Raw genomic sequence first — 72,089 nt, forward strand, 5'->3', positions numbered from 1 at the left:
AGGATATGAGAGAGAGAGAGAGAGAGAGAGAGAGAGAGAGAGAGAGAGAGAAGCTTCACCATGCATTGTTTGTTGCCAGCATTGCGCAATTTGCAAGTGTGGTGTGGGGTGATTTGTAGGCCATTGGTACAATCAGCTTTCATAAAGCCAAGTGTACTTCCTTTTAATAAAGTCAATTTTTTTTTACTTCCATTTAACTAAAAACCAAGGATACAGACTCCAATTTCCATTGCCCATATCAAGGAGACAATAATACATGTTCCATGCTTTGCTATGTTGGCTCTATCTGTGGCAATTGGTGCAAAAAGTATTCTAGGTAAATGGGAAAGAGATTTCCAAAAACGGTTCATTGCAAGGGTGTGGAAGCAAAAGTAGAACCACCGGCCAAAGGCGCAAGAGCAAAAGGGAGGAAGGTGGCATCTAATATGAATGAAAGAGAGTGAGGAGTAGGGGATGGAACCTTGATCTCTTCCTTGCAACAAAAATACAACGTGAAAACATGTAAATGCCACATGGACAATTTCCCTCTCAACGCATGTAAGTTCGTATGTTTCTCAATTTGAAAGCATTTGTCATTAGATAACTCCCGCAATGTGCTAATGTAATATGAATATATTATAAGCTTCATTAATCTATATATATCTAGCTACCTATAGTTGGTAGGATGCAGCTTATAATGCATGCAACCCCACCCCCCTAAGGCTCACAACAAAAACAAAATCATTAACCAAAGAAAAAAGGGTAGACTTAAAACCACCCCCATGTCTGATAAAGATTTTTCTTATATTTATACTAAAACTTAAAAATTTGCTAGTTTTTTTCAAGGGAAACTGAAAATTTAGTGAGATTTAAATTTTAGATGGCTAAAACTATCGTATACCTCAATGTTTTGCAAGCTCCCCCGCCCCCCCAACCCCCATGGCGATGTTAGGATCTATTTTAAAATAGTCCTCCTTGTGATTAATCTGTAGATATTACTATGAAAAAAGGTTCCCATATTTTGTTGTAAAATACCATTATGAGCTTCCTCTTGGAATCGCCCATCTACTTAACTACATGTGGCTCGGGACACTCCAATTTAGTAGTGTTGTGTCCTTATGAAAAACACTCGTAAGAATGTGTTAAACACCTTGTGATGGAGACTGGCATACAAACAGTGTTCAAAGATTCTTTTGAACAATGGCTATTGGTTTCACAAAAGAAAAATATGAGCATATTATTTTTGTTTATTGTCAAGCATTGACCTGTAGATTATTTGGATTGAAAAATGGCCAAATACTTGGACTTTCGTTTTAAAAGAGGGACTTACAAAAGAGAGACAAATGGAAAGAGAGAAGAAGAGAAGATCACAACCCCTTGACATGTCTTGCTCATAGATGGGTTAGCCTTAACACTAGGTTGGTAATGGGACACTTTTATGTCCTGGGACACTTTTATGTCCTGTGAAGTGACCATTTTCCTTGAATTATGTCAAGAGTTTCAAAATGGATTTTGAGGTGCTATCTATCTAGAAATTTGTCTCATGAGCTGAAAAAAACTCGACATTTTTTTGGAATATCAATTCCATCTTTAACATTGTCCTTGCACAACCTAAACTGTGTGAAAAAACGGGTCATGTTTTTGGCTTTTTTCAACTTTTTGCAACTATACCACTCTAGAATTCATGTTTGTGAGGTCTATAATGCTAGAGAACTATCTTTAGTAGTCCTCAACATGTCCTGATGCTTCTAGGGAGAAATAAATATTAAAGTTGTAAGTTATGACCAAATTACAAAAATTGTCAAATCCTATTTTTTAGCCAATTTTAGCTCTTCTATGATTTTTTTGGTGGATTTCATGATATCCAAATTCATTTTTTATTTTCTATGTCGCATATTGTAACATAAAGCTAACATTCCTTGAGTTTTAGGGCACCTAATACCCTATTTTGCATAGTACACAACGATGGTTGATTTTTTCAATTATGGAAGAAAACGAAACATTCTAGTATATCAAGTATAACTTTTTCAATATTGTTAGTTTCTTGTGACAACTACATGGATTTTGGAGGTAGTAACCATATCTAGTCATAAGGATCAAATTTGGCTAGATATTGAATAGTTTCTATGGGATTCTACAACTCATAATGTTCAGCCCAGTTTTTTCATGTTTGTTGTATTTAACACTTCATCTTTGTCCCCAAGATTCCCCTTGGTAAGAGATGTATTATTCTTTTGACATGCTCCATGGATCCTTATGAACATAAAGGACAATAGGGAACTAAGAAAACATGCACATATTATTTGTATTGAGCGTGGCTATAGAAACTTTGATGATAGGTTTGCAGAATGGTAAACATTCAACTTTTTTGTACCTATTTATTTTGGCAAAACAAAAAAATAGTGAGTGAGAAGCAATCATATGTTCTGATCACCAACCCATTGAAGTTAACTAGGGAATTTATCTAAAGTCCTACAAAAATCCCTAATCTTATTTTTATGCAACAAAACATAAGAAATGACTGTTTTGAAGAAAATTCACTGGTCCATCAACTTTGGAGGCTTGGTGTGACCAAAAGATGAGAAATTTTACAAGTTTCTTATTTTTTCCATGTTTAGTAGGCCTTGAAGTATAACCTCATGAAAGGATTTTACAAACTGAGTGGATCTACTATGGTTTTGGAGGTTTTTTTCAAAGCCCTAAAAGGACACTTTTATGTCCTGTTAGGTTACCAACCTAGTGTTAAAGAAAATACTATTTTAAGTAACTGATAAAATCTAGTTTTTTTGATAGCACACATATTCAACAAATAAAAGCATGACATATCATGCATTCACCAACTCAATTTTTACATCATTTTGCAACATCTCAATAGTAACCGGTTATAGTAATCTTGTTTTTGCTTTGATTTTCAGTGTGCCACTCTACATCGATGAACTTTTTGACTACATGCCGCTCGCTTTTGGTCGCTCGTTAAATGATAGCACCCCTTATGGATGAAGATCAAGATGAGGATAAAGCGATAGAGAATGAGTTTCTCTCTTCCTTGATGGAGCATGATACATCAGTAGAGGAGATGCTTAGAGGCCAGGTATCTTGATGATGTTGAAGTTGAGTGCATGGAAGGTGTGAAGGCGAGTGTGGAGCCAAAGATAGAGGTGCTTCCTATGCAGTAAGTGCACTCTGTGTGGCAGGTGATGAGGATTTCCAGATTGTGTTTAAGCTTTCCAAGGAGCTTTGTGAATGGTGGTTGAAAGGTATGCTCATAAGTGCAGCTATGAAGAGGGAAGTTGAGCGGGTACAGGATCTCCTAGACGAGGATCTAGCTTTACATGGATGGGAGGGCGGGTCAAATATGTTAGGTCTGTTTGGTACGAGTGATGATGCAGATATGCCAAGAGTGTTGGTTGAGCACGATAGTTCTCTATTTGATGTTCTTGGAGGTGCTTGGTTGCGAGTGGATAGTTTGCGAGGGAGTGCTTGGAGTGGTAGAAGCATGTTGATGGCAGTTTGGCTATGCAGTTGGGTATGTGCCTTGGTATGGTACTATGCAAGGCTGTTACAGGGGGACGAACAAGACCAATGCAACGTGTTTGAACCAGGGGGTTGATGAAACGTAAAGCAAGGGGTTGGGAAACCTGCCTAAAGGAAGGCCAGCAGAGCAAGAGCTATGTCTATATTGTACATACAGGCTGTGGTGTGGTTTGAGGTTTTCTCATTGCTGGTGTGGTTATGCAGTTTTGGTATGCAGCAAGTATGCTTTTGGTTGAGCATAAATGCTCAACAAGGGGGTGGGCAATGATGGTACAACCAAATGCTGTCCACGGTAGAAGATGGCCCATGCAATGATATATATGCAAGCTGGTACATGGTATAATGGTACTGCGGCTATGAAGTGTGGCTGCAGCGAGGTGGATGTGGAAATGTACGTTTGATGTGGCTTTTAGGCCGATGGTATGTTGACAGGCGCTAAGTTGGATGGTGGCTTCATGTATCCCAAGTGATTGTTTTCTATGCCAAAATGTGGTGCTTGATGTGTTTTTCGAGTAGGTCCAGGCGGCTCGTCAAACGGAGCCCGGATGTGCAAGATATGGCAAGTTGAAGTGGGATGCATTTGCAGATCCTCGCCGGATTGGGAGAGCACAGGTGGTTGGTCAAGGCGAGTGTCAAATCATACAAAGGAAGTGCTCAAGTTGTGGAGTATGCCGGTCTTTTCGGATTTCCATTTGGAGCTTAGACGAGCAAGTTATGGCCTGAGGAATATTTGCAGGGGGTCAGGTATATAATCATCGGTAGGTACGCCGAAAGGAGTTTTCTTGAGTTCGCTAGAGTTTTGCAAAGTTTCATGCAATGTGAGGGGTCAGTCAAAATTTCCGATTTGCCGATCGGAGTTAAGGGCATCGGGGTGCTTCCACTTCAAGTTGACGGACAATCACGGCAGAAGGGGGCGGACTTGATTTGTTTCCAAGGGGGGGACTTGCGGTAAAAGGATGGGAAATATTCCGAATGTGGAAAAGTTCTCCAGGCGTGAAGTTCGCAGAAGGTAACTTGATGATAGGAGTGTTAGGTGAACCCAAACATGTGGCACCGACGGCACGTGAGTCAAATGTTGGAGCTCTCTTTGTTTTGTAAATGAAAAAGGCAAGGATCGGCTGGAGTTGAAAAAGAAAAAAAGGAAGGTTGAGCTTCAAAACTAAGGGCCAAGTTACAAAAAAAGAAGGTAAAAAAAAAAACTAGGAGAAGCTACAAAAGGCAATAGCGCACAAGCTTGACTGAGAAAGAAAAAAGAAAGAGGGAAGTTGAGCAGGGTTTTTTTCGAAGAAGGAGGTTTTCCCTTTGGCCTTGAAAAAAGGGGGAGGAGAAGGGGAGAAAAAGAGATACGCTTCGTGCACTCGAGGATGGAAGCAAGCAGGGAGGGCAAATCACCATGAAGAGGCTCGGAAGGGTGAAAGCTCTATAGAAAAAGAAGACAGCGAGGGCTACCAAGAGAAGCGGCTTCTGTCAAACTGAGGCCAACAATGGAGTTTTTCGTCTAGATGTGCGCCGACAAATTGGAGTTGCAAGGGATATGTGTGCCCCTCTGTGTGAAACAGTGATGGCCATGGTGCAGCCTAGAGCAGACCATGCGGATCTTGTACATGGATATTTTTTGTTGAAGGAGAAGCTGTCATTGTCGATTTTTTGGCGTCGTCTCTCCCCCCTTCCCCCCTTTCTTCTTTGCTCGTTTCCAGGGTGTGTGGTGTCGGTGTGTGTGAGCGTGTGCATCCCAGGGGACCCCCTGCGTGTGTGAGAGAGAAAGAGAGAGAGGTGTTGATTTGTGGAAGAGCTGGAAGCCGGCAAGATCTGTGTGGTATCTGTCTGAGGATTGTGCAAAGCATGTGTGCGTTGGGCTAAGTGCGAGCGAGGCCCTGCTAGTGTGAATCGTCTTTTTGGAAGGTGTTTGCGAGAGGACAGGGGTGTTGTGAATATCCTAAGCTATATAGGGGCAGTTGTTTGTGTGTCGGGTGTGTTCCCCATTCCCCCTGTCCGACGGTCGGGGGCATGAGAGAGAGGGAGAAAAATGAAATGAAATAAAGTGTTATATTAACGCCACCAGCGCTTATATGTTGCAGCGCCTGAGAGAGAAGGAAATGAACTGAAATGTTATATTAACCTTTTCAAAAGGCCTTAGTGAGGCCAATTTGGAATCTTCACATAATTACCAAATAGCCTTTGAAAACAATAGATGAGGGATATTTTGTATATGCTTTAGGGTTTTTTATTGCCTAGCAGATGACCGATGCTATGCCAGATGACCGATGCTATGCCACATACTGGGATGGAGGTTTGGTCTCATGTTTGGCCTCCTACCCTAGTCATTAGGGTTGATTCCTCTTATACCAAAAGACAGAGATTCCTCCTACCTATGCGAATGGAGGCCGATCACTATCATGGCTTTGGTGTATAAGATATTGGCTTGGATGATTAGTGAACATTTGAGACCTTTCTTGGTGGACCTCATTCATGCTTCTTAGACAGGTTTTGTGCAGGATAGATACATTATGGACAATACTTTACTTTCTATGAGGAAGTGGAGTAGTGGCTATCATGCTTCTCGACTTGGACAAGACATGTCGAGTGGTTTGGGGGGTTTTGGGAGGGCACTATGCAGAGGATGGGTTTCCTGTTACATGGGATTACAAGAGTTGTTGCTTCTATCATTTTGGTTCTAGTATTGTTACTATTAGAGGTTACATTGTGCGGCAATTTCTCATTCTGTCCGACAAGGATGCCCCTTGGCCCCTTATTTGTTTCTATTCTTTGCTGAGGCGTCTTGGTTCACACTTGCTCGGTCACTTGGATGATGGACCAGGTGGTCGGCATTCTAGTGGTCTAGAGGGATTGACCGGATGTGAAGCAGTGGTCCCAAGGGTGGTGAGTGGACCCTTGCCCATTTCAGCATCTTATATAATAGTGCCACATGCCTTCAAGGGGAACGCATAGGTAGATCCATCTAGAGTGATGCCCTGCATTCGCATTTGCTGAATACTTTCATATTCTTTTTGTAATTATAACGTTCTAATCAACATGGTTAGGTTTTTACACTTGTCTTCTAATGTTTGAAGGTGCTTTTGACTTAAGGATCCAGGTTATTGTTAAGTATGCCTAGAGGTTCATTTTTTTCTCATTAAATCATCATGATGAAAGACAAGTTGACAAAAATTTGAATATTTTTTGTGTAGTAAGGTAATGGCGGTAGAATCGGAAATCACCCCACACGTTGTCTGCCCAACCCAGTCCCAACTTTCAAACCCAAAAGAGACTACTCTTGATGTCTATGTTGAGAAGACCAAGACTAGGTACGTGGAGCTTGATGCAAAACTCTTGCAGACTTGGGCTGCTAAGCATGAGGCTCATCGAGATATAGAGCTCCCTTGGGTACCCTTGTGTTGGTTGGTGGGTCATGAAGCAGTCCGCAGCACTAGAGGGAATGTTGGGGAATTAGAAAATAAGTTTAAGCAAGTAGGATATATGTCAAGTCTTGGAAACTTTCTTGTTTTTGATTTTTCGCCCAATGGGGAGAGGATTTGCGTGTCAGAAGAGGAAGATAAACAGTTGGATGCGTCCTTTTGGGGTGCTATTAATCAAGAATTTGAGATGGAGTTATCCCTTTCTCAAAGTTGGACGCCTCTTAAAGGTCAAAAATTGGTGGTACTCAATGGGAACCATCATCGCAAAGCTTGGAGGTCACAAATCAACACTGGTAAGTCTTGTTTGTTTTCATAGATATTCATTGTACATCAATAAATATTGTAATATAAGTGAAAAAATTTTAGTTTGTCGTGATGATCCTTCAAAGTACGTGCGTGCTAAGTGCACCATGACGTTGTGAGCGGGATGGAAACACACAGAACGTCTCTATAACGACCCAACGCACACTCTTGGGATAATACACACACACACACACACACACACACACACTATGGGGCACCACTCGGCTTACACAATCCACCTGGCTGAGACAGGGAACACACCGATGGAGTGAGAGGAGAGAGACTACCCACTTACCCACTCCACACAGAGAGATACACACACACACACACCCAAAAAACTCAGCTCAAAAGAGGAGAATTTCTGGTGTTTAGATACAATTGAGCTTGGGCCAACACCAATGGGGCAAATAGCTCACACAATATGGGTAAAAGATACCAGATGCAATCACAAATTGGAGTAGAAGCTTCGCTCATAGGAGAAACTTACACAGCCAAAAAAGCAAAAAAACAGTGAGGAATTTGACAAAATGGACAGCGCCATCGCATTCGGAACAGCCCAAAACCCCAGTCTGCAATCTCAAAGTGCTCAAATCCGACCTCGGATAAGCAATTTACGACCAAAACAGGCTCCAAAATGAGCAAAAACACAGTTGCGGTTGTTCCTCCTCTTCTCTCCACGTTTTTTCTGGTCTTCTCTCAGTTTTTTCAGTTTCCACACTTAGCTTTATTATTTGGGCACCCTTGGCCTTTTAGATGACCTCAAACGGACCCCGAACAATGCATAGTTGTCACCCTGCTGCATCCATACGCACACCTGGAACTCGGCTTTTTTCAATAATGCATCCCACCACCATGTGAAGTGGACCCAAAATATGGTCCTCGTGATGACCTTTCTGCATAATTATCACAAGAAAACACTCACGTTGTGTCCATACTCATCCACGTGTAAGTATTGACCCCATTCGACCTCCTCACGCCACTAGATGCCATCTGACGCACCTGCTTACCTCCTATCGTCGAACCGCGGATAGCTTCCTCGAGAAGTTTTATGTGCTATCAACTCCACATTATTGTATAAAAAACACACTGGTACTGGTAAAGATGAAAATCGATGCACTATGTACACAATGTCCTACTTGTAGACATGTGGGCCCCACGTAACCACCTCGCTCTGGAAAATGGGCAATCCTTTATTTGATGCACCATGCATGTGTATGTACATATGCAAAATCCCTTGCTCCAAAAAACTCCTGACATAATTTTCCCATCCCCTAGCCTGCTAGATCATTCATGATCAGCAGCAGCAAAAAGAGATATGAGACTCTCTGCGTCACAAGTCTCCTCATCCCTCATAGACATCACTTGTTCTTCAGAAAGCTCATCTTGCTCCACCATCATCAATCTAGCATGATACAATTTAAGACGCAAACCATTTAACCTTGAATTATGTAGGATTCCATCCTTGTTAGCCAACTGATATGTACCATTTGGAAAACACTCGACCACCGTAAAAGGGCCTTCCCACTTAATTTGAAACTTCTTTTGGAAGGTGTTGTCCAGCTTACTATTGTAGCGCAAAACCAAGTCATGCTTCTTGATACCCTTACTTTTGACCTTCTCATTTATCTTTGCCAAAGCCTTATCCTGCATCTGCCCATAATGTTCCAATGCACTCATCCGATCCAGTTGAACCTCTTGTAATTGTAAGAGCCTCTCTTTCAAATGCATCACTAGGCGGCCCAATCAGCTTCTCCAGCATCTTGACCGCAGGAAACTCTACTTCCACAAGCAATAGTGCTTCCTTTCCATATACCAAATGAAATGGAGTAAATCTTGTACCTGTCTTCACCGAAGTACGGTGTCAGTAGTTTTTTGGAGCAAGGGATTGCGCATATGTACATATACATGCATGGTGCCTCAAATAAAGGATTGCCCATTTTCCTTAGCCAGGTGGTTATGTGGGGCCCACATGTGTACAAGTAGGACAGTGTGTACATAGTGCAGCGATTTTCACTATTATCAATGCTAGTGTGTTTTTTCTACAATAAGGAGGAGTTGGTAGCGCGTAAAACTTCTCGAGGAAGCTATCCGCGGGCCGACGACGTGAGGTCAGCAGGTGCGTCAAATGGCATCTAGTGGCGTCAGGAGGGCGAACGAGGTCAATATTTGCACGCGGATGAGGACGGACACAACGTGGGTGTTTTCTTGTGAGAGTTATGCAGAAAGGTCATCATTAGGACCACTTTTTGGGGCCACTTCACGTGGTGGCGAGATGCATTATTGGAAAAAAGCTGAGTGCCAGGTGTGCAAATGATGCAAAAAGGTGACAACTATGCACTACGAGGTCAGTTTTTGGCCTGTTCGGGGTCCGTTTGAGGTCATCTAAAAGGCCAAGGGTGCCCAACTAATAAAGCTAAGTGTGGGAACTAGAAAAACGAGAGAGAAGACCAGAAAAACGTGGAGAAGAGAGGAGGAACAGCCGCAGGTGTGTTTTTGGTGTTTTTGGAGCTTGTTTTGGCCGTAAACTGCTCATCCGAGGTCGGATTTGAGCACTTTGACATTGTAGACTGGGGTTTTGGGCCGTTCCGGACGCGATGGCACTGTCCATTTTGCCAAATTCCTCACTCTTTTTCTGCTTTTTTTCTGTGTAATGTTCTCCGGTGAGTGAAGCTTCTTCTCCAATTTGTGATTGTATCTGGTATCTTTTACCCATATTGTGTGAGCTGTTTGCCCCATTGGTGTTGGCCCAAGCTCATTTGTATCTAAACATCAGAAATTCTCCTCTTTTGAGCTGAGTTTTTTGGGTGTGTGTGTGTGTGTGTGTATGTGTGTGTGTGTGTGGAGTGGACAAGTGGATAGTCTCTCTCCTCTCACTCCAGAGGTGTGTTCCCTGTCTCGGCCAGGTGTGTTGTCTAAGCCGAGTGGTGCCCCATAGTGTGTGTGTGTGTATCTTCCCAAGAGTGTGTGTCGGGTCGTTATAGAGGCCTTCTGTGTGTTTCCATCCCGCTCACATTCTTTTGGCGCCCCCACGGAGGATCTTCTTCGAGTACCTTCTGCTTCGAGCTTCGAGCTTCGAGCTTCGGGATTACAGGTTGCAGGTTGCAGATTACAGGTTACGGGTTATAGGTTACAGGGACAGGTACAGGTACAGGTGATTCACACAGGTACAGGTAGCTGGAGTACAGTGATATACTAGCAGTGATGTCACTTGCAGTTGTTGTGGGTATGCATCACTTGGCGCCTATTTGAGCGCATTGTCTGCTGGATTGTACGTTACTTGTGGAAACTGCCATTGTACGCATTTGTGGAGCCATACTTGGTTGTATTTGGCAGTCCCAACCATTTCTGAGACTTGGTCTGGAAGATAGTCATTTCTGAGACTTGACTATATGCGATTTGCATTAGCCTTCGTGTGAGGGTCGATAGCGTGAGGTTTTTATTGAGCTGGGGGATTCTCAAATGTGGAGATCCTTTCGGTGATACAGGTAGCTGGAGCACCCTTTTTGTGACCTCGCCATAGGCTATGTACTAGTGAGTCCTACTTGATGCTCGGGTTCTATTGTTGACAGTTTATGCATACATAGACAGTCTATATTTTGGGTTCCTACTGCTCTACTTCTGGGGAAACTCTGTCGAAATTTTCCGAAGTTATGATGGCTGGTTTTTTGGTATTTTGAGCCATTTATGCTGTTATGCTATTGAAATTTTGGCAAAATCAGAGGTTGAGTCAGGTGTGCCTTCTTGGGAGCTTCATGGTTGGCTTTAATGGATGATCAAAATGGCCCTCAGTTCACTCCTTTTCATTTAACTCAAAGAATTCAGATTAATGTTCATGTGTCCAGAAGATCTTTTTCCAGCAGCGCATAGTCTTCATGTTCGGGCCAAGAAGATTAAGGGAGATCCTGGAATGTCCTTTGCCTGTTGTCACTCCGATGATTAACTATGAAAACTCATTTGATGTGCATGTGTTTGTCCTTATCTAAAGTTGAGATCCATTGAAGTTTCTGGGGATTGGGTAGTCAAAAGTTTTGGGTTCTTGCACGTGTGTTCAAAGGGGTTCTCAAAGCATCATAATTTGGGTAGCCATGGCTTTCTCTTATCTGGAGTTTCATGGAAGAAGTGACGAAGATGTGGAAGAATTTTTGGAAAAGATGGAGTTTGCCTGCATTAGCAACCAGATTCACGACCCTACGCAAATGTTACGCCTTCTCCAAATTTGTTTGAAGAGTGATGCACGAGTTTGGTCTAAAGCATTTAAAGAGGAGTTGCGTGTGGCTGATCCACCTGTAAGGTTGAGTTGGGACAATCTACGACATGGGTTGGAAGTGGAGTTTGTGAAGATAGAAGATCCTGACAAGGTGTGGCAAGAAGTACAGGCTTTGGTGCAAAAGGAAGGTGAGCCAGTAGATGCGTACATATGTAAGTTTTCATTGGCATGGGAGCGAATGTGCAAGGCTTTAGCACCACAGGTACCCCCGCTTGACATGATGAAGAAGGACAGGTTCTTGGCTGGTTTTTGGGAGACTATACGTTGGAGAGTGGAGCTAAAGAAGCCTAGGACATATGAGGATACACTAGAGGTAGCAAGGAACAAAGAGTGGAAGCTGAGGAAAATGAGTCAGTTAGGGGTGGAGTCTTTGCCAATGAGGTCTGAATTTCAGCCTATAGAGTCTTTACAAGGGCGCATGTCAGGGGTTCATCATGAACCAGTAGTTCCTGTTACTACTCAAGTTATGCCAGCAGTGGTCACTACAGCAGTGCAAGATGATGGGCTAAGGCAAGACATGAGGCAAATGGTAGATCTGATGAAGAATCTTAGCCTAAACATGCTAGGTCAAGTGGGCAATAATCGAGGTCGAGGGAGGTTTGCAAATCAGCAAGGAGGTGATGAAAGGCCTAGGAATGGTGTTGGACAAAGCAATGGTAGGTTTTGGAGGCAGACGCCCACATGTTATAATTGCGGAGAGTTGGGTCACATCAACCCGCAATGTGATAAGCCACCAAGGATGGGGGGAGACATGTATCCATTGCCAAGACAGGTGCTAACTAGGTCAAATGATTATGGCATTGAAATTAAGGGAGACGAAGGAACCAGTGGACTGACCCACGAGGAAAAGGGAAAGACAAAAGTGCTAAGTGTAGTCACCTTGGAGAAGGCATCAAAGCTAGAGGATACATTAGTGATGCCTATTGGGAAGAGGACCACAGAGGAAAAGGAAGGAAGAAGTTCCCCAGGTCCTAGTAAGAAGAAAGGAAAGAGCCATGAAGGCAAGGATGTCAAGGCCAAGAGGAAAAGGAGAGCTCGTCGAAAGTTTCATGTTTCAGATTTTCCACTAGGGGATGGGCAATTAAGCTATGACTTGAGGGAGGATCTGACGAGCAGGAAGGCAGATGTTACTTTTGGGCAGCTTATAGAGATGGTGTCTAAGCTAAAGCGACAGTGGAAGAGGATGGTTAACCCAATGGAGAAAGAGCCAGAGAGAGGTTCAGTAAAGGTGTTGGCAATGGATGAGCTACCAGACATTTGTCCAATAGTAGATGTGTGGCATAAAAGGAAAAATTTGGGACAAGGTTATGTGGATGGCGGAGCCCAAATATGCGTCATAACACACTCATGCGTTGAGAAGATGGGTCTCACAGTGGCTGGGGTGTCAGGTTTTCAGATCAGATTGGCAAACCATCAAAAAGTAAAATGCTTGGGTGTTGTAAAGAGCTTAGAAGTGGAGGCATATGAAGCAAAGGCAGTGGTTGATTTTCATGTGATGCCAGCAGGGTTGGGAGCATATCCTATTATACTGGGCAGACCATGGTTACGTGCAGTGGGAGCTGTTCAAGATTGGCGACATGGTACGATTAGCCTCTATGGAAAGACAGGTCCCAAGAAGCTTTATAATATGGACGCAAGGAAACGATTAGAGGAGCTTTATGAAGATGAGGATGAGTCTAGTGATGAAGCTTTATGAAGATGAGGATGAGTCTAGTGATGAAGACTCTTCCACGGTGACAGATGAGGACAGTGATAGCACTACCAGCAGTGATGAGGATGCTGATGTTGCATTTCTTTTGATGGATAAAGATATCCAGGAGTGTGGTTTAGTCGCATTTGCGAATGAAGTTGAAGATGAAAGTGAAGGGCCTTATGAAGTGATTGAAGGGCTGATGCAAAACAAGGTTGATTTGTCAAAGAAGCAGGAATTAATGACACAAATGATTAGTGGAGACCTCTCAGCTATGGAGAAGGATATATATTTGCACATGCTGGCTAGTTTTCGTGATTTGTTCATTACTTCATATGAAGAGATCAGAGGGTTCAAGGGTGAAGAGATGCATATAGAGCTGAAAGAAGGTGCTAAGCCAGTGCGGCAAAGGCTAAGAAGGATGGGTCAAGAGCAAATGGAAGCCTTGCGGGAAGAGGTGGACAAGTTATTGAAGGCAGGGACGTTCATAGTTCCAGTGGAGACCACAGAATGGGTGAGTCCAGTTGTAGTCAGTCCAAAGAAGGATGGGAAGTGGAGAATTTGTGTGGATTTTAAACCCTTAAACGCAGCCACTAAGAAGAACCCATATCCTCTTCCATTCATCGATCAGATCTTAGATTCAGTGGCAGGTTATGAGAGGTACAGTGTGTGTGATGGTTTTTCAGGCTATTTTCAATTGAAGATTTCTCTTAAAGACCGCACAAAGACAACTTTTATTACGCCATGGCGCTGCTACTGCTACACAGTGTTGCCGTTTGGGTTGTCAAATGGACCATCTTTCTATCAAGAAAGAGAAAATTGGGTGCTGGAACCATTCATTGGTAGTTGTGTTAAGGATTTTATGGACGACTACTGTGTCTATAGCAGTAGGGTTGAGCATCATGAGAAGTTGCAGATGGTATTGGCTCGATATGATGAATGTGGAGGATAACTAAATCCAAAGAAATGTCATCTAGCACAGCCAAGGGTGAAGTTATTGGGCCATATGGTGTCAGAAAATGGCATTGAGGCTGATCCAGACAAGGTTAAGTCTATTATTCTTCTTCCATCACCTATGAGTACGAAGCAATTGGCAACCTTTATACACAAAGTGAAGTACATGGCACGGTTTATTCCATTGTCTTCGCAGCTTCTTTATCCATTACAGCAAGTGGCAAAGCATGATCCATTGCAATGGGATGACAAGTGTGAAGAAGTGTTTCAAGAGGTGAAAGAGGTGTTAGGGGGTTTGTCAGCCATGCAAGCTCCTGATTGGGAGAAAGTTTTTTATGTAAATCCATCAGTAGGGGATGATGCCATTGGAGCTATGCTATTGCAAAAGGGGAAGGGCAGCCATTATATGAGGCCAGTGTATTGTGCAAGCCGAGTGAAGTTGGTAGCGGAGAGAAAGTTATCGGAAGTAGAGCTAGTGATGGCCAGTGTAATATTTGCTTGTCGACGATTCCATCATTACTTGCTACCACGGCCTTTTGTTTTCTTGACGAGTTATGCCTTTTTGCCACAGTTAATTAATGGTACTAAAATGTCAAATGTGGTGAAGAAATGGGTAATTGAGCTGCAAGAGTTTGAGTTCTCTTTTCTAGTGGAAGATAGTACAAGGGCTACCCTAGCTGATTTGTTGACCTACAAGGAGAATCCCCTTATTGTTAAGGAAGAGGTGGTGAGAAAGGTAGTTGAAGAAGTTCCACAGATCAGCAATGCACATGTGTTGTTCTTTGATGGTTCATACAGAAAGAGCCACGATGCAGCTTCAAGGGGTATAGCACTTTATGATCCAAAGGGGAAGCTAGTATGCAAGAGAGGGTTCAAATTGGATGCGCATAGTAACAATGAGGCTGAATATGCTACATTGGAAGCCGGATTACACATTTGTTTGAAGCATGGGGTTCGAAGGTTGAGCATAAAAGGTGATGCCTTGTTAGTGGTGAAGCAAGTGCTAGGTGTGTGGAAGAGCAAGAATACCTCATTGAAGGAAATGTGCTTCAGAATTAAAGGCCTGTTAAAAAAGTTCAAAGCATGGATCATCAGACACATTGAATGTGCTCTAAATGGAGAGGCACATGAAGCAGCTCAAGGCATGATTGGGGAGCTATTTGTGTTGAGGACCACTTTACCTCTTTATCATGGAGGTAGTGGACTATCTTTCTAGATGGGCAGAGGCTATAGCAGTAAAACAGATCACTGCAAAGGATGTGGCAAAATTTGTGTATGATGAAATATGTTGCAAGTTTGGGGTGCCATTAGAGCTACTTTCAGATAAGGGGCCAGGATTTAGAGCTAAACTGCTAGACTTCTTATGCACAAAGATGAAGATTAGGCACCAGCATACCACTCCTTATTACCCGCAGTGTAATGGCTTAAATGAAAGATTCAATGGTGAGTTGGTACAAATGCTTTCTAAAGTGACAGAGCACCAAGGAAAGAATTGGGATTTGGAATTGCCTAGTGCATTATGGGCTTACCGTACTTCGGTGAAGACAGGTACAGGGTTTACTCCATTTCATTTGGTGTATGGAAAGGAAGCACTATGGCCTGTGGAGGTAGAGTTGCCTGCGGTCAAGATGTTAGAGAAGTTACTTGGGCCGCCTAGTGATGCATTCAAAGAGAGGCTCTTGCAGTTACAAGAGGTCCAGTTGGATAGGATGAGCGCATTGGAGCATTATGGGCAGATGCAGGATAAGGCTTTGGCAAAGATAAATGAACAGGTCAAAAGTAAGGATATCAAGAAACATGACTTGGTTTTGCGCTACAACAGTAATCTGGACAACACCTTCCAAAAGAAGTTTCAAATTAAGTGGGAAGGCCCTTTCAAGGTAGTGGAGTGTTTTCCAAATGGCACATATCAGCTGGCTAACTTGGATGGTGTTCTACATAAGTCAAGGGTAAATGGATTGCGTCTTAAATTGTATCGTGCTAGATTGATGATGGTGGAGCAAGATGAGCTGTCTGTGGATCAAGCAATGTTGGTGAGAGATGAGGAGACCTGTGATGCGGCGAGTCTCATATCTCTCTTTGCTGCTGCTGATCATGAATGATCTAGCAGACTAGGGGATGGGCAAATTATGTCAGGAGTTTTTTGGAGCAAGGGATTGCGCATATGTACATATACATGCATGGTGCATCAAATAAAGGATTGCCCATTTTCCTTAGCCAGGTGGTTATGTGGGGCCCACATGTGTACAAGTAGGACAGTGTGTACATAGTGCAGCGATTTTCACTATTATCAATGCTAGTGTGTTTTTTCTACAATAAGGAGGAGTTGGTAGCACGTAAAACTCCTCGAGGAAGCTATCCGCGGGCCGACGACGTGAGGTGAGCAGGTGCGTCAGATGGCATCTAGTGGCGTCAGGAGGGCGAACGAGGTCAATATTTGCACGCGGATGAGGACGGACACAACGTGGGTGTTTTCTTGTGAGAGTTATGCAGAAAGGTCATCATTAGGACCACTTTTTGGGGCCACTTCACGTGGTGGCGAGATGCATTATTGGAAAAAAGCTGAGTGCCAGGTGTGCAAATGATGCAAAAAGGTGACAACTATGCACTGCGAGGTCAGTTTTTGGCCTGTTCGGGGTCCGTTTGAGGTCATCTAAAAGGCCAAGGGTGCCCAACTAATAAAGCTAAGTGTGGGAACTGAAAAAACGAGAGAGAAGACCAGAAAAAACGTGGAGAAGAGAGGAGGAACAACCGCAGGTGTGTTTTTGGTGTTTTTGGAGCTTGTTTTGGCCGTAAACTGCTCATCCGAGGTCGGATTTGAGCTCTTTGACATTGTAAACTGGGGTTTTGGGCCATTCCGGACGCGATGGCGCTGTCCATTTTGCCAAATTCCTCACTCTTTTTCTGCTGTTTTTCTGTGTAATCTTCTCCGGTGAGTGAAGCTTCTTCTCCAATTTGTGATTGTATCTGGTATCTTTTACCCATATTGTGTGAGCTGTTTGCCCCATTGGTGTTTGCCCAAGCTCATTTGTATCTAAACATCAGAAATTCTCCTCTTTTGAGCTGAGTTTTTTGGGTGTGTGTGTGTGTGTGTGTGTGTGTGTGTGTGGAGTGGACAAGTGGATAGTCTCTCTCCTCTCACTCTAGAGGTGTGTTCCCTGTCTCGGCCAGGTGTGTTGTCTAAGCCGAGTGGTGCCCCATAGTGTGTGTGTGTATCTTCCCAAGAGTGTGTCTCGGGTCGTTATAGAGGCCTTCTGTGTGTTTCCATCCCGCTCACAACGGTAAGCCCATAATGCACTAGGCAATTCCGAATCCCAATTCTTTCCTTGGTGCTCTGTCACTTTCGAAAGGATTTGTACCAACTCACCATTGAATCTTTCATTTAAGCCATTATACTACGGATAATAAGGAGTGGTATGTTGGTGCCTAATCTTCATCTTTGCGCATAAAATATCTAGCAGTTTAGCTCTAAATCCTGGCCCCTTATCGGAAAAGTATCTCTAGTGGCACCCCAAACTTGCAACATATTTCATCGTACACAAATTTTGCCACATCCTTTGCAGTGATCTGTTTTACTGCTATAGCCTCTGCCCATCTAGAGAGATAGTCGACTGCAGTCAAAATATAGCTTTTGCCCCTGCTTAAGATAGGTAACGGGCCTATTGCATCAATCCCCCACTTTTCAAACACATCAAATGCCATAATGGTATTTCGTAGCTCTGGCTTCAACACTCTCTTCCCAAACGCTTGACACCTATTGCAAGACCTACACCAATGGTGAACATCCTTGTGCAGACTAGGCCATACATACCCCTCTTGCAAGATCTTATGCAAGGTGATCTTTAGAGCAAAATTTCCACCACATGCACCTTCATGTTTCTCTTTCAACACTCTATAAAGATCCTCCTGCCAAGGTACACGTCTCAACACGAGATCAGCCCCTTTCATGTAGAGGACATCACCAATCAATTTGTACATGTATGCTCTACGCACAAAACCATACTTCTTAGACTTCTGAATGTCTTTTGGAATGATTCCTGTTAGCAAAAACTCCTCTTCTTGAGCCAAAATTTCCTGGCCATGATAAAGAGGTAAATTGGTTCTCAACACAAATAGCTCCCCAATCATGCTTTGAGCTGCTTCATGTGCCTCTCCATTTAAAGATCGTTCAATGTGTCTAATGCTCCATGCTTCAAACTTTTTTAACAGGTCTTTAATTCTGAAGCACATTTCCTTCAATGAGGTGTTCTTGCTCTTCCACACACCCAGCACTTGCTTCACCACTAACAAGGCATCACCTTTTATGCTCAACCTTCTAATACCATGTTTCAAAAAAATGTGTAATCCGGCTTCCAAAGTAGCATGTTCAGCCTCATTGTTACTATGCACATCCAATTTGAACCCTCTCTTGCATACTAGCTTCCCCTCTGGATCATAAAGTGCTATAGCCCCTGAAGTTGCATCATGGCTTTTTCTGTATGAGCCATCAAAGAACAAAACATGTGCATTGCTGATCTATGGCACTTCTTCAACTACCTTTCGCACCACCTCTTCCTTAACAAGGAGGGGATTCTCCTTGGAAGTCAACAAATCAGCTAGGGTAGCTCTTGTACGGTCTTCCACTAAAAAAGAGAACTCAAACTCTTGCAGCTCAATTACCCATTTCTTGACCACATTTGACATGTTAGTGCCATTAATTAACTGAGGCAAAAAGGCATAACTTGTCACGAAAACAAAAGGTCGTGGTAGCAAGTAATGACAAAATTGTCGACAAGAAAATATTACACTGGCCATCACTAGCTCTACTTTCGAAAATTTTCTCTCTGCTACTAACTTCACTCTGCTTGCACAATATACTGGCCTCATATTATGGCTGTCCTTCCCCTTTTGCAATAGCATGGCTCCAATGGAATCATCCCCTACTGATGGATTTACATAAAACGCTTTCTCCCAATCAGGAGCCTGCATGGATGACAACCCCCCTAGCACCTCTTTCACCTCTTTAAACACTTCTTCACACTTGTCATCCCATTGCAATGGATCGTGCTTTGCCACTTGTTGTAATGGTTAAAGAAGCTGAGAAGACAATGGAATAAACCGTGCCATGTACTTCACTTTGTGTATAAAGGTTGCCAATTGCTTCATACTCGTAGGTGATGGGAGAATAATAATAGACTTAACCTTATCTAGATCAGCCTCAATGACATTTTTTGACACCATATGGCCCAATAAATTCACCATTGGCTGTGCTAGATGACATTTCTTTGGATTTAGTTGTCCTCCACATTCATCATATCGAGCCAATACCATTTGCAACTTCTCATGGTGTTCAACCCTACTGCTGTAGACACAGAAGTGGTCCATAAAAGCTTTAACACAACTACCAATGATTGGTGCCAATACCCAATTTTCTCTCTCTTGATAAAAGGATGGTTCATTTTTCAACTCAAATGGCAATACCGTGTAGCAATAGCAGCCCCATGGCGTAATAAAAGCTGTCTTTGTGCGGTCTTTAAGAGCAATCTTCAATTGAAAATAGCCTCAAAAAACATCACACACACTGCACCTCTCATAACCTGTCATTGAATCCAAGATCTGATCGATAAATGGAAGAGGCTATGGGTTCTTCTTAGTGGCTGCATTTAAGGGCTTAAAATCTACACAAATCCTCCACTTTCCATCCTTCTTTGGACTGACGACTAGGACTCACCCATTCTGTGGTCTCCACAGGGACTATGAACCCTGCCTTCAATAACTTGTCCACCTCTTCTCGCAAGGCTTCCATTTGCTCTTGACCCATCCTTCTTAGCCTTTTCCGCACTGGCTTAGCACCTTCTTTCAGCTCTATATGCATCTCTTCGCCCTTGAACCCTCTGATCTGTTCATATGAAGTAATGAACAAATTAGGAAAACTATCCACCATGTGAAAATATATCTCCTTCTCCATAGTTTAGAGGTCTCCCCTGATCATTTGTGTCATCAATTCTTGCTTCTTTGACAATTCAATCTTGGTTTGCATCAGCCATTTAATCACCCTTCACTTTCATCTTCAACTTCATTCGCAAATGCAACTAAACCAGACTCCTGGATTTCTTTGTCCATCAAAAGAAATGCAACATCAGCATCCTCATCACTGCTGGTAGTACTATCAATGTCCTCATCAGACACTGTGGAATAGTCTTCATCACTAGACTCATCCTTATCCTCATAAAGCTCCTCCAATCGTTTCCTTGTGTCCATATTGTATAGCTTCTTGGCACCTGTCTTTCCATAGAGGCTAATCATACCACGTCTCCAATCTTGAATAGCTCCCACTACACGTAACCATGGTCTGCCCAGTATAATAGGATATGCTCCCAACCCTGCTGGCATCACATGAAAATCAACCACCACCTTTGCATCATACACCTCCACTTCTAAGCTCTTTACAACACCCAAACATTTTACTTTTTGATGGTTTGCCAATCTGATCCAAAAGCCTGACCCCCCAGTCACTGTAAGACCCATCTTCTCAACGCATGAGTGTGTTATGACACATATTTGGGCTCCACCATCCACATAACCTTGTCCAAGATTTTTGCCACACATCTACTATTGGACAAATGTATGGTAGCTCATCCATTGCCAACACCTTCATTGAACCTCTCTCTAGCTCTTTCTCCATTGGGTTAACCATCCTCTTCCACTCTCACTTTATCTTAGGCACCATCTCTATAAGCTGCCCAAAGGTGACATCGGTTTTTCTGCTCGTCAGATCCTCCTTCAAGTCATAGCTTAATTGCCCATCCCCTAGTGGAAAATCTGAAACATGAAACTTGCGACGAGCCCTACTTTTCCTCTTGGACTTGACATCCTCGCCTTCATGGCTCTTTCCTTTCTTCTTACTAGGACCTGGGGCACTTCTTCCTTCCTTTTCCTTTGTAGTCCTCTTCCCAATAGGCATCACTAATGTATCCTCTAGCTTTGATGCCTTCTCCAAGGTGACTACACTTATCACTTTTGTCTTTCCCTTTTCCTCCTGGGCAAATTCATTGGTTCCTTCATCTCCCTTAATTTCGATGCCCTAATCATTCGACCTAGCTAGCACCACCTGTCTTTGCAATGGATATATGTCTCCCCCCATCCTTGGTGGCTTATCACATTGCGGGCTGATGTGGCCCAACTCTCCACAATTATAACATGTGGGTGTCTGCCTCCAGAACCTACCATTGCTTTGTCCACACCATTCCTAGGTCTTTCTTCACCTCCTGGCTGATTTGAAAATCTCCCTCGACCTCGATTATTTCCCACTTGACCTAGCATGTTTAGGCTGATATTCTTCATTAAATCTACCACTTGCCTCATGTCTTGCCTTAGCCCATCATCTTGCACTGGTGTAGTGATCATTGCAGCCATAACCTAAGGAGTAACAGAAACCACTGATTAATGATGTGATGAACCCCTGGTATGCGACCTTGTAAAGAGTCCATAGGCTGAAATTTAGACCTCATGGGCAAAGACTCCACCCCTAACTGACTCATTTTCCTCAGCTTCCACTCTTTATTTCTTGCCACCTCTAGTGCATCTTCATATGTCCTAAGCTTCTTTAGCTCCACTCTCCAACGTATATTCTCTCAAAGACTAGCCAAAAACCTGTCCTTCTTCATCATGTCAGGCGGGGGTACTTGTGGTGATAAGGCCTTGCACATCCTCTCCCATGCCAATGAAAACTTACGTATGTATGCATCTACTGGCTCACCTTCCTTCTGCACCAAACCTTGTACTTATTGCCACACTTTGTCAGGATCTTCTATCTTCACAAACTCCACTTCCAATCCATGCCTTAGATTTTCCCAACTCAATCTTACGGGTGGATCAGCCACACACAACTCCTTTCAAATGCTTTGGACCAAACTCGTGCATCAATCTTCAAGAAAATTTGGGGAAGACATAACATCTGCACTGGGTCATGGATCTGGTTGCTAATGCATGCAACCTCCATCTTTTCCAAAAAGTCTTCCACATCTTCATCACTTCTTCCATGAAACTCTGGATAAGAGAAAGCCATGGCTACCCAAATTACGATGCTTTGAGAACCCCTTCAAACACACGTGCAAGAACCCAAAACTTTTCACTACCCAATCTCCAGAAACTTCAATGGAGCTCATCTTTAGATAAGAACAAACACATGCACATCAAATGAGTTTTCATAGTTAATCATTGGAGTTACAACAGGGAAAGGACATTCCAGGATCTCTCGTTATCTTCTTGGCCCGAACATAAAGACTATGCGCTGTTGAAAAAAAATCTTCCTGGACACATGAACATTTATCTGGATTCTCTGAGTTAAATGAAAAGGAGTGAATTGGGGGCCATTTTGATCATCCATCAAAGTCAACCATGAAGCTCCCAAGAAGGCACACCTGACTTATCCTCTGATTTTGCCAAAATTTCAGCAGCATAACAGCATAAATGGCTTAAAAGACCAAAAGACCAGCCATCATAACTTGGAAAAATTTTGACAGAGTTTTCCCAGAAGTAGAGCAGTGTGAACCCAAAATATAGACTGTATATGTATGCATAAACTGCCAACAATAGAACCCGAGCATCAATTAGGAATCACTAGTACATAGCCTATGGCGAGGTCACGAAAAGGGTGCTCCAGCTACTTGTATCACCGAAAGGCTCTCCACATTTGAGAATCCCCCAGCTCAATAAAACATCACGTTATCGACCCTCACACGAAGGCTTATGCAAATCTCGTATAGTCAAGTCTCAAAAATGACTATCTTCCAGACCAAGTCTCAAAAATGGTTGGGACTACCAAATAAAACCAAGTATGGCTCCACAAAGGCGTACAATGGCAGTTTCCACAAGTAACGTACAATACCAATAGAAAATACGCTCAAACAAGCGCCAAATGATGCATACCCACGGCAATTGCAAGTGACTCCTACTTGCCAATGTATCACTGTACTCCAGCTACCTGTACCTGTGTGAATCACCTGTACCTGTACCTGTCCCTGTAACCTGTAGTCTACACCCTGTAATCCCGAATCTTGAAGCTTGAAGCCCGAAGCCGAAGGTACTCGAAGAGGATCCTCAGTGGGGGCACCAAAAGAATGTGAGCGGGATGGAAACACATGGAACACCTCTATAACAACCCCACACACACTCTTGGGATAATACACACACACACACACACAGACTATGGGGCACCACTCGGCTTACACAATCCACCTGGCCGAGACAGGGAACACACCGATGGAGTGAGAGGAGAGAGACTACCCACTTACCCACTCCACACAGAGAGATACACATACACACACACACCCAAAAAAATCAGCTCAAAAGAGGAGAATTTTTGGTGTTTAGATACAATTGAGCTTGGGCCAACACCAATGGGGCAAATAGCTCACACAATATGGGTAAAAGATACCAAATGCAATCACAAATTGGAGCAGAAGCTTCGCTCATAGGAGAAACTTACAGAGCAAAAATAGCAAAAAAACAGTGAGGAATTTGGCAAAATGGACAGTACCATCGTGTCTAGAATGGACCAAAACCCCAGTCTACAATGTCAAAGTGCTCCAATTCGACCTCAAATGAGTAGTTTACGGCCAAAACAGGCTCCAAAATGAGCAAAAACACAGTTGCGACTGTTCCTCCTCTTCTCTCCACATTTTTGCTGGTCTTCTCTCAGTTTTTTCATTTCCCACACTTAGCTTTATTATTTGGGCACCCTTGGCCTTTTAGGTGACCTCAAACGGACCGCAAACAGGCCAAAAAGTGGCCTCGCAGTGCAGAGTTGTAACCCTGCTGCATCCATACGCACACCTGGCACTCGGCTTTTTCCAATAATGCATCCCACCACCATGTGAAGTGGACCCAAAATATGGTCCTCATGATGACCTTTCTACATAATTATCACAAGAAAACACTCACGTTGTGTCCGTACTCATCCACGTGCAAGTATTGACCCCATTCGACCTCCTGACGCCACTAGATGCCATCTGACGTACCTGCTTACCTCATGTCGCCGGCCCGTGGATAGCTTCCTCGAGAATTTTTATGCGCTACCAACTCCTCATTATTGTAGAAAAAACACACTGGTACTGGTAACGATGAAAATCGATGCACTGTGTACACACTGTCCTACCTGTACACATGTGGGCCCCACGTAACCACCTAGCTCTGGAAAATGGGAAATCCTTTATTTGATGCACCATGCATGTGTATGTACATATGAACAATCCATTGCTCCAAAAAACTCATGAGAACGTATTTCTCTCCCGACGAAGAGTATTCAATGCTATGGACTCTAGACTGGTTGAACAGGTAAAAGGTAACTCTTGCACTCATTATTCTTTCTCCTTTGTAAGAATCTCTTTTGATGTTCTTTTTGATTGACATTTCCATAGCTTGACACAAACTCATGTGAAGCGGTCACTTGCAAGTGACATTTTTCTCATTAAGAGGCTCGGTCTTGGAAACAAGCAAATCTGGAAGAAATTCTTTGACGAAGAGGCTCTACAAGAAATTGAAGTAGAAATACAAGAGGACAAAAAGGTGCATCCTTGGATTTGGTGGAAAATTCCCCTTGGTTTGCTCATGCAGTTGATGTACTTGGTAGGTTACACATGCTTTGTACTCATCTGTCTCTTGTAAAGCATCTACTTAAATTTTGTTTCACATATAGGGAGAATTTAAGGAACAACTATCAAAAAGACTCGCAGAATCCAGCCTCTCTTGTGAAGATCAAGGCTATAATGAAAAATACAAGAGCTCCATTGATGAGGTCGAGACTTATCTCAAGAACAAATACGGATGCAAATTGGTTGTAGTGGAAAATCCGGTACTAGGAGAGCAGTGGTTTAGCAAGCTATATGGTCTAGACTGGGAGAGTGAACACAATGTCACACTTGACAAGCTTCTCACAATTACGCAAACCCCATTTACAGGACAAAGGTAATCTAGAAGTGCCTTTGGGATGGTATGTTGAAGTCGTTAATCCTTTTATGTGCTTTGTATTGCTTGGAGAAAGGTTTGGGTACTAGATCGTATTCTAAGCAAAGACATTGGTAGGCAATGGGGTTTTGATGGAGGAGAAAAAGAATGGTGCAACTATATTATAGCATACTACTCCTATTGGGAGTCTGTTGTGGAGCAAGCAATGGACCTTATAAAGGAGGTCAAAGAAGTGCCCTTTGATATTTGTAGCAACTCCATACGAGAATTCTTTGATTCTTGCCAAAAAGAGCACCTTCCTCATTGTTTTAGGGAGATATCTAAATTGACTCCTGGAATGAAAGTACAAAAGATGCCTTATTTGGAAGCTACAACTCGAAGATTTTCATATAGGCAAGTATGCTTAGTTTCTTTGATACCTCATCGCATAGAAGATTCTCATGTGTAGATGGTTTGTAGATCTATTGAAATATACAGAGATAGTTGAGATTCCAACCACACTTCTTGATTGGAGGGATGCTGGTGCTCGCTATAAGTTGTTGTATCCCCATCATGGCTTGATGCTCGCAGGACCCTACCTAAAAGTGTGCAAGATATTCTATGGTTTCTTGAATATTCAGAGGGAAAGTACAAAAATAGCGAGAAGGAAATATATGCAAGTAAGAATCTTGACATTTCTTCTCTATTGGTTTGTCTGAGAATGACACTTTAATATCCTAGCTCATCTTTCTTTATGATAGGGCTTTTTTTGCAAAAGAGTAAAGAAGAACTTGAAAGAGAATGCCATTAGTGATGATGGCATGAACATTCCACATGCAAAGCTACCATCTAAAGGTGGTAAGGGTTAATATAGTTTGCTAAAGAGTCCATTTACACCAAAAAACAAGAAGATACAAAGTCATCAAGATGGTAAACAGGGAGAGAAGTACAACGAAAGTCAAAACCGTACAAAGGGAAGGTCCAAGAGTCATAAAAGGAAAAGAAGGACAATTGGAGATCTTTTTTTTTCGGCGACAAGTCAAGGGATTGAAGGGGAGGTTTCACATTAGACCAGTTTAGAGTGCCTCTACAATTGCAAGACGACCTAGTAAAAATGATGTTTTCAACAAATACAGGAAAGGAAAAACGATCCAAAAGAACAGAGAGAGAAAAGTCACTGATAGAAATACTTCTAGATCCCTAATTTCCTCAAAATATAAACCAAGTTTAGGCAATATAAGGAGAGAGGTCTCATCACACCTCAAAAATGGAGAATATGCATAGGTTTGGAAGACCTCCAACACAAGTCGATTTTGTACCCTCCACATGCAGAGGATGCGTATATGGGTGATGTTTTAAGATGCATATGCGATTCCTCTTCTTCCACTGATGGGTTAAAGAACAATTGTGAAGTATGTTGTGATCGTTGCTCTGTATGCGAGAAAAAAAGAAAACACATGGCTCAATTTGAGTACTTGCCAATTATAGAGCAGCTTCAAACACTTTCTCAGAGTGACACTTTTTGCCCTGATCTTCTTTCAATGTGGTGTGCAAGAGGTGATTGGCTCCTATCGAAAGATCCGAATAGGAGCGTCAAAGATTTTTGGGATGGTGACAAAATCCAAATGTAGAAGGATTTTTGGAACCCTGCAAAGGAGTGGGATCTTCCTATTAAATGCTCAAATGAATATTGTGGAATGTACTATAGGACATTCCCACTTGCTTTGCGAAGTCTAGAGCTTGAAGGTGCATGGAAAGAGAGAGAAAACAAGTACAGCTTTCTTTTCTCTTTATGTAAAAATCACATTGAGGCAGAAAGGATGTTTGTGAAAGTATGTTAGTGTATCATAATAGATTCCAAGTGTACTTTTTTACGAGACACATAATTAGCAACACTACAAGAGGCTCTTCATATTAGCGACGCTCACACAGCGACGCTCAAAAAAAAAATTCCCGACATCGCTATGAGCGTCGCAAATTTCTTTGTAAATTTGCGACGCTCATAGCGACGCTTATAGCAACGCTCATAGCGACGCCGGCTGGGGTAAAAAAATAACCGAGCGCACCCAAAAACTCAGATCTCAGATCTGAGTTTTTCGGCGCCCTCAAGCAAGGATCAGGTAACGCTCTCCCTCACTCTCTCTCTCTCTCTCTCTCTCTCTCTCTCTCTCTCTCTCTCTCTCTCTGTCTCTCTCTCTTTTTCTTCTCCACACACACACACACACACACACACGAGGAGAGGAAGGAGAGCCAGGTATGCTCCTTCCCTCTCCTCATTCTCATGTTCCCTTCCCCTCTTTCTCTCTCCCTCTCTCTCTCTCTCACACACACACATACACACACACACATAGTGTTTTTGAGAGAGAGAGAGAGAGAGAGAGTACAAACAAAAACAAAAACGCACACACACATACATAAACAAAGAATGCACACACACATTGAGAGAGAAAAAGAGAGAGAGCGCATGCATAAACAAAAAACGCACGCATTGAGAGAGAAAAAGAGAGAGAGAATATGCATAAACAAAAAACGCACACATTGAGAGAGGAAAAGAGAGAGAAAACATGCATACGATCCAAAAAAACGCACACACATTGAGAGAGAAAGAGAGAGAAACTAATTTAACGTCGTAGGAAACTAATTAAAATTAAAAGACCTAAAGATCTAGCCGACGAGGAGTTGAACTCAAGACCTATTATTCAAGAGGGAAATGGCATAATCAATCTATCATACTTGGCATGGGTGATAGAAAGGTTATACCATTTATCTCTTTTTATTGGCACACACATCCACACACGCGCACACACACAAGAAGAAGAGAGTTATAACGTCGTAGGAAACTATCTTAAAAGACGTTAAAGATTAGGTTATATGTAGACTTACATTAAATTAGATTTAGGTTTATTTTTAACTAGATTTACGTTTATTTAAGGTAGATTTAGATTTACGTTATATTAGATTAGATTTAGGTCTCCATAGACTGCGATGCCTGCATGAAGCGGGTGAAGAAAGCCCTCAATGGAATATAGGGTATTGCTACCATTACTCATGGTGGGCTCCGTCGATCCAAAAGTACTGGTGAAATGTCTTCAGAAGATAGGGAAGAAGGTGGATCTTCAGGGCGGCAAGAGTCACTACATCCCCGACACAATGACCATCTAGACAACCTCTAGTCATTAGACTTACGTTAAATTAGATTTAGCTTTATTTTTAGTTAGATTTACGTTTATTTAGATTTACGCTTATTTACGTTAGATCGAGTCCACGCAAGAATTACTTACGGTTTAGGGTTTAGAGTTACACGAACAGTGAAAAGATCTACTGTGAAAAGATGTTAAGATGAAGTGAAGTGCTACAGCTAGAGAAGAGGCAAAGGGGTTTTGTCCACTACATGCAGTATCATGTAGACGTGGGTGTGTAGATTTCTTGTACCCACAAATATAGGTATTGACCAATAAAGACGAGATTATAACCCGGTGGTTCTGATCTCCGTGCACCTCTAGACCGAGGTGTGCAGGGATTGGACATGACTAGAGAATGTGAGGTAAAGAGAGAGAGAGAGAGAGAGAGAGAGAGAGAGAGATAAGACGAAGAATGCCAATAGAATATTAAATTTGTTGTCCAGGTTATAAGTTTTTTATCCTCATTATGAGTAGCGACGAGGATGTGGGACCGTCCAACCGAAACACCTATCTCTCAACGAGGGTCTTATGTCCTTGTAATCAATGCAAGCAGGCTGTGCGACGGACAAGACGTGTTTCTTTGCAGCACGTTCGCGAATTTGGCGAGTTCGATCCATCTATTATAGATCGAGTTGTTGCCAATTATAACTCGTCGGACTCTGACGCTGGCCAACAAGTAGCAATCTTGCAACCCAATAGACGTGTTCGCAGGCACTTTGGTCAAGCAGCATATGTGAGGCCACAAGATGTAGCCTCTGACAGCTCGGGGGATGATCATGCAGAGCACATTCCCAACGAGGCAATGTTTGAGCCCGATATTGATGAAATGATCGAGACGATCATGGATTCAGAAAGGCTTATCTATGATGATATGAAAAGTGAAGCCGATACGCCATTGTATAATGGAGCACGTATGTCTAGATTGAAAGCACTCCTGGTTCTTCTCAACATGCAGGCAAAGTTTGGATGGAGTGACACTAGCGTCACAGCGCTTTTCAGGTGATCTATTACAATTAGTTTACTTTAATAGAACTCTAAATGTATAATGATCTGATAGATTTTTACACGACTGTATCATATTTTTATGTTGTGTAGATTGCTGAAAGAGCACATACTACCAGCTGACAATGTGATGCCAGATTCCCGAGATGAAGCAAGAAAGATTTTGTGAAACTTGGGGATGGATTACAATTCTATCCACGCTTGTCCTAATGACTGCATTCTTTTCAGAGGGGAATACATAGACATGGAGAAGTGTCCGAAATGTGATTCCGAAAGATATCGAGTAGATCTCCACGGGGCAAAAATTCCACAAAAGGTTTTGCGACATTTCCCTCTGCTTCCTCGCATCAAGCATTTCTTCGAATGTAAGTCCATGGCCGCCCTAGCATCATGGCATGAGGAGAATAAATCTTTGGATGGTGTGCTACGAATTCCTGCAAATTGCGTAGCGTGGAAACATATAGATGGAACATGGTCGGATTTTGCCAGGGAAGCTCGAAATTTGCGCTTAGGCCTGGCTATGGATGGCGTAAATCCATTTGGTCAAAGATCAACATCTTACAGTGTATGGCCCGTTGTCATCGTCAACTACAACATTCCCCCGTGGTTGACTACGAAGAAGGGGCACCTATGGCTAAGCTTGATTGTGCCAGGGCGATATAAAGTGGGGAATATGGATGTGTATCTTCGTCCACTATTGGAAGAGCTACAACAATTGTGGATTGGCATAGAGGTGGTGGATATGAGACGACACACAGGACGACGGAATGCTTTGATCAGAGGCATTCTAATGTGGACCATGCATGACTATCCCGGGCTAACAGAATGCTCAGGTGATCTATTGACACTCCTCACTCAGACACTGTAAATCTTGTTTTTTCCCATAGTTGATCTATTATCATGTGTATGTTAGGAAATAAGGCGTAGCTAAATAGATAATTGAGTAGATTAATTAATGGAGAGAGACAGATTTACATACACGAGATTATAGAGTAGAGAGAGAGAGAGAGAGTACACACGATATACGTGGTTCACCCAATGTGGGCTACGTCCACGGGAAAGCAGCCACTCAATGGCTTTAGTACTTCAAAACAAGAAGTAATTTACAAAGGGATTATACCCTTAATGGAGCTCCCGCCTTGCTTCACTCTCACCACCTCACACTCACCTTGTTGCATCAACTTCACACTATGAAATGTGTGTAGAAATGGCCTCCTTTTATAGGCCAAAAGGGCTGCCCTCTCTTATGAGAGACAGCCATGTGTAGCCGCCCTTGTGCGAATAAGTCCAAATCGGACCCTCCAATCCGCCCATGTGTGGCCGCCCTTGAGAAGGCAAGTCCGCTTTTGAATTCGGCCACCGGCCATTGAATTCGGCCACCGGCCACCGGCCATTGACTTCCGACCACCGGCCACCGGTCATTGACTTCCGACCACCGGCCACCGGCCAACCGACCGGTTGTTTTCTGACCACTTTCCGACCGCCGTCCGGCCATAATATTCCGGCGAAAAAAAGTCTCGGGGGCCTCCGTCCCCGAGGCCTTTAAAGTTGCCCTTGATTCTTGTCCGTGAAAATTTTGGTTTCCGGTGAGTGATTTTCCTTCACGCACGATGGCTTCTCCTCATAATGGGGGCCTTACAAATGTGCGCTTTTACCACAGAAAATTACAAGGGTAAATCAGGCTCCATACTTAACAATCTCCCACTTGGAGACTGATCTCCAAACCAAACCTGTGACTGCTTTCCATTCTGGCTTCTTATCCTTGAATGCCGATTGAAGATGAGCAAAAGCTCAACTTCTCCTTGTTGACCACCTTTGTAAACATGTCTGCAGGATTTTCACTTGTATGCACCTTTCCTAGCTTTAGTTGTCCCTCTTCCAAAAGAGTGCGTATGAAGTGATATCTCACCTCAATGTGCTTTGTCCTTGAATGAAAGGCTGAGTTCTTCGCAAGATGGATAGCGCTTTGGCTATCACTGTACAAGACACAATTGTCTTGTTTGAATCCAAGCTCTTCTAAGAATCTGTGAAGCCACAGAATTTCTTTGCTTGCCTCCGTCATTGCTACATACTCTGCTTCCGTGGTAGAAAGTGAAACCACTTTCTGCAGCTTTGAAGCCCAGCTTACTGCTGTGCCTCCAACCGTGAACACATAGCCAGTAGTGCTCCTTCGAGTATCTTTATCACCTGCCATATCTGCATCAGCATACCCTTCTAGAAAAATATCAGTTCCTCCAAAATACAAAGCATTTGTTGTTGTCCCTTTTAGATACCTAAGTATCCACTTCACAGCTTGCCAATGCTCTTTACCTGGGTTGTCCATGAACCTACTCACAACTCCCACTGCATGTGCAATGTCTGGCCTTGTCCAGACCATAGCATACATTAGAGAACCTACCGCTGCAGCATATGGAACTTTAGACATATAGGCTATCTCCTCTTGTGTCTTTGGACACATATCCTTCGTTAGTTTAAAATGACCAGCCAAAGGTGTAGAAACTGGTTTTGCATTTTGCATTGCAAACCTTTCTAGTACCTTCTTGATGTAATCTTCTTGAGATAGCTTTATTGTTTTCTTCGTCCTGTCCCTTGATATTTTCATACCAAGTATCCTCTTTGCAGCACCTAAATCTTTCATTGAAAAAGATTTGGACAGCTCCTCTTTTAGGTCTTTGATGTCTTGCATGTTAGCACTTGCAATCAACATGTCATCAACATACAACATTAGGATGATGAATTTCCCATCTCCCAAATTCTTCGTGTAGACGCAGTGATCCGAGTTGCATCTTGTGAATCCATGATCCAACATCCATCGATCAAACTTCAAGTACCATTGTCTTGATGCTTGCTTTAAACCATACAAGCTCTTCTTTAATTTGCAAACCATTTTCTCCTTACCTTTTACTTCATACCCCTTTGGTTGAAGCATGTAGATTTCCTCCTCTAAGTCACCGTGAGGGAATGCCGTATTTACATCCATTTGCTCGAGATTTAGATCATGAGCAGCCACAAGGCTTAAGACAAGCCTAATTGAGTTCATTTTTACAACAGGAGAAAATATTTCATTGAAGTCAATACCTTTCTTTTGAGAAAAACCTTTCACCACAAGCCTAGACTTGTACCTTTTCTTCCCACCTTCTTCTTCCTTTATCTTGTACACCCATTTGTTTTGAAGTGCCCACTTACCTTTAGGCAACTCAACCAACTCCCATGTTTGGTTGTAATGTAGTGAGTCCATCTCCACTTGCATGCTCTTCGTCCATTCTTCTTTGGATTCATGTTGCATAGCTTCTTCATATGATTCCGGCTCTCCAGAATCTGAGATCAAGAGATGGTTGAAGGAAGGAACAAACCTTTCTGGAGGTCTACTTGCTCTTGTAGATCTTCGGGGAATAGGTTGAGGCTCGTCATTTGGTTGACGTTGTTGCACATTGTCACCGTTTGCAGTCCTTGAGTCTTCACCGTCCTCAAGCTCCATGTACTCATCACCTGTTTCTTTTGTTTGTTTTCTTTCCAAGTAATCTTTGTACATATTTTGTTCGTTAAAAATTACATCCCTACTCCTTAAGATTTTACCATCTTCAGGATTCCATAGGCGATACCCAAAGTCTCCTTCTCCATAGCCAATGAAGAAACACTTTTTGGACTTTGCATCTAACTTTGATCTTAGGCTTCTATCTATGTGCATGAAAGCCTCACACCCAAACACTTTGAGAAATGCATAATTCACCGGTTTACCTGTCCATGCCTCTTCTGGAACTCCCCCATCCAATGCCGTTGAGGGTGACCGATTGATTAAGTACACAGACGTACTTACAGCTTCCGCCCAAAGCTCAAGCGGTAGGCCTGCATGTAGCCGCATGCTTCGTGCTCGTTCCATGATTGTCCTGTTCATTCTTTCCGAAATCCCATTTTGTTGAGGTGTCCTTGGGGTTGTCCTTTGCCTCCGAATGCCATTGCTAGCACAAAAGCTTTCAAAAGCTTGGCTGCAATATTCGCCTCCATTGTCGGATCTGAGGCATTTAACCTTGGTACCTGTTTCATTCTCCACAAAGGCTTTCCACCTTTGAAATATGGAAAATACATCGGATTTATTCTTCATGACATAAACCCATGTTTTTCTAGTCGCATCGTCTATGAATGTTACATAGTACAATGAGCCACCAAGTGATGGTGTACTTGCAGGACCCCAAACATCAGAATGAACCAACTCAAGTTTTTTATTTTTTCTTTCATTTCCTAATTTTTGAAATTTTACCCTCTTTTGTTTACCATAAACACAATCTTCACAGAACTCTAAGTCCACTTCTTTCAAACCTGGTAGAAGCTTCTTTGTTTGAAGGATTTGCATTCCTTTGGCACTCATATGCCCAAGTCGGTAGTGCCACACCGCACTGTCAACTTCTGTAGTTGCTGCACAAGCTGAAGGTTGCGTGCTAACAGCACACAAGTAAAGTGTACCGACTTTTTCACCCTTGGCAACCACCAAAGATCCCTTTGAGATCTTCCACTGTTTGTTTCCGAATGCAATGTTGTGACCTTCATCGTCCAATTGTCCTGTAGAGATCAAATTTTTGCGAAGAGAAGGAACATGCCTAACATCTTTAAGCTTCCATTCATTTCCGTTAGCAGTTTTGATAGAAACTGTACCTTTGCCGACAATCTCACAAGCTTCATCATCTCCCAAGTATACATACCCAAAATTACCTTTGGTGTAGTCTTGGAAATGTTGCTTGTGTGGTGTCGCATGGAATGAAGCCCCAGAATCTACTATCCAGGAATTAGACACATTGTTTAATGAGAGAATTAGAGCATCTTGCTCTACTTTACCTGCCACATTGGCCTCCGATGTTGGCTTGTTGTCTTGAGACTCTGTCTCCTTCTTCTTCTTGGACCAGCAATCCTTCTTGACGTGGCCCTTCTTGCCGCAGTTCCAACATTCAAGAACTGACTTTGTGCGTGACTTGCTCCGCCTTGAGCGATCACGACCCTTTTGGTTTTTGAACCTCTCCTTAGGCCTTCCTCTTGTTTCCACTGATAGTGCAGCACTTGATGATTCTCCTGTGCTTCTCCTTCGCATTTCCTCGCTTAGGAGAACACCCACAACATCATCAAACTTAAGAGTATTTGTTCCAGAGATAGAATTACTTACAGCCATCACAAGGCTGTCCCAACTATCCGGTAGAGATGATAGTATAAGGAGAGCTCGCACTTCGTCATCGAAATTGATTTTCACTGATCGAAGTTGACTTATGTTTGTGTTAAAGTCATTTAGGTGTTCTGCAACTGAACCATTCTCTGCCATCTTTAGATTGAACAAGCGCTTCATAAGAAATACCTTATTGGATGCCGATGGTTTCTCGTAGAAGTCGTCAAGTGACTTCATCAAGTCCTCCGTGGTCTTCATCTCCGAAACATTGAAGGCCACCGTTGACGCCAAGCTTAACCGGATTGTTCCCAGTGCCTTTCGATCAAGGACAATCCATGCTTCATCTGCCATTGTTGCGGGCTTCTTCGCAAGACCGCCTAGTGGCAAATAGAGGTCCTTCTGGTAGAGATAGACTTCAATCTTCATCTTCCAATGTTGGTAGTTTTTGCCGTTGAACTTCTCAATCTTGAGCTTCCCTTCCTCCGCCATAACTCCCACTCAATTCAAGGAATCCTTTCCTTGAGATAATTTAGCTACGAGCAAACCTTGCTCTGATACCAGTTGTTAGGAAATAAGGCGTAGCTAAATAGATAATTGAGTAGATTAATTAATGGAGAGAGACAGATTTACATACACGAGATTATAGAGTAGAGAGAGAGAGAGAGAGTACACACGATATACGTGGTTCACCCAATGTGGGCTACGTCCACGGGAAAGCAGCCACTCAATGGCTTTAGTACTTCAAAACAAGAAGTAATTTACAAAGGGATTATACCCTTAATGGAGCTCCCGCCTTGCTTCACTCTCACCACCTCACACTCACCCTGTTGCATCAACTTCACACTATGAAATGTGTGTAGAAATGGCCTCCTTTTATAGGCCAAAAGGGCTGCCCTCTCTTATGAGAGACAGCCATGTGTGGCCGCCCTTGTGCGAATAAGTCCAAATCGGACCCTCCAATCCGCCCATGTGTGGCCGCCCTTGAGAAGGCAAGTCCGCTTTTGAATTCGGCCACCGGCCATTGAATTCGGCCACCGGCCACCGGCCATTGACTTCCGACCACCGGCCACCGGTCATTGACTTCCGACCACCGGCCACCGACCAACCGACCGGTTGTTTTCTGACCACTTTCCGACCGCCGTCCGGCCATAATATTCCGGCGAAAAAAAGTCTCGGGGGCCTCCGCCCCCGAGGCCTTTAAAGTTGCCCTTGATTCTTGTCCGTGAAAATTTTGGTTTCCGGTGAGTGATTTTCCTTCACGCACGATGGCTTCTCCTCATAATGGGGGCCTTACAAATGTGCGCTTTTACCACAGAAAATTACAAGGGTAAATCAGGCTCCATACTTAACAGTGTATACATGCAGGGCTTCAAACAAGCGGATACAGAGCATGTGTCACATGTGGACCTAGACTGAATGCACGTAGGGCACCCTCACTGAAGAAGCAAATCTACGAAGGTGATCAAGCGTATCTTCCAGAGAATCATGTGTTACGCGACGGCTTTTTGGGAAGAGAGCCACCAAGGATGTCTGCACAAGCATGGTTAGAGCAGAAGGAGATGTGCGATGACGGATTGCCTCCAGGGATGAAGAGACTATCTCTATGGTACGAGTTACCATACTGGCCCCGACTCATGATCAATCACTTGCTCGATCCAATGCACATATTCAAGAATGTGGTTAATCTACTATGGGACCATTTGACCGGCAAGAAAGATACTTTGGGAGCCAGAGTTGACCTTAGAAATGTGGATCGTCTGGAGCAATATTGGCCGCAAACAGCGTCTGATGGATCGATAAAACTCCCTAAAGCACCATGGATTTTCACAGGAGCCCAAGAACGCAAAGTAAAAGAGACCATTCGATCTTTGCGGACCCCCACTGGCGTAATGCACTCGCTCCGAACGTGTTTTACTAAAGAAGGAAAGCTTACCGGTTTGAAGTCACACGATTGGCATAAAATGTGTCAGGTACGTTCATAGTGGACTTTAATATCATTGCATAAAATGTGGACTTTAATATCATTGTTGCACATACTTTACAGTTTATTTTACCGGTTGCCATTGAGGGATGTTTGTCTCTCGACATCCGTAACACAATCTACAAACTTGCAAAGCTGGTGCAATGGATCTCACAAGAGGAGATCAACGTAGACTCCATACCATTCACCAAACTAAATGCTGCGGAGCTTGTGTGCATGTTTGAGAAACATTTTCCTACTACAATGCTAACCATTCAGGTGCATCTTCTTGTTCACATAGTTGATGAGGTGGAAATAGCTGGCACAGTTCATTCCAGATGGATGTTCTTCTTAGAGCGTTTCGTGAAAACGCTTAAGGGATATGTGCGTCAAAAGGCACGTCCGGAGGGTAGCATGGCAGAAGGTTGGTTGGTATCAGAGTCCCTAGTGTACATTGGAGAGTGGCTAGACGGATTTGATAAATCCCGGGACACGCTATGGCGAACCATAGATGATGAGCGCATATCTGGGATTGTCATGTGCAATCTCGGTGTTGAGAAGAAGATGACGGAAGATCTAGAGACTAAAATCAACCGATTTTTCATGCTTCACAATCCAGTGATGCAAAAGTGGATTTCACAATATGAGGATGCAAAGCAAGAGCGACAAAGGGCACGAATCGAGTGGAGATGGGGAAGACGACCACCGATGCACTATCCAGCTTTTCTGGAGAGCCTACCAACCTTCATGAGCTTAAGATGGTTGCACAACCAATTGAAAAGCGCACAACAATGCGGTGACGAAGTGACTGAAGAAGAGTGGGAGTACTCTCGGGGTTGCGCGACCAAGGTAAGTTTGCAATGTACGAGTAGCAAGTGACTTTATTTATAAACGTTTGAACGGCCACTCATAATCTTTGTTCATTGTAGTATAAGTCATACACAGCAGCATGGTGTAAAGGTCGACATTTTAGGGTGGAACGAATCGACAAAAAGCGTTTTACTCAAGATTGTGGAATCATGGCAAAATTTGAACAGTCTAGTCGACGACGTTCCTCTGATGCAGATCCTGTGGTGGCGGAACTCACTTACTTCGGCACGCTGCAAGAGATTTTGAGGATCGATTACAGAGGATTTTTTGTCGACTTGTTCGACGTGCAATGGTTCAAGATAATCATGGAGGGTCGCAACGCTACTGTGCGTAGAGGAGAGTCTGGTTTTCTTGAGGTGGATTCTACTAAGAAATGGACTGACCTAAGAGACACTTTCGTACTACCCGAGCATTGTGAACAAGTAAGTATGTAAATAGTTAACATCCCCCTTTTACAAGTTATGTGCTTGAAAGCTCTCATGTGAGTTATGTGGCTCTAGCAGGTAATATTTCATCCTACAAAGTCTACATCAAACTGGTGGTACGTCATAGAGGTAGCCCCTTGTAGTGCAAGGACGTATGAAGGCTACCATGTGCCAATCACAACGACATCAATGGAGGAGATCAGTGAAGATGCTCAATCAGAAGCCGCTGCGGTGGTGCCAGACGAGCATCAAGATGCTACTACTCTATATGGGGTGCATGCAGAGGAGCTACAAAATGAAACAGAGGATATGTGTTTAAACGGAGAGCTCTATATAGATATAGGAAGTTATGCTGAGTTATGCGAGGATGAGAGAGAGATCTCTTAAAGCCACAAATATTTTATTTGAACAATTTTTCTCCGTGTTGTTAAAGCTCTGGCTCTCTAAGTACCTTCCATGGTGTATAACGCTCTTTTCTACTCGCGCTCACATCTTTTGATTGAAAATTCTGAGTTTTCGACTTGCCTCTTCTATCACTCGATTCATTGCGTCATTGTATTTATATGCGTCATTACGTCATTGTATTTAATGGTCTTTGCGTCATTGTCTACTCTATTCATTCAATATTAAGTTTAAATATTCGTGTGTTTAATGCAGGTATGGATGATGAGGAGTTTCTTTCTTCTTTGTCACCGCAGCAGAGACAGTGGTACGTGGAGCGTCATCGCTCTGGCGCATCATCGCGCGTTCCTACTCTATCCGCATCTCCCTCTCTTTCGGAGCATTCGGCGTGCTCCGAAGCTTCGGCGTCGACGAGACGAGCTTCACACTCGTCTAGACACCGGCGCTCTAGTGGTGGCGGTGGCGGTTGTTGTGGGGATTCCGCCACCGATGCCTCCACACCGCCTCGTGTTCGACGAGGCTCTTTACCCTCCCCTTCTTTGCCCGCCCCCACACCAGCCACAGCATCGCCATCTACGCCAGGTCTTGCACGGCTGACTGTTCCTAGAAGCTACACACCTCTACCTACTCCGCCAGGAGCCACCCCACTCGACACTCCTCGCTTCGGGGCCCAGACGCCGATGGAGACACCTGACGTCCGTACCCCCATCGACACGCCGCTAGAGACCCCTGCTGGGACACCCAGGTTCACGCGTCACCGGCCAGAGGGCTTGCCTTACTCCGTCGACATCAGCGGCGGCATCATCATGGATGATGATGGCAAGAAGGTGATCTCGCGCATGCGTGGTCTTTGCTCTCAGCTGTTTAGACACTACATACTAAACAAATGGAGTGAAGTACCAAGTGATTTAAAAAACAGAGTCATCAGCATACTTCATGATGAGTTTCCCGTTCCAACACGGGATCAGTGCTTCAATGAAGACCTGATGAAGATTCGAATGCGCGAATACTGCAAACACAAGCTTTCCGAAGTGCAAAAAGCAATCAAGAATGGGTGGAACAGGCCAGAATGGCTGGCCAAAGAAGATTGGAAGAATGCGAAGAAAGCAGCGCGCGAGAATCCCGACAAGTGGAAGCAACAAAAGGATGCAGCCAGAGCGCGAGTAGAGGCAGGGAGCTCGCACCACTTCAGGAGCGGTGGATGGGCATCATTTGAGGCTGATTTTGTAAGTGTTTTCACATTGCTCTTTATGCATGTTCGATAGTTTAGGGTTTATGAGTTTTTTAGTTCTAACATAATGAAATCTTTGTATGTTTTGAAAGTGGTCGATGACAGGACGTGATCCCACACCGTACGAGCGCGAGTACGCAGGCAGGAAGGGCTTAAACGCCCTGATGGACTTTCTCAGTTCTCGCGGCGGCATGGTTAGTATTAGGGTTTACTCTTTTTTATTTTTTGTATTGTTTTATAAATGTCGTTATATGTTTATACTTACTGAAAGCTGTCTTATTGTCTTTTTTTGCAGAATCCGACAGATACGCCGCTTGGACGCGATGAGACGTCTGACTAGACGACGTCAGTTTAGCCGTAGCTAGATAGCATTAGTTTAGGGTTTCTCATAGCTTATGTATCATGAGACGGATTTTATACGTCTTTTTGAACCATGTATATTATTACATTTGTCACCGCAGTTCCTTTTGCCAATCAATTCTTTATGCCTATGATGTTGTACAATTGTCATTATTACATTTGCCAATCAATTCATTTTGCCTATGATGTGTACAATTGCCAATTTTGCAAACAATGCGTTTTGTGGGTGACTATTTTGGGTCTATTATCTACCATTGCACTTTTTTTAAAAAGTGAATCAAGTACAATATGGTTGATGGGTGGCAGGGCATTTGAATGCCCTGCCACCAAAAAAAATTCTGAATGCACTGCCACCAAAAAAAAATTCTCTCGGGCGTCGCTATAAGCGTCGCTATTTATGGCTCTGTAGCGTCGCTATGAGCGTCGCTATAAGCGTCGCTATTTATGGCTCTGTAGCGTCGCTATGAGCGTCGCTATAGTCTTCTGTGTGAACGTCGCTATATGCGTCGCTATGAGCGTCGCTATATAGCGACGCATATAGCGACGACTATAGCGACGCTCTCGTAGCGACGCTCGTAGCGACGGTTTTAGCGACGCCGGGGGTTATAAAAACCCAGTGTATTTCCGTCACTAACAGCGTCACAAGAGCACACAAACTCTTGTAGTGCAAGCTCATCATGATCTATAACTTTTTGTAGGGAGATCCTCAAATCTATGCACCAATGTGTCATTCGGATGGGTCCCAAACGACGTCAACAAAGCCTAAGGATAGTGGATTGATCAAAGTAGTGGTTCTAAATGGAGGTAAAGGTTCCATAATTGGACCCCTTCGAGTTATCCTCTGCCATTGAGCTTATTGAAGCTAGAAAAGAGGCATGGAGATGTTTTTCCAGTATTTCCTAGAGCCATTAGTCGATGAGCTTGAAGTAGCCTTTGTGGAGGGATTCACTCTAAATTTCAACTATCCAACATCTTGCATCTTTGAGAATACAAAAAATGTTGGGGAAAATTGTAATCTTTAAGAAATCTTTATGTCATGGACCGAAGATCATCCCGCCCAGTGTAAGTTAGGACTTTAAAAGATGGAGGAAAGAACAGATACAGAAGAGATGTAGCACCTATGAAAAAGATATCAGAGGGTGTTCGAATACCAAAGTATGTTTATACAAATAGCAGATACCTTGCAAGATATCCACCTGCGAAAAGGCATGTTGATGAGACGTTAGATGTTATACTTAAATCGAAAAGGGAAAAGACTAAGGCTGAATGCAATAAGGTTTTATCTAAGGCTGGCCTAACAAGAGAATCGCCACTTTGACGATTCTATCACTTATATGGATTTGAAATCAATCTTGACCTTGTCTATGATGTGATGCATATTTTGGCATTGAACTTATTTAAGAAATTCACTAGGACCTTCTTTGATAAGGTCAAAGATACAGAAATGTTAAAGAGCATAGAGTGTGCAATAAAGAAAATATCAAATGCAATACCACGAATGCTTCGTAATGGTGGGAGATGGCCCATAAATGTTGTCAGGCATCATGGTACCTTCATTGCAAAGGAGCACCAAAAGTTCATGTAGTGGTGCCATCATGGTACCTTCATTGCAAAGGAGCACCAAAAGTTCATGTAGTGGTGCGTATCACATATCTTAAAGTGTGTCAAGCATTGACCAGACTTTAAAAGATGTTGAAATGATTTTGGTTGACATATCACATGTCTTTTATAACTACACTCGCCTCCATGGATGGTCAAGAGAGAGCATCAATGCTGCTAGGCACCTATTTTCAGCATGGAGAATTATCATGGATGAGGAAGAGGGTGAGAACGTCTCACCACTTGAGCATGTTGCAGGTATTTATTGGATTGATTTATGTTGTTTTTGCAATACAAAAAAGAATAGACGTTGGAAAGGGAGAAATGGGAAAACCACCAGCACATAAACTCGATGCCTCTATATAGCTCAGTGATCTCACAGCACCCCTATCCCCTAGTAAACACGCACCTAAGCACACAATCTGGAAACAATTATTGACCAAGCCCAATCCCGACCATCCGTGACTATACACACTCGATCCCAAAGCATACAATGATAGCTTCTACCTTTGAGCCTTCAAAGCACCATACTCTGCATCTCAAAACTGGTTGACACATATACTCTTGTCCGATCGTTCACATGTGCAACACCCACAAATATGTAACTCTATATTCACCAACACACATAGTCTTGCACAATCCCTTGTACATAAGACACTTGCACACAAACTAATCACATGTACTACAAACCAATCACATGTACTACAAACGAGAGGGATACACTCAAATGCTATACACATAGACCATCATAATTTTGATACACTTGGCTTTGATTAATACAGTGTACTGTGATGCTTTCAATAAAAAGGTATCCTCTCCTCTCTTGGGCCGGGCAAACTCTTCTGTCGATGGGACTTGCAATAGACAGCCCTTCGTCTTGCCTCATGGGAGCTTCGATAATCCCGGATCAATTGCCCTTGGCCTCTCTCTTGGCGACCCTCGGCCCTTCACCTTCTCTGCAGCTTTGCCCTCTGGCGGCTCTCCCCTGTGGACGGCCACCTGGCTCCTTCTCGCCTTCAAATGCTGGCTCCCTAGTCCCTTTGTAGCACTGCCCTGCAGCCTTCTCAGCTCGTGACCTCCCCCTTCACTGACGGCCAACTCCTGGCCCTCTGTAGTACTGCCCTCAATCACCACCTAATGGCGACCTTCCCCTACATCTCCTGCAGCCCTTCCTCCTCTTACTTTCGGCCCTTGGCGGTCTCTCACTCCCCAGGCGGCTCCCTGGCATACCCCGCCTTCAGCCCTGCTTGCCTAACCTCACCTGCAGTCGACCACCCGACCCTCCTCTGCTTATGACGTCGTCAACCTGCTGTCCATGGCTGCCTTTGAGCTCTTCCTGATGCAGCCACCACCACCACACAGGCTCTCCGTCCTCCTTGCCTAACTACCTTTGACCAATAGCGACCTCGCTATTGGTCGCTTCTCTCTGCCTCCGACCCCCTCTGCATGCAACTGGCCACCTCTTTGTATCCCTCTCGTCCTCATGCACGCCCAAGTGGCGGTCCCTCTGGCCCTTCTCCCTTGCAACTCCTTCCACCTGTCGACCTTCCAAATAGTGCTACTCGTCGACTGCAGCATGACAGCAATATGTTTTTTTTTTTAATATTAATAGCTTTTAAAAAAACTTCGGGCTTAGCCCCCTTGCACATGCCAATATCTCCAATCCAACAAAGCCTTCGTAGTTGGTAGTGTGGACAATCCCCCGGCGATGCAATTGGGTTGCAATCAATACCGTCCACCACTCAGAGAAAAGCACGACTGCTACAAGTGTCGGAAACCTTCGAACATCATCTGCTTGAGCGGGCTTCATGCATCTAGCGAGCCTCGAGATTGCTAAGATAGTGAAAGCATCCAATCATATTACATACCATGGTGCTAACGGACGATTGCACCCAACCCATACGGTGGAAATTCATCCTCGCTCTCGTCAAGTAGAGTCTCTTGTAGAGTCCTCTGATCCAGCACCCCTTGCCTCGTTCCCAACCTTGTGATATAAGCATATGTTCCTGCCACCTGTGATAACAAAAAAACACCTGGAGCTTTGACTAGCGCGTGCTCCAACTCGGTGTACCTGGATCCAGGCTCCATCAAATATCTGCTGAAGGTGTTTGTCATTTGCCTGCAAACTGCCATGCATGGACTTCTTGCACTTCCATAGATCGACACAGTTTGGCTGTACCATCATTGCCCACCCCCTCGTTGAGCTTTATGCTCAACCACAGTATTATTTAGGTAAAATAAGTATGTATAGAGAGAATGATATAAAATAGAGCTATAGACTGCATAAGAAAAATGATAGTGGTTATATAGATAGGTGAGATATAGAGAGAAGAGCATCTGCTACTGCATCACCCACCAGGGTCAAATGGAAAGCCATAGGCTCTCCCAAGCATAGTGTAAACTCCACCTGGATCAAAAATATGGCTTTGATCATCACCATCTAGCTGAAACACAAATACGCGTCATCCCTGCTTTGCACTTGTAACTTTATCAATCAACCAGTCATGTAGACCTTCATAGCAACACCCTTCAAAAAGTTGTATACATGGACCATTTTCACGCTCCAAACACACATGCACCTCCTGGAAAGCCTTTGCATCACATGTCTCCCCGCCAATAGTTAGCGAGCTCTCCATGGCTTCGTCTTCTTTGAAAAACACAACCTGTAGCAAGAGGCATAGTGGTGCTTGCATAACAACCTTTATCAACAGACCCATCAGCAGCATAACACCAACCTGCGACATCCAGTCATCCAAAACAAACCTTGTCAAAACCTCATTTGTAGGCTCTTCAAGCGGTAATGGAGCAGACTCATAGCCTTGAGTATCCTGTATCCTCACCATAGCTTTAGCAACCAAAACCTACGATTCGACATCTATATCAACCACCGGCTCATCGAATCCCCAATCATCTTCATCAAGACATTCCTCTTCAGCCAGCATGGCCTGACCATCACAAGGCATGAGAGAGGGTTGCCCAACCCCTTGGTCTTCGCAAATTGGCTCTTTACCTGCAACCTTCTGTTCTTTGACCAAATTATCGACAAACATAACATCATAGGTCTCATACCTTGAGAAACCAGACTCCGTTTGCCATGTGCTATCCGTATCCAAGGCACTGCTATAGCTCGAACACAGCTCAGCTTTCTCCACAAAGCTCACTGACTTTGGCACTTCAGCTGTCTTCTCCCCTGCTTCTTTTTCGGAAGGCACTTGGTCAAGCACATCAGGCGGTACTCGGTAGACTCCTCTCTGCACCTGCTGAGCCCTGGTTGGCACTTCTTCCATCTCTTCTACCGTGGCATTAGCTTCATGTGCTCTGATCACATTCATATCAACAAAAGGAGCTTTTATCTCATGATGCTCTTCAATTTGTTTGGGCCTAGGTCCACTGGCTTCCGTGAATGCCGATTGTAGCAATCCTACTTCCATCTTCTTCTTTATCTTTCGGCTCTTTGCTATGGCAACTCTGACGGCTTCATCATAAGTGCTTGGATCTTCATACTCGACTCTCTCACGAACATAGGGATGCAAGCATGATAGAAACCTTCCGAGCTTCAAATATCCCGCAGTGGTTGCTTCGGTAGCAGCCGCCAATTCTCCCCAATAAGCTTCAAATTTATCAACAAAAGCATCAAAATTTGCACTTCATCCTGCTGCAAACCTTTGATCTTTGCATCTGCTTCCGAAGCCGACACGACCTTTCGATACCATTGTAAGAACTGTTCGCAAAATCCGATCCAAGTTTGCTTGTGTACACCTTCTAAGCCATCGAACCAAACTTTTGCTTTACCTCGTAGCACCAAAGGTAGAGTTTGGAGCTTTGCTTCATCACCTGGCATCCGTAGTACTATCAGCATAAATAGCTCAAAATCGACTATCCAATCGTCAGCATCTCCATCTCCTTTGACCACTGGACCAAACTCTTGCTTCATCTTGACTCAAGATCACCTTGTTAGGAAGCAATCAGTGAGTCCTCCGTGGGGGCACCACAAGATGGAAAGGGGGAAATGGGAAAACCACCAGCACATAAACTCGATGCCTCTATATAGCTCAGTGATCTCACAGCACCCCTATCCCCTAGCAAACACGCACCTAAGCACACAATCTGGAAACAATTATTGACCAAGCCCAATCCCGACCATCCCAGACTATACGCTATCGATCACAAAGCATACAATGATAGCTTCTACCTTCGAGCCTTCAAAGCACCATACTCTGCATCTCAAAATTGGTTGACACATATACTCTTGTCGGATCGTTCACATGTGCAACACCCACAAATATGTAACTCTATATTCACCAACACACATAGTCTTGCACAATCCCTTGTACATAACACACTTGCACACAAACCAATCACATGTACTACAAACGAGAGGGATACACTCAAATGTTATACACATAGACCATCATAATTTTGATACACTTGGCTTTGATTAATACAGTATACTGTGATGCTTTCAATAAAAAGGTGTCCTCTCCTCTCTCTTGGGCCGGGCAAACTCTTCTGTCGATGGGACTTGCAATAGACAGCCCTTCGTCTTGCCTCATGGGAGCTTCGATAATCCCGGATCAATTGCCCTTGGCCTCTCTCTTGGCGACCCTCGGCCCTTCACCTTCTCTGCAGCTTTGCCCTCTGGAGGCTCTCCCCTGTGGACGGCCACCTGGCTCCTTCTCGCCTTCAAATGCTGGCTCCCTAGTCCCTTTGTAGCACTGCCCTGCAGCCTTCTCAGCTCGTGACCTCCCCCTTCACTGACGGCCAACTCCTGGCCCTCTGTAGTACTGCCCTCAATCACCACCTAATGGCGACCTTCCCCTACATCTCCTGCAGCCCTTCCTCCTCTTACTTTCGGCCCTTGGCGGTCTCTCACTCCCCAGGCGGCTCCCTGGCATACCCCGCCTTCAGCCCTGCTTGCCTAACCTCACCTGCAGTCGACCACCCGACCCTCCTCTGCTTATGACGTCGTCAACCTGCTGTCCATGGCTGCCTTTGAGCTCTTCCTGATGCAGCCACCACCACCACACAGGCTCTCCGTCCTCCTTGCCTAACTACCTTTGACCAATAGCGACCTCGCTATTGGTCGCTTCTCTCTGCCTCCGACCCCCTCTGCATGCAACTGGCCACCTCTTTGTATCCCTCTCGTCCTCATGCACGCCCAAGTGGCGGTCCCTCTGGCCCTTCTCCCTTGCAACTCCTTCCACCTGTCGACCTTCCAAATAGTGCTACTCGTCGACTGCAGCATGACAGCAATATGTTTTTTTTTAAAAATATTAATAGCTTTTAAAAAAACTTCGGGCTTAGCCCCCTTACACACGCCAATATCTCCAATCCAACAAAGCCTTCGCAGTCGGTAGTGTGGACAATCCCCCGGCCATGCAATTGGGTTACAATCAATACCGTCCACCACTCAGAGAAAAGCACGACTGCTATAAGTGTCGGAAACCTTCGAACAGCATCTGCTTGAGCGGGCTTTATGCATCTAGCGAGCCTCGAGATTGCTAAGATAGTGAAAGCATCCAATCATATTACATACCATGGTGCTAGCTGACGATTGCACCCATCCCATACAGTGGAAATTCATCCTTACTGTCGGCAAGTAGAGTCTATTGTAGAGACCTCGATCAAAATCCCATAGCATAAACTTCATGGCACCAGCTTCCAGCACCCCTTGCCTCGTTCCCAACCTTGTGATATAAGCATATGCTCCTGCCACTTATGATAACAAAAAAACACCTGTAGCTTTGACTAGCGAGTGCTCCAACTCGGTGTACCTGGCTCCTGGCTCCATCAAATATCTGCTCAAGGTGTTTGCCATTTGCCTGCAAAGTGCCATGCATGGACTTCTTGCACTTCCATAGATCGACATAGTTTGGCTATACCAACGTGTCTTCTATGTTCTTGTCAGGTCCATATGTAATTTACTCTTACATGTTTTACTTGTAGGTTGTGGAGAAATACTTGATGATATCATACGGCATGGTAATCATGATGGAACTTGGTGCTACCAATTTGAGCGAAATATATTAGAAATTGTAGAGATACCAACCAACAATAGATTCAATGAGTTGAAATACACTAACTATCACAATCGAGTCTTGCTATCTAGAACTCTACAACAACTAGAGATAAAAAAGAATGGCATATCTCCTATCAAACGGATGCTCTCAGACGTACACAAGAACCTTCTACTACTACAAGGATTCTCGACAGAGAGCATGGATGTCACAATTTGTGAGGAATGGCATGCAAGATGCTTAGTACTATCCACCTCAAAAGGTCTAGCAAAGGAGATCCATTAGAATGTGCACAGACTACACTCAATTGTTTGTCTTAAGGTGGTTAGCAAAAAGGGTATTGCTCTCAATCCTTTGAATAAAAATATAAGGTTTTTGCACCCTAATTGGGGGTTCTCAAGATTGCAAATCTATTGGGGTGGTGGTCATCTTCAACGAGAGGTGGTCATCTTCAACGAGAGGTGGTGGTCATCTTCAACGAGAGGCCATTTATTACACAAGAATCTACTTACATGCTGAAAAATATGAATATGGTGACAATGTGATTATCAATATAGATAACACTCCAAACCTAAGGCTTGCGTGCATGATGTTAGCAGCAAGCTAACACGGATACCAAAGATAACATTTTTCGGAGTTCTCATTGTAAAACACTTATTATTTTTGATAAATTGGGAATATTGTAACTCTTATTTTCTCGGATAAACTCTGTAATTAATGAGCCGGGGCTACATGCTTCCAGATTGTATTAGCCTGTCATTATTAGTTTTGGCCACCAAAAACCTTGGCTAAGGTATAAAAGCCAATAGTTATTTTCAAGTTTTGGATAATGAAATACAGAGCGTGAGCTAACGGCGCTCACTCCTCTTCTTCTTGCGCTTCCTACTCCCTCCCCGGTTGTCACATTGCAGTCGCGTTTGTTGCATTGCAACCGCAGGTAAGAGCTCTACGCATTGACGTAAGCAGTTCACGATAATATGTAGCTTTTGGCGTCGCCGACCCGCGACCTAATTTCATCATAACTAGGAATTTATACTTTCAAATCAAAAACTAAGCATAGGCAGGGTATTGGGGCATCATTTCTAAGCATTTAGATGCATTCTGGGTCGAAAACAACTAGGTCAAATTTTCATTGTTGTTAATAATCGCGATTTTGGAACTTGACCTAAAGTGGGATTTGAGACCATAAGCATGTGTTTTTAGATCTTATAAACATGTCCTAGAAGTTTCATTACGTTTGGATGTCGTTTGATGCTGTAACGGATGTGATTTGTTTGCCGATGAGCGATTGGCTTTTGGTGGTTTCAGTCACTTGAGTGTAGCTTGAGTTAGATGTAAGTTGTTAGTTGTATTCTGAGAGATTAATAACCTCTTGTAGCCTCTATGCACTAGGCGAGTCAACTTTATCCCATGGATTGACAATTTAATCGTGGTTCTCGCTAATACTGTAATAAGATAGGATAGTGAGGTTAGACATGCGTCCCACATTTGGCGCCGCTGCCGGGGATCGAAGAGACCTAAACTAAGAAAAAACACGAACGTCTTGTGAATTTATCCTTTAACTTCCTTTAGGATCACCTAGAGTCAAAACTTTCTTTTAGAAACCGCATAGCTTAAGATTCTCGTCTTTTGTTGTGTAGAGATAGCTTGGAAGTAATCGTACTTGCTAGGTGGCTTTAGGATTGTAGGATTAGATTAGGATTTTGAAAATGATTGACAGACAAGACAAGTCTTAAGGTCAATGCTCAAAAAAACATAAAAGATAAGAAAACGAGTGGTTTTGAACACTTCCACAACCCCATTGCATGAGAATCTAGGAGTAGGGTAAGTAGGATCCGAGGTGGATTTCAAAACATTGCTCTCTCTGAAAGAATCAAGTGTGAGTTGTTATTGGAAGTTGCGAAATTTTAGGTCTACGGCTAGAAATAGCACGAAAAGACTCGAAACCATGCAATCCGACTGGAGAGTAAGCTTAAAAGTTGTCTAAACCAGTTGGTAAGCTCAAGGACACTTTGAGGTAAAAAATTCAAGAGTTGTCCAAAACTCAAGATTATTTACTTTTTCTTGATATTTTAGGCCAAATTAAGTTTTGACTTGATTCATAGGCTTAGAATAGCTCATGTAAAGACTATCTTTGAAAAAATTGCAAAAAAGTGTTCATTTCAAGCCTGAAGTTAATAATCACGATAATTAACTTTTAGCTCAAATTTGACCAAGGTTCAAATCATTGACTCATTGCATGTGTACAAACAACTTTTGTAAAGGCCCAAAAGATTTGGATCACCAAAATGGCAAAAAACTGAGTAAAAACTAAAGTTTGTACTGACGTTTTGAATTTTGAGTATAAATTTGAGAAAAATTTGTCCAAACTTGATGAAATTTGATTCATAGGCTTATATTGATGTGATAAACATGTGTACATGCTCAGTTGACCAAAAAGATGCAAAAAGTTGCCAGTTATAAATAGTCGTGAGTATTTACATCTGCCCTATTTTTTAACTTTTTTGACCAAGTCAGCATACCACTAGTTTTACCATGTTGTAATAAGCGCACAAACCAGATTTGGTAAGGTTTGAATCACTGGATTGAAATTTGTGACCAAATTTACAAAGTTAGTCTACGGACAGAAAATTGATGATCATTTGACCAAAAATTGTCCAAACTTGATGAAACTTGACTAGTGACCTTAACTTGAGGTGCTTAACAGATTTGTGTCAAAGTTGGGACAAAAATTTACAAAAATATAGCTGGAGTAAACAATCGCGATTATTTACGTCTGCTTCAAAACTTGAAAATTTTGCACATTTGAGTAGACCACATGGTCAAGCATATCAAGTAGACCTCAGAAATCAATTTTGGTGAAATTTGGATCACACAAGTGAAACTTAAGCCAGATTTCTTGAAATCAGAGTCTGCGGACACAAAACAGTTGATAAACTTAATCAAATTTTGTCCAAACTTGTTGAAACTTGTCCATAGACTTTAACAAGTTGTATACTTGCCAAACCAATCCAAAAAGTGAAAAAAACTAGCAAAAGTAAATAATCATGATTATTTACTATTGCTACAAAGTGACGTCAATTTTGACTTTTGAACTTGTAAAGTATTAGACCAGCATAATACAAATCCACCGGGAAATTTTGGGTTCAGTCGGATCCAAATTAGTACATGTTCACTTAGTTTCCAGGTTGCAAATTAATCCTTTGATTTTTTGCTAAAGTCGAATCTGAAAGTCAATTTTTGACTCCCATAGCTCGATTTGAAGTGATACACATAGACCAATTACGAGAGTTAGCAAAAACGCTACTGTCTTTATAGAAGAATAGCTAACTTGATCAAATTTGTACAGGAATCAGGTTGCCGATGAGGAAACCGTAGCTACCGAAAGTTGCAATCGAATCAAGTGGAAATTGACGACAGGTCAATCCAAAGGTAAGTACTCTAACCAGGGCTTCATAAGTCTATGAACCTTAGATCTGGTTGTGTACTAGGAAATCAAGCATACTTGGAGATACCTCCAGTAGAGTATCCACCAAAGAAAGTGTGAATCAAGGCAATTCTTGAAGAAGTCTTACACTTTTTTAGATTTAACATCTGAAATGTCTTCTTACTCGACTCACTCGAAAACCAGAACACCAATGCAGTATAAACATATACTCTCTTTTTATAAGACTAAACGCCATGAAGTCCAGGTTTACTTGGACCCTAACGAGGAGTATGCTATTCGCATTGATGACCATGGTATTGAGTTCGAAGAAGAGATTAGAGAAAATAAACAAGGAAAAATGTACATGGACAGAAACGGAACTCAGTATGTACAAGTCGAAGACCCTGATGTGGTAGAGAAATGGGGGTTAGAAGTAAACACCATAATCCCAGATATGTCAGCAAAAGAAGGACCACCAACTTTAGAATTCGAGTGATACGATCAAATAGATTTGAAGCCTTTGAAACGGCTTAGTACGGATAATCCTAGGATCGGAGTCTATTGTTGGGAAGATAGAAACATAAAAGATCTTCTGTGGATTTTGCATGCCAAACCAGGACAACTGACGGCCATGAAGATCATCTATATCTTCAAGATCAAAGATAAGGGAACAACAAACCTACCAACCTACCTGTTTAGGGATTGTTATAACAACAACTTTGTTATGTAAACTCGTGAGGAGATAGAACAAACCAAATACCAAGGATATTTATAAGGGATTGGATATTGGAACAAGGACCAGAAACAATTCCAAGAGATGAATATTGTGAGGGATCATCTGAGAGTAATGTTAAGAAACCAGAAACCACCTCATCACATAGAAAACCGGGTGACACTAAGGCTTGTCCAAGGCTACATGAGTCACTATTTCCAACAAACTCGTTTAAAGGACTCGGAACAGAACAACGGTCAGGAGACCGAGAGTTGAATCAAATAGAAGCGTCACACCAGCTGATTTTCAGAAATGGGTCAAAAAATACAGTGGATCAGGAGATCCATACGACCACTTAGCAAGCTTTAAGCAAGTGCTAAGAGCAGAAGGTATATTCGATTTTCATACTCAATTCAAGGGGTTTGGAATGACATTAGAAGGAAAAGCATTGTCATGGTTCCAAAACATTCCACCAAGGTCAATCATGAACTTCAACACATTAGCTCAAGGATTTGTAACTGCTTGTTCCAAAACGGGGATCAAACATAATACGATAGCTCAAATCTATAGCTTTAAATAGAAACATGGTGAGTTGGTTAGGGATTGTGCAACTTGAATGAAACAATATATTGCTAGATGCCCTAGCTAGAGATACCTGTAGAAGAACCACTCATATCATTGTTTCTAGAGAGACTGCTAAACAAAGAACTTCATGCTATACTCTATAGTAAAAAGCATACAACCCTAAAAGAGTGTGTGTCAGATGCTATTGACTTAGGAGACAATTGTGATAATTTTAATGAAGAAGAAGTCCCTAGGGATAACCAAAGTGAGAAAACAGTATCCAAACCAGCACCAGTGGAAACGGCTGCTGCAGCACCACTTTCAGCCATAGAAGATATGCCCAAAAGGATAAACGACGTGATACAACATGCAAAAGGCATCTATGAGGAGACCAGGACAAGGGATACCTCAACAGGGACAACCGATTAGGCAATTGAGGGTAAATGGACCAACCATGAGACCCACGAGTTCTACTTCATATCAAAGTATGATGGGAATGTTCAGTACGTGCCCATGAGGCCACAAGGACAACCCATGTACAGGTATCAGCTTAATATGGCCCAAGCTCAAAGACCACAAATGAGTATGGAAAGACCTCAACTTGTGTTGGGTCAAAAAACTCCGTACCCAGGACATAATGCAGTGCTTGTAAATTACATGCACCCTGAAGGATGGAGTTATAGATGAACAAGCATTAGTGTCTAGTACACCCTATGCAGAGCCTAGTCCATCTACAGTAATGGTAGAAGGAGATTGGTATAATTCACATCCACCATCGATGGAAGAAACCATGAATTTTGCTCCACCAGAGCTTGCACCAATGTATTATGTAGCTAATCAAGGTGTCAGAACTCCCATGGTAAGACCCATGATTAAGCCAAGAACGGGAAACTATCACAACTGTGGTGCCAATGATCATTGGAAAAATGAATGTCCAGAGCTTGACAAAAACCTCATTCCAGTTGAAGCCTATTGCAGACAATGTTGCAAAAAGGCAGAACACTTTTTAGAAGATTGTCCTAAGAATCCTTTAAACAATGGTAAAATAGTAGTAAACCTAGTCCAAGTGATACCTAGTAGCTCATCAGAGAGTGAACCGATTGTTCCAATCAAGTTAATCACTAGAGCCCAGGAAAAGAAAAAGAAACACAACTCCTCTGATGATTCAAAAAATATGAAAGTTTCCTCTCAACGAATCAAAAGAAGAAGAAGCAAAAGATATGAGATGAGAAAACAAAAAACAATGGGTTGCAATCGAGGAGAAAGCAAAAAAGCTATTCCAGGAAAAGTTGAAAGAAACTGGAAGTGAAATCAAGGAAACAACCGTGAATCTAGAGGATCCATTCTGGTTCATAAAATTTTTGAGCCTATTAATGCCACCTTGGAAGCCTACCAAGCAGGACTTAGAGCAGGCCAACATAGAAAACAAATGGAAAAACTATCCTTCTCCAGACATGGAAGCAGCCAAGCTGGAATCTTATCAAAATTTGGTAAGAATCATGCAAGAAATGCTAGAAAAACAAAAACCCAAGCTTGAAAGCATCACAAAACCCAAGGAGCTTGTGTTAAGAGAAACGAAAGAAAAACCCAATGTGGTGGCAGAACCCCACCTTGAAACAAAAGAACCAGAACTTATAGTGCCAGACAGCAAAGATGCCTTAAATGGAATTCCATTCGTAGAGGAAGACTGGCCAGGACACTTATGGAAAAAAGTTAGAGGGATCAATGATGGATGCCTAACTCTAAAGTCAGCTCCTATAGAGGAAGTTTGGTTGGATAACCTACCTATTGATATGAACGTGGATGTACATTCCTTGTATGGGGATTGCAGATCTGAAGCTTCAGGAATGTCGAAACCATTGACCTTGAAAACATTACCCTCTTACTTAGGAGATACGAAGATGAATCCATAGTGTGTAAGACCACTCAAGTAAAAAGAGATAAATAGACCCTAGAAGTAGACAACATTCATTCAATCATGTCTACACCCATCCAATGCACTCTTACCTTGCGAGAACTGTTAAAACTCAAACCATACTTATGGAATGATCTGCAGAAAACCCTAGAGAAGGTGGGGATAACGGGGTTAATCTCAAAAAATTTGGGAAAATTAAAAAACAAAATGGACAACAAAGAGATTCGATTTGTTTCCATGAACAAAGTAGGAGAATATTACAAAGGGAAGAAGGAAACACCACCCTTCCAGTGAAATATAATTACATTGAAATCATGGCAATACTGGATAGTGGAGCAAGCATAGCCATAGCCACGAAAGCAGTATGGGAATCCTGGGGATAACCAGCCATTAGACAAACTCGAATGAAATTGCAATTGGCTGACGGACACATTGAGAGACCACTAAGGCTGCTTGATAAGGTGATAGTCAATTCCTAAGGAATTGAATATCAACACACTTTTGCCATAGTAGACTTTGGGAAAAAACTCAATTATAAAATCATATTGGGAAGACCTTTCATGCGACAGGTACAGCTTATCCAAGATTGGGAAAACAATTATCTGTACTTGAAGCAAGTGGGATCTATAACAAGAATAAATCTAAACGATCACACTTATAGAGATGTCTTGAAAACACCCATACAGGAGTTTGATTCAGTCTCTTCGGTTGAAACCAAGCTTCCATCCTGGTTAAACAAACACACTCCTATTTGGATGTGTGGAGCTTCAAAAAATGGGAGTTTGAAACGAGAAGAATATATTCTAGAAAGAGACTCCATAGATGAAGCCTATGTACCTGAACCCTTTCCAGAGCATTTGTTTGAGCCATTCTAGTGGACTCAAATTTTAGCAACAATGGATGTATGTGTGAATACATCTATGCCTACTCAACTTTGCAATGAGGATGGCTACGACATAATTCCCATCCAAATGATTTCAATCCTCAACATTGAAGACGAAGATGATTAACCCAAGGACTTGATGAAAGCTCAACAAATCTTTCCAGACCTCTACTACGATACAACAGATGAGTTAGATGAACACTCAGCTATCTCAGAAGGTTTGGGGTCAGAAAAAGAACATATGAGAGCTAAGCTACTCTTGAAAGGAATGGAGGAAATTTTTTTTGACTTTCCAAACCAGAAATCAAGAAGACAAAAATGGTATAGAAGAAAAAGAGACACCAGAAACATGAAAACACGACCTAAGCCATCAGTCTCCAGTAGAACACAATTCCTGATGGAAATTGATGCAAATCATTGTGTCAAGGACAAAATCACTGGCAGATATCCTTCAAATGAAAATTCAGAAATGTTAAAAACATAGAGAAAACCAAGGCCTGGATACTCAAGCAAATCCACAGGATAAGAAACCACTCATGACCTGAGTCGAGCGGAAAAAGAAATATCAAGAGTTGAAAAAATCTCTAAAGGAGATATATACGGCCGAAATGGAAACCACGGAAGAGGATGGTAAGGATGTAATGAGTGTTCCTTCCCATTACAAAAAGTATACTCTCCAAGATCAAAAAATCATAGCTGTCGAACAACCTCTTAGGGAACTATCTAAACAGGGCGAGCCCTACGAAGGGCCTGAAAATGCTAAAAAGATAAGACCTGGCTGAACCAGGAGAAGAGCCTAGACCTACTTACATTGCAAACGACCTAACAAAAAAAGAAGAAGAGATTTTATTGAGCTTGTTAAAGGATATCTTCGCTTGGTCTTACAAGGATCTCAAGGGTGTTGATCCAGAAGCCTGTCAACATACCATATCCATGAGAGATGATGCGAACCAAGTAGACAAAGGCCATACACGTATAATGAAACATTTGCCATGAAGATAAAAGAAGAGATTGAAAAACTAAAGGAAGCCAAATTCATTTACGACATTGAACACACAGATTGGGTGTCTCCAATTGTGGTAGTACCCAAGAAGAATGGAAAATTGCGAGTATGTGTTAATCTCAAAAAGGTGAATGCAGCTACCATTAGAGACAAATTTCCTCTTCCAATCACTGAGCATCTTTTAGAACAAGTGTCAGGAAAAGAGACTTACAGCTTCTTAGATGGCTTTTTGGGATACAATCAACTTTTGGTTGACCCAAAAGATCAGCATAAAACTGCTTTTGCAACAGAATGGGGTATTTTTGCCTATCGGGTTATGCTATAATTTGGGTTAACTAATGCTCCAGCTACATTTCAAAGGTTGATGAGCCATGCTTTTAAAGAATATCTTAGGAAATTTTTAGAAGTATATATGAATGATCTATGCGTACATTCATGAATCCGGGGTGATCATTTTGAAATCCTGAAAAGTGCACATTCATGGATAGACAAGGAAAATTTCTTGGACATATAGTGTCTAAAAATGGCAAAGCCTATTGATATTGAGAAAATTCATGTCATTGCTGATTTGTCTGGACCACCAACACTCAAAGGGGTACAAGCCTTCATGGGGCGTTGTTGATATTACCGACGGTTCATCTACATGTATGCTATAATTGCAAAACCCATGTATAGCTTGATTACACACTTTGGACCGAGGCATGTGAAGAATCCTTCATGAAGCTTAATCAAGCTCTCACCTCAGCTCCAATATTGAAAGCACCAGATTGGAATACGATATTCCATGTACATGTAGATGCTTCCAATTTTGTTATTGGTTGTATACTGGCTCAACCAGGAGACGGGAAAATTGACTTTCCTATTTCTTATGCTAGCCGATAGTTGAACATGGCGGAAAAGAATTACACTATCACTGAAAGGAAAGTATTAGGAATGATCTATGTCGTTAAAAAGTATAGACATTACCTATTAGCCAACAAGTTTGTGTTCTTTGTAGAACATCAAGCTTTGTTGCACTTGGTCAACAAGCCATGTAGAACAGGAAAAATAGTGAGATGTTTCATCATTCTTCTGGAATTTGATTTAACTATGGTTGTAAAAAAGGGCATTACACATCAACGAGCAGATCATTTGTCAAGGATTGTTTCAGGAGAATCACCTAAAGGGGTAGACAATGATCTACCAAGTGCCTATTTGTTCTCTATGGAAATGATACCTCAATGGTCGGAAAACATTGTGTCATTGATGACAATAGCTCAAGTGGATTCACAAATACCACTTTCTATTACGATCAGATTAATCAAGGAATCGGCTATGTATCAATTACTAGCTGGTAGGCTATACAAAAGAATTTGATATGGAATATTGCTCTTATGCATTAATCCTAAAGAAAAAGAACATTACCTAAGTCAAGCACATGTTACCATAGTAGGACTTCACTTTGCAAAAGATCAAACTATGCAACAAATCTTGGGACTTGGAGTATTTTTGCCGACTATGAGGAGTGATGTTAGATCTTTTGTAAAAGATTGTCCTCAATGTCAAGAACAAACACCCATACCTCATGTAACATTGTTTCAAATGTCACATGTTCCTAAGTGGAACTATCTATTTACTTACTTATCAAGCCGAACATTTCCTTAGGATATGAGTAAACGCCGTCAAAGAGCAATTGAAACCGAAGCAAGAGACTATGCTCTTATTGGGAACCAATTGTATCAAGGAGGTAAGGATCAATATTTGCGCCTTTGTGCAAATGAAGACGAGTATATTCCAATTATAGAACAAGCACATGCTGGATTAGTTGGAGGTCACTTTCCTAGTGAGACCACTGCAAGAGCAATCTTGATGGCAGGCATATGGTGGCCAGGACTTTTTGTAGATGCCAAAGAATATGTTCGAAGGTGTGATGCTTGTCAACGAGCAAAAATGCCAACACGTGTAGATAGCTTGCCCTTAAGACCAATGATGGGGGCTAGAGCTTTCGCAAAATGGGGTATAGATTCTATTGGGCCAATACAGTCACCTGCTTATAGAACCCAACCTCAATATATCATTTAGCTACGGACTATTCGACCAAGTGGGCCGAGGCTAAAGCAACTCAAAATAATTATGCCAGAACCACTGCTGCATTCTTATATGAGTATGTATTCACGAGATATGGAATGCCAATAGAAACTGTCAGTGATTGGGGAACTCATTTCCTCAATGAGGTAATCGAGTATTTGCTTAGTGAGTTTATGGTTATCCATAACAAATCAGCTCCCTATCACCCACAAGCAAACAGACAAGCTGAGCATACGAACAAAATTCTTAGCTCGGTTCTGACTAAAGTGGTTAGTTCAGGAAGGACAAGCTGGGAAATTAATCTCCATGCTGCTCTATGGGCTTATCAAGTTTCATTCAAAACAGCTTTAAATGCTACACCCTTTAACCTTGTTTATGGTCTTGATGCTATATTGCCAATAGAATTTCTATTTCCGACATTAAGGGTAGCACAAAATCTTGAGTGGACTGGACATGAATTGCCAGAAAGACTTGAAGAGTTGGAAAAGCTAGATGAGCAGAGGCTAATTGATGTAGCTCACATCTATGCACAAAAGCGGAAACAAAGTCAGTTTTTTGATTCCCACTTAATCAAAGAAAAGAGATTTAGTTTTAGTCTATTCCCTTAAGCAACACATTCCCAGGTTTAAGAAAAAGGGAAACGGACCATTTATCATTGAAGATGTATCTCCAATTGGATCATTAAAATTGTCCACACTAGATGGTGAACCAATGGCTAATTGGATTAGTGGATGTCGTTTACAGGAATACAATTTGCCGCTAACCCAATGAATTGCTAGAAAGAATGCAAGCAGCCAAGCAAAGAAAGATTAAACGACAGCAGGTTATTGATGAATCCCAAGAGGAAGCTCGGCTTCGGGTACTCAAACAAAAAGCTGCTCTCAAGAATCAACAGAGGCCGATTCCCATCAACAGTCTGAAATTAGATGACCGACAATGGAAATTACCTAAAGATGCAGTTTCAACAGATGATGACTGGTTAGATGGAATGGACCTACGCATCAAAGTACATATTAACAATCATAGCACCAATGATTTGGTCGACACAGGAGCTAGAGTAAATGCAATCAGGTATTCCACGTACAAGAAGGCAACAAGTCAAGCATTGACAGCAGGAATAGCGACAATCAAAGGATGCAACAAGAACCCAACACCAACATTGGGAGTAGTCAACTTGAACGTGATAATACATGGATTTTCATGTCCTCATCAGTTTGTATGCTTACCAGATGAACACATGAATGAAACGATGATTCTTGGAATTTCCTGGATACAGACATACAAAGCAGTACCACATTGGGATACAAATCAGCTAAAGCTATCACCTAAAGGCGGGCAACTCATTGTTCCAATTGCACCAAGCAAGGAGGAATGGAAAGAAAGCAATCAGAAGACCAAACCACGAAGTAATCAATCTTCTCCATCCCCTCGACAAGTAAATGCTACAAGTAGCATGCAAAAAGTCAGGTAAATTTGGGTACCAAAAGCACAGTTTAAGGATTAATTGATTCTTGGGTGCCTAAAACTTCAACGACAAAACAAAACAAAGGTCCAAGGGTAAAAACATAGAGACGAGCATCTCCAATCAAGGAAACTAACATGAAAGTTTGGAAGAAAAAGGAGCACTTATCTTCTCCACAAACCGTAAAACCAATCAAGCAATGGCGAGTTAAGTCTCAAAAGACTCCACCACACCATACAGCAACAAGCAAACCAAGTTACTAATGGTGAGAAAAAGCTCGACAACAATCAAAAGTGCTACCAACAGCTCAAGCAATCAGCGTGCTAAAGCATCATGATGGTACAATCAAACAGAGAGCACATAAGCTACAAGATTTTCTCTTTGGAAGACATCAGCAACAACCTCGACATCAGAAACCCTTGAGTTAATTACTCAAGACCCAAGTCTTTCACAGTATAGTGGTTTGAATTGCATTGATCTTCAAAGCATGGTAGAGCCAACCACGGCTATGCATAGACACGATTTTTCAACCCATGCACACAGGTGTCCCGGAGTACGCCATCTAGGAGGGGTGGAAGGGCACTAAGTAATAAGTAATTAAGGGCAATGGTTAAAGAGGGAGAAAAAATTTCGATGTTAACATGTGATATTTTTCAAAATTACCTAATAATGCCCTTATAATTCATCATCAAGGAAAAATTCACTGCCAATATCTTCCCGATGAGTGTAAATAGTGTATATACTATCAGAAAATCATCAAAAAATAGTCCTTTTTGGGTATTTTTCATCATTTTTATTGATAACGAGACTTAAAAATAGAAAAATCCAACAAAAGACAATAAAGCTATGTTTTTCAATGGATTTTCTTAATTATTGGATTTTCACTTTACTTTTTTAGAGCATTTTGTTATTTTCTTTGACTTTTTTAATGAACAGGTCAACGATTAATAATAAATAGCAAGGAAGCTCAGATACAAAAATGGAAGACACGATGGTGATAAAAAAGACAAGGCAAACAAGCACAAAAATTTTCAAAGAAATTAAAAGATGGAAGCAGGAAGCCTAAATTAGGCGGCTAGGCCTACTTTTGCAAGATTCTTGTAGAATGAGCTACAGGAATCGGATCAAGGAAATTTTTGAGTCTAACATAGATTTCACCGCCTAGTTGGATTAACGCGGGAATCTGGGGAAAATTGGTTAGGGAAGTCAGGATATAGATATCCAAGGTAGACTAAAACCACTTCATTTTCACTTGTGGTCTTTGCAGATAGAGCTTTTCGCCCTCTTTCATGCATCTTTTTCGGAGTCTACAGTTGCCCGTTTTCAGCACCATCTCACACGAGACATGAGGGGTAAGTTCTTTACTCGTCAATGATCCATTTTGTACGGCCGATAGCTAGTCTTAAGTCCTAGAAATCGAGTAGTGCACGAAGACCTACGACCAAAGACTGACCATAGCGGCTTGTCAGCTCGACCAAATCAGATGGGATTTGAATTGCAGCATTCCCTAACATAATAGAACCTTTCTATATCATCAGTTGACCATTCGGCAGGGGTCGAGGGGGTCCCCAGTAGAAAAGCTAGGTTTTTGGCAAATGCCAGAATTCCTATTTGACTCGACAGACAGCTTGCCTACGAGGTTCATATACAATGTATATGATTGGTTTAGTAAAATCAATCAAGAAAAGCCCTCGAAAAGCAGATTACGGCTCAAAGGCTACAAAGCTTCAAATTCGACATAGGGGTCAAAATGACTCCAAATCAGCGAGAATTGGATGAGCAGGTTCAGACTATGTTGCGAACAAGTCCAAAGCCTCAAAATTGACTGACCAACTTAGCAGGTAGTGTAGTCACAGAAATTGATGATTTCAGAGTCGACAAAGCACACAATGATGCCGACAAGACCAAACTTGACCAAATTCAATTTAGGACTTGTTTTAGGTGTATAGCATTTGTCTAGGTCAAAAGTTGTAAGTTTTGCGAAAAAATTGTGACTGCAGGTTTGAGTGAGGGATTGAGAGGAATGTGTGTGTGTGTGTGTGTGTGTAGAAGTGTGGAAAGAGGTGAGAGAAGACTATGGGATACTTGTGAGAAAAGTGGGCAGATTGGGGTCCACTCAAAAAATCATAGCTCACTGGTGGTTACTCCAAAAATCATGAAAAAATTTGAGGTGATTATTCAGAGTGTGGTCTACATTTTCTCTTTTGACCACCGCTCCAAATTCAGAGTGGAGATAGGTGCCAAAATTCTCACCAAAAAGCCTTTTTTTATGACTGCAAAAGTCTTTTAATGGCCCCCTCCTTTGTTGAATTTGTACAATGCATCCAAGAGTGAGCCCCTCCTTTGGCATATTATAATACAAAGCATCCAAGTTGCCCTTGACCCATGCATGGAGAAGGATTATTGGTGAATAAAGAAATATATACATGGTGGGACTAGTGTATGGACTATTCATGGACTTAGCTCAATGAGCACATGGTGTTAGAATAATGAGTAAAAATAATAATAAAAATATGGAGGAGTTATGGATATGGAAAGATATTGGAATCATATGATATGGTCTCTCCTTGAATTATTTTGGGTGAAAGAGGAAAAGGTATGCAAGTAAATAATATAATAAACGTAACCAATGAGTAGAAATCAATTTTTTGTTTTCACCAGGGTGAGGGTGAAAATGTGGGAGTGATTTGTATAAAGGAAAAATATGAGGTTAGAGTATGTACATATTGGCAAAAAATATAATTATGGTGTAAGAGGATGAAAGAAGGTGTACACAGGTTTAATAAAACACACACCTAAGTAGAATTATTTAAATAAAATACCAAAATAATTATAAAAAATCCCTATATTTAGGCCATATATACAATGAAATATTTACACACAAAGAGGCCATAATATACTTTTATTTTTTTATTTTTTTTATTTTTTTGGCTCAACTAGCCCAGTGACTAGCTAGCTGAGGGTTTTTAAGAAGATATGGAAAAAGCCCTCTAACTCACACATGCCTATGTACAGTGAAATGGTAGGGATAGCCATAGCGTTTGGGTGAGTTTGGTAGGGTGGAGTAACTTACTATGGCAATTATGGAGAGCCGAAAAACGGCTATCATTAGCCCCCCCCTTAGATAATGGTACATTCATGTACCATTTATCCAACCGTACAGCATGTAGATTCTGTAACGTCTGTCTTTGTCTGCTCTCATCTTTGTATGATTAAGAAACCTTGTGTGATATGAAAGGTTCTCAGAACCAATAGCAGGATGTAGTGAAGTGACTGAATAAACCTCCTCCATTGAGAAAGTTTCCATAAGCACCCCCCAGGATCAAAGATCTTGAAATATCTTTCCCAAAGCGAGATGTATGGTATGGAATCACTTACTTATTTCGGTTGAAGAAACTTGTAGATTTTACTGTTGTCCATCATTGCATCTATCACTATGAATGTGATATAAAAGATTGGTTTCTCTCCTCCTGTGTAAAGTTGATGTATCTGCTACGATCTTCAAGAGCTTGTATGAGAAAATTCCTGAACTGTAGCTCATAAAACTCATTCAACCTGGGTAGGCTCATCAACAAGTAGAAAATTCTATGACCTTCATGATTTAGGAAAGCTTGATCCATGCTTCCAGCTGCTATTGGAAGGTATTGAAAATAGTTTACCACATAAGTAGATAATAGACGAAGGTTTCTATTGCTTCCAACACATTGGAAGAGAATAGATTTTGGTACTGATTGATGAAATATCCACATGTAGCAATCAACAAGTTTTTCATCTATGATGAAGACCAAAAGCATCACAATGTGCGACCTCCATACACCAAAGAACCAAATGAAGAAGATTTGGAAACATTCGTTTATCACCAAGTATTCATGTCCTCTTCCGCTTAAGAAGGTATGGTGTCCCCGATGAAAGGTATATGTGAAGAGAGGAGAAGTTGACCTTGAAGAGGTGAAACCCAATATGAAGATGATTGGGGCTTCAAAAGCTTGGATTTCCTTGCTAAGAGCTTGTCCCATGAATGAAGAGCCACCCACTAAAACACCATTGGAGAGAATGATACCCTTCTGATAGTTTCCTTTTATGATTTTATCTTTTACTACTCTCCCATGTTCTTCATCCCCTTCTAAGCCCCCCCTTTGGCAAGGTTGTAACTCCTCACATCGTACCACCTCAAAGGTTGATGCATTACTGTTTGATTTTGTGAAAACTTTGGCTTCTTGCATGATAGGTTCCTCCATGCTTAACATACATAGGTCATACCAATGCTTTTCAACATCCTCAAACACTTCTTCAAGATTATCCTCACATGGATTCAACTCGCACTCTTCTAATTTGTTTTGGAGTTGGCATTCCATGTACACAATCATCTGTTTATGATCAATGTGGTCTATGATCTCCCCACCTATGATTTCATCTTCTTCTTCACTCTCTTCTTTTAGACAAGATACACTCTCAGAACATTCCATAAGATCAAGGTTACCTTCAAGGTCTTCATTCTCCATAGAGTCATGTTGCACAAAAGCTTCGTCTGCTCGGACTAGAAATTGATCCTCTGCCCAAAGGTTGGATGTATCCATTATTGAATCATCAATGCCATTTGAGATATTCTGTGTCGATTTTTGCATGCTTGTGATAAAGGTAGAAGAAAGAGATTACACATTTGAATCTTGGCCACACACTTTAGCACTTGAATAATCAGTTGGTATGTAAGTAACTTCTTCAACATTTGTCGGAGTAGAAGGAGACAAGTATGGCAAAGGAGATGACTCCTTCATAGAAACACTTTCATGATGGTTGATTCTTCCAGCATGATGGAAACCATTTTTGATGTAGAAGTACTTGTGAAACTTCCTTCGGGCAATAGTGACCGCTTCTTCAAAGGTAGAGGGTCCACTACAAGTAACCTTAGTCTTTAGGAAAGGAGACAAACCCGAAATAAATTGATCCATTTTTACATAATCTGGAAATGTAGAACTAAATCCACATCCTTCCCATTGACGAGGAAAAATATCCTCATAAGCATAGTAGTCTTCACCATGTTGTTGAAGTCTCCCTAGTGAAGCCCATGCTTTCTCCGTTGTTGGAACTTTAGAGAATCTGACCTTCAAAGCTTTGGAAATTTGGGTATAGCCATCTTCAATCTGAGAAGACATACTCCAAAACCATTGCTCAACGTTGCCTCTAAGGCATAGCAATAGAAAATCCCCTTTTTCAATGTCATCCCTTCATCTGGATTTCCAAAAAAGATTGGGATATCATCAAAGGTATAGCGTGTCATAGTCTCTCAATGCTAGAACCACACAAAGATTAGTTCCAAACAATCATCAACTAACTACACAAATTTTTGAAAGGTCTTTCAGCATGAATTCTAGATTCTTATGTGAATTTTTTTTTTTCCTTTCTTATGTTATGCATAATCCGAACCATATTCTAGATCAATTTTTGTTTCCTTGAAATTAAACTCGGTCATACATGTTTTCATGATTCATATAATCTACTTGATTATGCTGAAATTCAAGCATTCATGCAATACAACAACAATAAGCACACAATCGTTCCTCAGTGGGGGCACCAAAATTGAGGCGGTCCGGGGCGGGCAACAAGAGAGGTGACCTCTAAACACCCCTCAAGGCTCCCGTGCTGCTCAATTGGGGCTGGGGAAACCACAAGCACAACACAACAACAAACCCACAGCCAAACCCAAACAAGATAGGGGCACCACCTAGTTATGATATACGAACTAGGACACAAGAGAGATTTTGGCACAACCAAGAAGATGCACCACACAACACACACAAGCAACCTCACACAAGACACACATGAAATGGACCAGAGAGAGCTAGAGCAAAGGGAAGAGAGAGAGGAAAGGATCTTGCGTAATACCTTATTTGTGACTTGCAAATGGAGATGGTTCGTTATGATGCTATCATAGAACTTGTACAAAACTCACTCAATGCTTAGTGCTTGCTAAACATTGCCAAAACACACACACATTGTCTTAGGGTGTGGGAGACCTCTCACCACAATACCCTCTTACAATGGAAAAAAAAATGGCAATGAAAAAACACACTAAAACACTTTCTAAAATCAAGATCAACCGATAAAAACTCAAAATACACAAGTCACCTTGAATTCACCAAACCGTATTGCACAAATGGAAGGACGAAGATTTGAACGTCGAATCACGCCTTTGATGCACCAAACCTCAATTTATTGATGATGAAGGAGCATATACAATAGTGGTTTTGAGATTTGTGGAACTCACGCTCTCACTTACAATGTGTAGCTTAAAGGCTTCTCTCACACCAAGAGTGAAGCTCACAAGTGGTTGCTACACCTAAGTCTCTCCTCACACATAGAGTGTTGGGGTGCTATGTGAGATATTGGAGGTTTTTTTACAAGAAGGAGAGGGGCCTATTTATAGGTTGGAGACCCCTCATTAAGATTATTGGAAATCCTAATTTACACCCTAACAAATCAGGATTATGATTTTTTTGAATATCAAAACATTGTGGGCCTTCTTTGTCTGCTTGAGTCATGGGTGTGGGCTCAAAAGAGAGCATTATTGATGGTAGATAAGGTGAAAGTAAGTAAGGAGAGAGAGAGAGAGAGAGAGAGAGAGAGAGAGCGAGAGAGAGAGTTACTTTGTACATGTCTTGAGGTGAGGTGTCTTTTATGGTTAGGTCAATGCTATTTTGTGTTAGTATGTTAGTCGTTAGTAATCACTAGAAAGTTAATGTTACATTTACAATGGGTAGAATGAGGTGGATGGTTGAAATAAGATGGTTGAATGAAGAGAGAAAATCCTTGTGATGGTGAAGCTTGAAGAAGTTTTGGACTTACTTGTGTAGGTTCTCAAAATGACTATCGATTTTCTTCTTCGTCTTCTCTTCTTTACGCCACCGCCGCCAAGGTTGATTATCGTGATGAAAATGGTAATTCCGTTGATGAGATCTCTTGATTTGCAGAGGTTGAGCATGGTACACATGCTAAATTTATGTATATATATAAGGAGTAAGATGGAATTGTACTTTGGAGATAATAGAGAGAGGCATAGAGATGGTGTATGTACATGGAGAGCTCATATGAGAGCTATGGAAGTAAGAGGGGAGGTTAATGGTGAAGAAGGTGAGAGAAACCATTCAAGGTGCAGGTTTGAGTGAGGAATTGAGAGGAATGTGTGTGTGTGTGTGTGTGTGTGTGTGTGTGTGTGTAGAAGTGTGGAAAGAGGTGAGAGAAGACTATGGGCTACTTGTGAGAAAAGTGGGCAGATTGGGGTCCACTCAAAAAATCATTGCTGACCGGTGGTTACTCCAAAAATCATGAAAAAATTTGAGGTGATTATTCAGAGCGTGGTCTACATTTTCTCTTTTGACCACCGCTCCAAATTCGGAGTGGAAATAGGTACCAAAATTCTCACCAAAAACCTTTTTTTTATGCCTGCAAAAGTCTTTTAGTGGCCCCCTCCTTTGTTGAATTTGTACAATGCATCCAAGAGTGAGCCCCTCCTTTGTCATATTATAATACAAAGCATCCAAGTTGCCCTTGACCCATGCATGGAGAAGGATTATTGGTGAATAAAGAAATATATACATAGTGGGACTAGTGTATGGACTATTCATGGACTTTAGCTCAATGAGCACATGGTGTTAGAATAATGAGTAAAAATAATAATAAAAATATGGAGGAGTTATGGATATGGAAAGATATTGGAATCATATGATATGGTCCCTCCTTGAATTATTTTGGGTGAAAGAGGAAAAGGTATGCAAGTAAATAATATAATAAACGTAACCAATGAGTAGAAATCAATTTTTTGTTTTCATGAGGGTGAGGGTGAAAATGTGGGAGTGATTTGTATAAAGGAAAAATATGAGGTTAGAGTATGTACATATTGGCAAAAAATATAATTATGGTGTAAGAGGATGAAAGAAGGTGTACATAGGTTTAATAAAACACACACCTAAGTAGACTTATTTAAATAAAAAACCAAAATAATTATAAAAAATCCCTATATTTAGGCCATATATACAATGAAATATTTACACACAAAGAGGCCATAATATACTTTTATTTTTTTATTTTTTTTATTTTTTTGGCTCAACTAGCCCAGTGACTAGCTAGCTGAGGGTTTTTAAGAAGATATGGAAAAAGCCCCCTAACTCACACACGCCTATGCACAATGAAATGGTAGGGATAGCCATAGCGTTTGGGTGAATTTGGTAGGGTGGAGTAACTTACTATGGCAATTATGGAGAGCCGAAAAACGGCTATCAACGTCTTGACCACTCTGAAAGGCACAAAGAAAGAAGGAAAGGTCACTTACCTCGGTGCACTAGAGGTATTGACAAGGATTGCGTACCATGTCATCGGCATGGCCGACAACCTACCACCTTCCCCAGACCAAAACACTTGAATACTGGCAGCACAACCATCTCCTCGAGCTACAAGATCAACAAAGAGATTTTAAGATCTGATGAAGAGTCGGCTGAAAGCTTGCCGGAAAGACAAAGCAACAAAAGCTCAATTAATGAGGAAAAGAGAGTACGAAGAGAGGAGATGAAGAGAAAATCCATGGCTGCACACCAAGAAGAGCCTGTGCAAAAGCAAGCCCGCTTTGAAAGAGAAAAACATGCTTACCAACACAGCCGACAAGCACAAGGAAAGGACCCAAAAAAATTGGTGCCTAGTGGACTTAAGGGACCAAGGACAAAGCATCATACCAAAAAAGAGGCTGAAGATCCAACAGAATCGTTGGAAAAAATGTGGCAAGAAGAAGAAGCCCTGAAATTGAAAGAAGCCCAAGAAGAGGCAAGGAAAACAAAAGAGGCGGAGGACCAAAGACAAGCCGAGGAAACAACAAGGGAAGAGGCACAATACGACCAAGGTCATGAGTCTCCCCGACCCATTTCACCGCCTACGGAACATCGGGATAATCCTATGCCAAGACCACCACCAACAGCAGCAACGGAAGCCACAGTAGCTGAGCCCACCAAAGAGACAAAACTTGAATCAAAAGACGCAGAAGAATCTACACAAGAGGCTATTGCTACACAAGAGCAAGAAAAAGAGAAAGAATTTGAGCCTAAACAAGAGAAAGCAGCCCAAGCTACACAACAACCTAAACAGCAAAAGGTAGATGAATCTGCACAACAGGAAACAAGTACTACACAAGAGGACACAACAAAGTCTAAGTCAAGACCTTCTACCTCCACACAACATGAAATGGTTGAGGCATCCACAAAGCCTCAGGATGACAAAGCAAAAGAAGGCAAGCCACAGCCTTAAGGGCAAGAACAACCAGTTGCCATGATGCAGACACAAGAGGCTGCAGAAACATCAACCCAGTTGGCACAACAGGAAGATTGGCACTCTAATGATGAGGTAATCCTGCAAGTCAACGAATATGCAAGGAAAATGCAAGATATGATGGAAAGACTCCAATCAACAACACTTAGCCGCAGCACAAAGGCTAAAGAACTAGAGATGGTGATTGACACTCTCCAAGGAGAGTTAGAAGACAGAATGAACGTCATCACCGATCTTCAAAGGCAATTGCAGGTCCAAAATGAAAACTGAAGCTGAACAACAACAGTTAGCAAGAGATAGAAAGCAGAAGGAGATGAAAGAGTTAGGTGATCTGCTTACAAAGTTATCATATGCATGTAAAGCCAAAGATGAACAGCTAACAGAAGTTACAAATAAACTTCTAACGACCACCTTGTCAACTCAAAAAATTCAAGTGTAGTTGGATGTTGCAAACACTTCTCTACAATACTCATAACAAAGAATAAATGATCAGGCAATTTTCTTGCGGCAAATACGAGAGAATCCATTCGTAGCCGTGATCAAAGGGACAGATGAAGTGTACAAAGCATTAGAGAAAAAGAACAAGGACCTCGAGCTGGAGTTAAAGCTGGAGCAATCTCAGTGCAGGGACCTGGATTTGATGCGGGTCCAAAGAGAAGAAGAATTGCTAAAAGAAATAACTGAGCTTAAAAGAGTTAACCAGTTGCTGAGAGATGAAAAGCCGAAAATGCAAGAAGAGGCAGGCACTTCGGAGCAGCCTCAAATAGATATACCCTCAGTGTCATTTGCTGACCTGGAGACACAATCAACATCAGAGCTGAGTCATGAGAAAGATTTTCCATTAGGAAATTTCAGAGGTCATTTGGAGGGCCATATGAAGAGAGAGAAAAATAGAGCGCGTCCAATGAGCATGAAGGCTACGTTACGTAGGAAAGTACGTGGAAAAACTCAAAAAATAGGAAAATAGCATAAAACTTTCACGAAACTAGGATTGTAGCATAGTAATTTCCTTCCTTTTACCGAGCTTTTAGGTGCTTGCGTGTGGTCCCACTTCTGATATTCTCTTATGGTCATTAACGTACTGGAGGGTGACCATTAATCCCGCACAAGATATTGGAATTCTAAAACACTTTCCCTCCATTAGAATGCTTTCAAAGTGAATCTCCCTCCACTAAAGCTTTTCTCTGAGAGTTATGGCGTCCACGTCTTCTCGCCCAAGAGCCTCCAGGTGTTTGCTGTCTATCACACCAACAACCAACAACGGCACTTTGCCTAGAAGGCCAAGTAGTAGCATATCCTCAATTACAATACCAGCTTCAATAAGTGCAGAGAACCAATGGGTTGGACAAAGGATAAACAAAGGTTCATGGGTCCTCATGCAACCAAGAAGACCCAAGAGGTCTAGTGGTATCAACGTTACCGCTCAGCATGGAAGGCCAGGGTGTTGGATTTCAAAGTTGAAATCGGCAAAAGATCTGTAAAGGAAGTTCTTGTTCAGCATGTGTTTACCCATCCAGAGGTGATAGCAAACGGTGGAAATGTATCAGATATACATCAACCACGTTGCAATTGTAAGTACTCGACATGTGAACTTACTGATACTCTCATTATAACTTTTCTTATATATTTTGCAATGTTTCTCCCGCTTGTTATGAGTAATGTCTCCACTCTTCATAGCTCAATTACATTAGATTTGTCATTTGTACTTATTGATACTCTTAGTTTAACTCTTTTTATATATATTGAAGATGTTTATCCCTCTTCTTATGAGCAATGGGAACCTGTGGAGTGCATAATAGGCCTCTTCCATGTTGTACATGCCCACATTGGTTCTCTACAGTACTCAGAGAGGAGCAGCAAAAGACTGGCTGATGAGGGAATCTTTTTTTATGACCACTTTTACCAACTCAGCTCAGGGAATAAGAATGGCATGTTGGTGAAAGTGCCTCTACCAACCGATTGGAACACTGTGGACTGGCCAGTTCCCGAGGGAACAATGGTGGAGGCAATGCGAAGTAAGCTATTCAAGGATATACAAAGGTCTCTACGTAGCTCTATTACTACCAAACTGGTTAGAATTGCAAACTTTTGTCCTGTTGCACTCTTCATAGAGCTGTTTCATAGCTACAACATCAGAGTTACAAAAACTATGTTCATGTGCAAGTCATTTCAGCAGTCATCCTGTGACAAACTTCTTGACAAAGGATGGTATGCAAAGGAAGAGATTGGTTTACGGTGCGAGGTCGCGCTTGATACTCTAGTTGTCAAGTACATGATTGCAAGCCAATCACTGTTACTCTCATTTTGGTATATGCGATCACAAATGCTAAACGGTAAGTACATTCCTATGGACCAGGTTTCTGCAGGTTTGGAAGATAATCCTACTGTGGATGTGGAAGTGATTGATAAAGAGCATGGCCTACTATTGGTGGTTACAATAAGGGAGCTATGCAGTCTTCAGCATTTGCGAAATGACATCATTGAAGAGTCAATGGACAAGGACCTATCAGATTTTTCCTTTTTCTTAGCTGGCCGTAAGGTGATGCGGCGAAGGGAAAAAGATATTTTGTGCAAAGAGTTGGATGGTCGGGTTGAAGTAGTGTCAATGTAACAGATATTCTTGTGAACCCAAGTGTATACAAATGACTTTCAAGACATGAAGTTTATTGATCTCATTTTTCAATTGTGCCCTGTGAAAAAGTGTGCTTGAAATACATTTCTTTACCACGTCAAATCTCTCTCTCTCTCTCTCTCTCTCTCTCTCTCTCTCTCTCTATATATATATATATATATATATGTTAGACAAGACAAAGACATGATAGAAGAATCATCTTAATTCATTAGAAAGTACAAACTCGTCTGTGAACAATGGACTGAGATACAATTTTTGTAAGTATGGAATCAGAATGTCTTCAAGGTAAAAATCGAAGGAATGCCCCTCGAAAGAAGGTGGTGAGATAGTTGTTCCCGGCGGATTTAGTTCTCCCTTTTCAGGAGTATCATCAATTAGTAGTGTATTAGTTGCATCAAAGGGTACACCAATTTGGCTAAACGGTTTGTACAAAAGAGGTAATCCTGGTTTTTTAGGGTGGTAGTGGCCCTCAACGGTAACGCATTTTCTTTGATCATACAAAAAGGCAAAATCTAACGTGTGAGCTTGGCATACACTGCAAACTATTGCAACTAGTGGCGACAAGTTTTGCCTTTGCATTGAAGACCATATGGAAACTCTGAAGCGCGGAAGAAGAAACTGAATAAATTCCTTGGTTCCTGGACGAACCACGACTCGACAAGTTCCCATCCGAAACGTTTGCAAATCCTCAAAGGGTCCTCTGTCACTGAGAGGCACCCGCATCAGCAGCAATCCATTGACGTCCAAGATAATCAACCTCTGTAAAAGTTGACAAGTACATATAAGTAGTTAGAAGCTGAACATATTTTGCCACACTTGAATAGACATTACCGGAACAGCCGTATCTAC

The 72,089-nt window shown here is 42.1% G+C and overlaps 2 protein-coding genes across 2 annotated transcripts; one reads left to right on the forward strand and one right to left on the reverse strand.

Annotated features, from left to right (window-relative positions):
• Positions 1 to 6,990: 6,990 nt before the first annotated feature.
• LOC147421900 (uncharacterized) lies at positions 6,991 to 25,538 on the forward strand. The gene is made up of 7 exons (XM_086502507.1): positions 6,991 to 7,222; positions 7,296 to 7,344; positions 24,401 to 24,460; positions 24,544 to 24,751; positions 24,822 to 24,959; positions 25,026 to 25,090; positions 25,163 to 25,538. Exons 1-7 carry the CDS (start codon positions 6,991 to 6,993, stop codon positions 25,536 to 25,538), a joined length of 1,128 nt encoding a protein of 375 aa, XP_086358633.1.
• A 15,804-nt stretch (positions 25,539 to 41,342) lies between these two features.
• Positions 41,343 to 46,508, reverse strand: LOC147421901 (uncharacterized). Its single transcript, XM_086503397.1, has 2 exons — positions 44,090 to 46,508; positions 41,343 to 43,984 (listed from the first exon to the last, which is right to left on the reverse strand). Exon 1 carries the CDS (start codon positions 44,678 to 44,680, stop codon positions 44,111 to 44,113), a length of 570 nt encoding a protein of 189 aa, XP_086359523.1. The 5' UTR covers positions 44,681 to 46,508; the 3' UTR covers positions 41,343 to 43,984; positions 44,090 to 44,110.
• Between the last annotated feature and the right edge of the window lie 25,581 nt (positions 46,509 to 72,089).

The sequence above is a fragment of the Adiantum capillus-veneris genome, chromosome 27 (assembly GCF_014529385.1).
Source record: "Adiantum capillus-veneris isolate H3 chromosome 27, ASM1452938v2, whole genome shotgun sequence".
NCBI lineage: Eukaryota > Viridiplantae > Streptophyta > Polypodiopsida > Polypodiales > Pteridaceae > Adiantum > Adiantum capillus-veneris.

What these genes read in the sequence shown, in the direction of transcription:
- LOC147421900 (XM_086502507.1), top strand. Translation starts at nt 6,991, where the DNA reads ATGTCAAGTCTTGGAAACTTTCTTGTTTTTGATTTTTCGCCCAATGGG. An exon ending in CGTGCTAAGTGCACCATGAC is followed by an intron (nt 7,345 to 24,400) that starts GTTGTGAGCGGG and finishes AAAACTCATGAG; the next exon opens with AACGTATTTCTCTCCCGACG. An exon ending in ACAAATACGGATGCAAATTG is followed by an intron (nt 24,960 to 25,025) that starts GTTGTAGTGGAA and finishes CTAGACTGGGAG; the next exon opens with AGTGAACACAATGTCACACT.
- LOC147421901 (XM_086503397.1), bottom strand. Translation starts at nt 44,680, where the DNA reads ATGGAAGTAGGATTGCTACAATCGGCATTCACGGAAGCCAGTGGACCT.